This window comes from Emys orbicularis, chromosome 15 (assembly GCF_028017835.1).
Source record: "Emys orbicularis isolate rEmyOrb1 chromosome 15, rEmyOrb1.hap1, whole genome shotgun sequence".
NCBI lineage: Eukaryota > Metazoa > Chordata > Testudines > Emydidae > Emys > Emys orbicularis.
The window spans coordinates 7,035,034-7,107,122 of NC_088697.1; the positions used below are offsets into that span (position 1 = coordinate 7,035,034).

General features: G+C 47.5%; 1 protein-coding gene and 2 non-coding genes across 3 annotated transcripts; 1 reads left to right on the forward strand and 2 right to left on the reverse strand.

The window, feature by feature from the left end:
- Nucleotides 1–1,590: 1,590 nt before the first annotated feature.
- On the forward strand, nucleotides 1,591–1,663 carry TRNAV-AAC (transfer RNA valine (anticodon AAC)). Its single transcript has one exon. It is a non-coding gene; the product is annotated as a tRNA-Val (tRNA).
- A 4,139-nt stretch (nucleotides 1,664–5,802) lies between these two features.
- TRNAT-AGU (transfer RNA threonine (anticodon AGU)) lies at nucleotides 5,803–5,876 on the reverse strand. Its single transcript has one exon. It is a non-coding gene; the product is annotated as a tRNA-Thr (tRNA).
- Nucleotides 5,877–33,535: 27,659 nt separating this feature from the next.
- Nucleotides 33,536–42,620, reverse strand: LOC135889529 (zinc finger protein 239-like). The gene is made up of 5 exons (XM_065417390.1): nucleotides 42,606–42,620; nucleotides 39,432–39,558; nucleotides 35,356–35,469; nucleotides 34,255–34,488; nucleotides 33,536–34,002 (listed from the first exon to the last, which is right to left on the reverse strand). The coding sequence occupies exons 1-5, from the start codon at nucleotides 42,618–42,620 to the stop codon at nucleotides 33,536–33,538; spliced, it is 957 nt and encodes a 318-aa protein (XP_065273462.1).
- Between the last annotated feature and the right edge of the window lie 29,469 nt (nucleotides 42,621–72,089).

Consider the following 72,089-nt stretch of genomic DNA (forward strand, 5'->3'; position numbering starts at 1 on the left):
TCTCTGTCACATATACGCACACGCACACACACACAGCTGCCTGCTTAGCTCTGAGTCAGGGGTGCTGGAATGGGGGTTTAGAGGGCCATGACCCCCCCACTCTTTACCGGCTGTTAGGACAAATGATGGAGGGGGGAAACGGTGGAGTCTTGGGGGGAAGAGGCGTTCTGTAGGTGTGGCTTCAAGGCAAGAGGTGGTGTGAGTGTGGGTCCTTGGGGAAGGGATGTCATGGAAGCACCACAGTTCAGACAATGGTGCCCCCCCCAATGTAAGGAAGCTTCCGCCACCCCTGCTCTGTGTGGACCAGTATTAAATAGTGTTACAGTAAGAGACAGCGTTAGAATCTTAGAATGTTAAACATAGTCCCTTAGTTCAAAGGTTACTTTTCTCACCTTTGCAGCATTAGAGAGATCCTAAGATTGGACAATGGCATTTTTAACTGCTAAAATAGCAAGCGATGTTGGTCTCTCATTGGACATCATCAATTGAAAATATGGTTTAATGAGCTGGAGCTTCAAGGTGAGGGTGGCTCTGTCCAGTGCCTTCTGTCGTGCTGCTGGGCACCAAGTCCCTGGCGGTCAATATGTGAAGTTGGAAGAAGACAGTGGAGTGGCAAGTGGTGGCAGGACTTTTGCCACCAGGATCTAGCTGCCCAACTTCCTCCTCATACCACTGAGCCCCTGTCACCTTCAGGTAACCCAGGAACTAAGGCAGGAATAGGGCGAGGAAGCAAGTAAAGCTGAGCAAGGAAGGCAATAGTTAATCTTGCCTTCATGGGCCGCTCGCAATGACGTCCTTTTTCTGTGCCACAGCAGAGAAAAACATCCCAGACAGTAGAGCAACAGGCCATAAAGCAGGGGTCGGCAACCTTTCAGAAGTGGTGTGCCGAGTCTTCATTTATTCACTCTAATTTAAGGTTTCACGTGCCAGTAATACATTTTAACACGGTCTCTTTCTATAAGTCTATAATATAGAACTAAACTATTGTTGTATGTAAAGTAAATAAGGTTTTTAAAATGTTTAAGAATTTCATTTAAAATTAAATTAAAATGCAGAGCCCCCCAGACTGGTGGCCAGGACCCGGGCAGTGTGAGTGCCACTGAAAATCAACTCACCTGCCGCCTTTGGCACGCATGCCATAGGTTGCCTACCCCTGCCATAACTAAACCTAGTAGCTACTGAAGTAGTTCAGTTGAAAGAGTGCTAGACTAAAGGTCCCTGGTTCAATCCCAAACTTTGGCATGCTCTTCTATCCCCCTTTGTGCCGGGGTGGGTTGTTTTCTGAAAGTGCAGCAGTGCCTTTAACTGCCACAAGTCCCTCATTTCAGGCTATGCAGCAGGAAAAGACAGCATGGGCTTCTGTAACGAGTTGTCCCACCTGACCTTTCATTCTTCTCTTGCTCTTTGTAGCCAGGGGAAGAAAAAGAAACTCTCCTTCAAGCAAGAATCACAAGGGCGACGTAAGGATGACTTCCTGAGCACCGACTCCAGTCCTCTGCTCTACCAGCTGACCTATTGAAGGGCTGCCACCACTTTCTCTAGGTTTGCCCATCGGTGTGTGCCAGGGCGAGCACCAGCCAAGTGGATGGAGTTTCTGTAGTGCAGTGGTTATCACGTTTGCCTAACACGCAAAAGGCCCCTGGTCCAAAACCAGGCAGAAACATGCCGGCTTCCTTTCCCCAAATCCCCTTGCTGTCCAGGAAACTTACTGCCAGTAGGGGGATTGGAGAAATATGGGGACCCTAAAATTGGTGAGGCATCCACAGCAGACTGTCAACCCCCAATCTTCTCTGAAATATCCCCAGATTTGTTCTTCACTCCCAGACAGAGTAGAAAGACAAAAAGGGAAAGAAGGGCAGCTAAGGCCTTGGGAACCTGAATACTGACCAAAAGCCAGAGGGTCGCTCTTGTAGGTAGGCGGACCCGCGCAGCTGAAAAGGAGGCCAGGCAGGAGGGAGAAGCACCTGAGTCTGACCCCCACCCTAATGCTTCTGAACCAGTAGAGGCAACAGAGACTGGGCCCCTAGATCTTGGGCAGATTAGCCCCGGGAGAGGAAATTTTGGACGGGACCAGGCAGAAGACCCAAGGTATGAAAACATTAGGAAGGGGGTGACTGAAATAGATGGGGTGCCCGTGGAAGGGAAAACCCAGGGACCAGGACCCTACTGCATAATGAAGAAGGATCTCTTATACTGGGTTGCACCAATACAGGGGCAGAAGGTACAGCAGATCCTAGTACCTCAAAAACACCAGAACGCTGTATTAAGTCTTGCTCATAGTCATCTTTTTGGGGGGCATTTGGGGGTAGAGAAGACCCTGGCACGAGTCCTACGACGGTTCTTCTGGCCCAGAGTACATGAAGAAGTGCGGCGGTACTGTGCCTCCTGCCCGGAGTGTCAGCTGCACAGTCCCCGTCCCCACTTGAGGGCACCTTTAGTACCCCTTCCCATCATAGAGGTCCCCTTCGAGCGAATAGCCAGGGACCTAGTGGCACCCCTGGAGAAGACTGCTCGGGGCCACCAATATATACTTGTTGTTTTGGACTATGCTACTCGCTACCCAGAAGCCGTCCCCCTGCGGAACACAGCCTCTAAAACTATAGCCAAAGAGCTGGTGGGGATCTTTGCCCGAATGGGGCTACCGAAGGAGATATTAACCAACCAAGGAACCCCATTTATGTCAAAGCTAATGAAGGACCTCCGTACGCTGCTCCATATACATACCCTGAGAACTTCAGTGTACCATCTGCAGACTAATGGGTTGGTAGAAAGGTTTAACCGAACCCTCAAGGCTATGATAAGGAAGGTGCTAAGTCGGGATGGGAAGGATTGGGACACCCTACTACCCTACCTTATGTTCGCTATCTGGGAGGTACCTCAGGCCTCAACTGGGGTTTCCCCCTTCGAGTTATTATACGGGCGTGTGACAATGCAGTTCTGGCGGAACCCAACTGAGAGTGCCAACTCAGGAAAAATTGCTCAAACAGGGCAATTACAGCCCAAGGCTGGGGGTTTTCCACCTCTAAGGCAAACCAAACCAGCCAGACTAAGAGGACTTCGGTCTCACCCCACTGGCTAACTGCAAGGCTCACAAGCAATTTCCTTAGACACTCCAGTTTCCCAGTATCACCACCAGTACCACTCGTTATGGGGACAAATGGTTATGAAAACCAATAGCCCAGTAAAAGAAAAAAGGTTCTCCTGATCCCAAAGGACCAATCCCCAGACCCAGGTCAATATACAAATCAGATCTTACCCACAAATCACGCTGTTGCCAATCCTTTAGAATCTAAAATCTAAAGGTTTATTGATAAAAGAAAAAGATAGAGATGAGAGTCGGAATTGGTTAAATGGAATCAATTACATACAGTAATGGCCAAGTTCTTGGTTCAGGCTTGCAGCAGTGATAGAATAAACTGCAGGTTCAAATTAAGTCTCTGGAATACATCCCCCGCTGGGATGGGTCATTCAGTCCTTTGTTCAAAGTTTCAGCTTGTAGCAAAGTCCTTCCAGAGGTAAGAAGCAGGATTGAAGACAAAATGGAGATGAGGCATCAGCCTTATATAGTCTTTTCCAGGTGTAAGAACACCTCTTTGTTCTTACTGTGGAAAATTACAGCAAGATGGAGTCTGGAGTCACATGGGCCAGTTCCTGCATACTTTGCTGAGTCTGAAGGCATATTTGCCTTCTCTCAATGGGTCAATTGTATAGCTGATGGTCCTTAATGGGCCATCAAGCAGGCTGGGCAGAGCTAATCCCAGTTTGTCTGGGATGTCACCCAGAAGCATAGCATAAGTTTGCCATACAGACAGTATAGAGCCAATATTCATAACTTCAACTACAAAAGGTCCCCTTCGAGCGAATAGCCATGGACCTAGTGGGACCCCTGGAGAAGATGGCTCGGGGCCACCAATATATACTTGTTGTTTTGGACTATGCTACTCGCTACCCAGAAGCCATCCCCCTGTGGAACACGGCCTCTAAAACTATAGCCAAAGAGCTGGTGGGGATCTTTGCCCGAATGGGGCTACCGAAGGAGATATTAACTGACCAAGGAACCCCATTTATGTCGAAGCTAATGAAGGACCTCTGTACGCTGCTCCATATACATACCCTGAGAACTTCAGTGTACCATCCGCAGACTGATGGGTTCCAGAGTAGTTTTCTGTTCCCTGAATGACTAGAGAAGGGGCTGCACTAGAGTAATCAGGAACCTGCTAGAACCAGTTAAGGCAGGCAGGCTAATTAGGACACCTGGAGCCAATTAAGTAGAAGTTTCTAGAATCAATTAAGGCAGGCTAATCAGGGCACCTGGGTTTTAAAATGAGCTCACTTCAGTTTGTGGTGTGAGTGTGAGGAGCTGGGAGCAAGAGGTGCAAGGAGCTGAGAGTGAGAGGGTGTGCTGCTGGAGGACTGAGTTGCACAAACATGATCAGACACCAGGAGGAAGGTCCTGTGGTGAGAACAAGGAAGGTGTTTGGAGTAGGCCATGGGGAAGTAGCCCAGGGAGTTGTAGCTGTCATGCAGCTGTTACAGGAGACACTATAGACAGCTGCAGTCCACAGGGCCCTGGGCTGGAAACTGGAGTAGAGGGTGGGCCCGGGTTCCCCCCAAACCTCCCAATTGACCTGGACTGTGGGTTCTTCCAGAGGGGAAGGTCTCTGAGCTGTTCCCCAACCCACATGGTGAATTTCTGAGGCAAGAAAATCCGCCAATAAGCGCAGGACCCACCAAGATAGAGGAGGAACTTTGTCACAGCCTATATAAAGAGACCTTCTAAAAAGGTTAAAATGTATTACTGGCACGTGAAACCTTTAATTAGAGTGAATAAATGAAGACTTGGCACACTACTTCAGAAAAGTTGCTGACCCCTGGTGTAAGTGCAATATCTGCCAGAGATTCGCAGCTTGTCACAGCATCGCAGTGTGAGAGGGAGTCCAGGTGGTGGGACACAGGGGTCTCACTGTTCAGGTTGCATCCCGGAGATCCCATTACAGACTTTCAACAACCACAGCGGATGTTAACTGAGACAAATAGAGAGAGAGATGCCAAAATAGTGATCTGCAATGCCTGCAGACATCAAACTATCAGGAATTCTGCACACAGAGAGGACCCTTGTAGTGGAAAATGCCTTTGGAAAAGACCCTTCTGTCAGCAGCTGTGGTAATACAGTGCTTAGTACCCTGTGTTGTGGCCTCAAGAGCCATGGATGCAAGTTGAGTTACGGTGACCTTTTCCTTGTCTCCACGTTTCTTAGGTGCCTCCTTCCAACACTTGTCAGAAAAAATGACCGGTTTCTTTTGCAAGCATTTGCATTGCAAGGCAAAGGCAGTCTTCTCTGTTTCCTCAAAAGATTGACCAAAAGGTGGGAAGAGCGGACACATTTGGCAAGGCACCACTGGGTGCTGCATCCCTAACCTCCACTTTACCTGTAGGTGCCTTGGCCAGCTTAGCCATGGTGCCAGTCTCTGGGACTTTTCTCCTAACTGCTCCATTTTTCGTCAATGACAATCAAAAGGAAGGTGACAGGACATCTGTGTGTAGACATCCCCAGCGAATCACAAGGATGTGTGGCACAGGCTCTCGTGTTGCAGCAATTGAAGGTGAAGCGATCACCTTGCCAATTCCAGTCACAGCAGCCTTTTCATCAACTTCAGGCTTGTGATTTGATTCTTTCCAACGATTCTCTCCAAAGAATCCTTTTTCTTAGAAAGCAATTACTTGGATTACCAAGGGAGGTATCTTCTGTTTCCTAGAAAGACACAGGAAAAAGTGAGCAGAGGAGACAAAAGCCATACAACAAGGCACCACTGGGAGTTGAACCCAGGATCGCCTGTTTACTAGGCAGATGCTTTAGCCAGCTAAGCCATGGCGCCTGCTTCAAGAAAGTGTTTGCAATTGTTCCATTTGATGGTCCAGGACAATGCCTGCAAATTCCAAAGTACAGACATTCCCCATTTCCCTCAAGACTTGCAGACCTTGAGGCATCTGGCTCTCCGTGCACAGAAAGCCACAGCTGAGTTGACAGAGGACTTCTAACATGTGCTTCTCCCACTAGCCACTGTGATCATATAGTGGTTAGTGATCTATGTTTCAGTCACAGCAACCTCGGCTCAATTCTGAGTCATGGTAACCTTTCCTTCAGATCTAGACTTCTCATTTGCCACTTTCCAAGTGTGGTGGGGTGTCTACCCCAAACAAGCAGGAGAAAGATTACGGCAGCCTTGGAGAGGTTGCACAGAACCCAGCCTATTAGGAAAAAGGGCTGCTCAGCACAGCAAGAGTCAGTCACTCCTTGGCTCCTGGTCAAATACTGCCAGACTGAGGCCCTGATAAAAAGACGGTGAAAGGTGCTAGGTCTGTGGGGAAGTGGTCCAGGGAAACAGACGGCGGGGGTTGGAGGTTCACCACTTTTGCCTCAGTTGCCACGGACACAGGGTGGCTACAGCCTGGACCGCATCCGGCCACTGAGGCAAGTGGCTAGGTAGAGGACAGCTTGCTCCTCCCCTTGAAGGGGGGAGAGAACTGAGTGGGTCACTGTCAGAGGGCTGTGTCTATAAGAGGACACTGCAGACCTGAGAATGACATGGGTCCTAATGATAAAACAGATGGCGGCCAGATGCCACTAGATGAAGGCGCACCAGTGAACCAGATCTAATTCCCAGGATGGCCAGCAGGAGGCACTGCAGTGGTGAGGCATGCCCCATTACACCAAGACTTAGCCGCAAGGAAGGCTCTCTCTGTCTTGAACAAGCACTTAGAAGGATTGTGCTGACAGTTCTTTTCTTTTTATGAAAAGAGATACAAAAAAGGAGCCAACAGAGACACTAGGTTTGGCAAGAAAGAACTGGCAGGCCAAGCCAGGCTCTCCTGGTTAGTAGGAAGGCTATTCAGCCAGCTCTTCCCAAAGACCACTATCTTGAAGCCTTTTAACAGCCATTGCAGATCTCCACCACAAAAGAGACAAAGAGATGCCAAAATAGAGTTCTCCACTGCCTGCAGACATCAAGCTACCAGGAGTTCTGTGCGCAGAGAGGCCCCTGCTGGTGGAAAAAGGCTTTGGTAGAGACTCTTCTGAAACCAGCTGTGGTCATATAGTGTTTAGCACTCTGTGTTGTGGCTTCAACATCCACAGATGCAAGTTCAGTTTTGGGGACATTTTTCTTGTCTCCACATTTGTCTAGTGGCTCCTTTCAACACTTGTCACCAAAAAGACCTGTTTCTTTTGCAAGCAATGTACAGCTAGGCAAAGGCAGTCTTCTCCATGTCCTCAAAAGATCACCAAGCTGTGGGGAGAGGAGACACATTCAGCCAGGCACTACTGGGTGCTGGATCCTGAATCTCCTCTTTACTGAGCAGCAGTCTGTTAGGGGGATTCCCTTCATCCCCTTCCCTGGTTCTTGTCACACAGGCAGAAATCAGGAGACCAGCAGTTTGAAGTGCAATTAATGCAATGTTTATTGGGGTTAGTTTCAAGCAAGAATATCCATAGTCCACATGCCAGAAGAATCTGTTTCCCAGTGTTCTGTTCGCAGCTCTGACACCGCAGAGCCTTTATCCATGTCCCTTTTCCCTCTCCTCTTTCTTAGGAGGCTCAAATATACCTGCAGTACTTGCCCCTAGTCCCAGCCCTTACAATTTATGGTCATGTTCTGTTTTGGAGAGTCATGAGTCTGGGGGCTTGGTACCACCTCTTTTCTATCCCATGAGAGGGGTAAGAATTGAGGTTGTGTACTGGTCAAGGCCAGGCTGTTCTTTGGCTTTTAGTGTGTCTTATTCCTTCCCCCATTCCCCTCCTTGCCCCTCCTAACTGGTTGCTTTACCTTGGTTTGAGAGAGGAGCCAGGCAGTGTATGCTCGTATATTACACTCCCACCGTACCTAGTAACAATTTAGTGCTATCCCTTAACTTTTCCATTATACTAACAAGCCCATCTGGCTGGGCAGAAGCAACATAGTTTCTTTGTTCCTTGTTTACACATATTAGTAAGGATATAAGAGTATCAAAAATCAAACCCAAAATTCTATCTCAGGCTAACAAACTATATACTAACAGGGCCTTGGCCAGATTAGCCACACTGCTGCTCTCTGGAACTTTTCTTCTAACGGCTTCATTTTTCATCAATGATAATTAAAAGAAGTGGAAAGGAGAGTAACTCCATTTTCTGCAAAACCTACTGAGATTGCACTATCAGGGTCTCTGTGTGCAGACATCTCCAGCGAATCACAAAGACGTGTGGCAATTGCAGTCCAAGCAACCGCCTTTTCATCAACTCTAGGCTCGTGGTTTGATTTTTTTCCCCAATGCTCCTCTGCAGAGGTTTCCCTTAACAATGTATTAATTAGATTACCAATGGAGGTGTCTTGCATTTTCTAGAAAGATATAGGAAAATGTGAGCAGAGATGGTCATAGAATGGTAGAATCATAGGGTTAGACCAGACCACAAAAGTCATCTAGTCTAACCTCCTCTTCTCAGTCTGATGTTGTTTAACATTTTCATTAATTACCTGGATGTAGGAATAGAGAGCATACTGATCAAATTTGCAGATAACTTTGCCTACTATTTCTCTGAGTTCGTTGAAATTCAACTGTCTGACGTCCAGTTCTCTTGTTTTGCTGTTCTCATGTCCCCTTTCCACAGGATCTTGAATTCTATCAGATCATGATCACTTCTCTCCCAAGTTCCCCAGCACCCTCACATTCCCAACTAATTTACCCCTGTTAGTCAAAACCAGATCCAAAATTGATAACCCCCTGATTGTTTCCTCAACTTTATGAATCAGAAAGTTGTCCTGTATGCATGCTAAGAATTTTCAGGCCATAGTACATTTTGTTGAAACAATCTTTGAACAGATATATATCCCAGTATATTCCAATATTCTTGTCCCACAAACTCATAAAAACTTTGCAGTCTTTCCACACAGTGAATATATAAAAATATCCAAAATTGTTAATTAGAATGCTCTCAATATCTACCAGTATAGTATCCCCTGTAATTCAGTATACTTGTGCATGATGTGAGCAGGACATTCAAAGCCTATCACTTCCCTTTTTAAGCTCATCTTCACTTTGGTGTGCAAATGTTCTCTTCCTTGTCTGTTTCGAACACCAAAGTTTGTCTTTGTATTATCTGCTTCCATACTTATTCAGAACATTTATTATCTCAGCTGCAATAAGTTCTGATGTTTCTCCTTTAAGTTTGACACAATCCACAGGTTTAGTTTGCAGACACAAACTGCCTTCATAAGCCTTGAAATTGCGATCCAAGAGAGGAAGCAATTCCACATATCTGTGATTCAGTGCACCGATAGTGACACACATTCAATGTTTTCCAGGTTGTCAATTAGTTCATCATTGCCCATGGAGCAAAAACATTTGCAACTATTCCTTTACACTTTATCTGCGCACATCAGCATAAGTACTAAGGGCACTTGCTATTCATTTCTGCTTTGTAGTCCCTCTGTCTATAGCTTGGTACCAAAAGCTTGATCTGAAGTCTTGATATGAGCGCTCTTCTCATGAGACACTAAGGGTACGTCCAGACTACCCGCTGGATCGGCAGGTAGCGATTGATCTATCAGGGATTGATATATCGTGTCTCATCTAGACGCGATATATCGATCCCCGAATGCGCTCCCGTCGACTCCGGAACTCCACCAGGGCGAGCGGCGGTAGCGGAGTCGATGGGGGAGCCGCGGGCATCGATCCCGCGCTGTGAGGATGGGAGGTAAGTCGAAATAAGATACGTCGACTTCAGTTACGCTATTCCCGTAGCTGAAGTTGTGTATCTTACATCGACCCCCCCGCCCCCAGTGTAGACCAGGCCTAAGAGACTTAAGCAATTTGCATCCTAGGTTCCAAGACCAGAAGAGACCGTTATAATCATGTAGTCTGACCTCCTGTATAACATCGGCCATTGAACAGCCCCAGAATAACTCTTCGAGCAGATCTTTTAGCAAAACATGCAATCTCAATTTAAGAATTGTCAGTGATAGAGAATCCACCACGATCCTTGGTAAATTATTCCAATGTTTTATTACTCTCATGGTTAAAAATATACACCTTATCTCCAGTCTGAATTGGTCTAGCTTCAACTTACAGCCATTGGATCATTTTAAACCTTTCTCTGCTAGATTGAGGAGCATAGTATTAAATATTTGTTCTCCACTTAGGTATTTATAGATTGGGATCAAGTTACCCCTTAAACTTCTCTGTCTTAAGCTAAATAGATTGAGCTCCTTTAGTCTATCCCTATATATTGTGTTTTCTAATCCTTTTATCATTCAGCTAGATCATATCACTACAACTGCCCCTGCTGTAGGTGGGCAACTATTCTCCACACTTCTAGTGAGGTCTATTCTGACTAGAGAGGGGGCATGTGTGTTAGGACCATCAAGAGTTACTGCTGGCTATGCAGGGAGAGGAGAAGACTCCTGAATGAAGAAAACAATCTCTCCAGGCTATAGAATTGACGATCTGATTGGGCTGTGAGTGTGAGTCTACAAATGCTTGTCTCAATGCTCTGCCGGGGTTTTGGACAGAAGCCAGAGCAGGATGATAGTCAAATAGCCTGGAGGCCCTGCAGTGCACCCTTTAGTATACTAGAGTTCAGCATCCCATTAATCAGCCACAAGGAGGCACTGTGTGTAAAATACCTCCTTTAAATGAACTCCTGGTAGAGAATTAAAAGATCTAATGCTGAACTGACACCTCTACCTCAATATAACATGACCCGATATAACACAAATTCAGATATAACATGGTAAAGCAGCACTCCGGGAGGACAGGGCTGCATGCTCCTGCGGATCAAAGCAAGTTCGATATAATGCGGTTTCACCTATAATGCGGTAAGATCTTTTGGTTCCCAAGGACAGTATTATATCGGAGTAGAAGTGTATCTGGTGTGTGTGTGTGTGTGTGTAAGAAATCTCTGTAGCCAGTCCCTATCTAGTACAGAGGAACGTCATTACCTTCAACTCAGTGGCATTTCTTTGTCGGTGGTCATGGCAATCACATGTGCTGATGCATTTTTTCTTGAATATGGTAGTCTATAATTTTCATTCAGAAACACAGTGCACAAAACAGATCAAACCTCATGGAGCATAAATGAAGGTACTTCTCATGTTCGGCAGAATGTGCCATATTAGAGATGAGATTTGCACCTCTCGTAGACAGATAATGTCAGCTGGGCAGGGAGTGTAACATTGACCCACCAGCTTTACACTCCCACACATTCTGGAACTTTGTCAGTAGTGCCTGTCTGTGTAATTGAAACCATCCCACACCCAACTCCCTGCCAGCCCCCATCTATGCCTGAGAAGTTCAGCTTGTGTTTGGATTCTATCAAGCAGAGCAGTGAGATCCAGCAAGCATTTTTGACTTCTTGCAAGGATTTTCTTGAAAAGTGTGGCAGGGGGGGGAGGAGAGAGAGAGAGAGGATGTTTGTGAGTAGCATGTTTGGCCACTAATATTACAGCACTAAAAACAAAAGAGACAGGAAGTTTCATAGTCAGCAGCATTTCCACCTGTGTGGGGACACCCCAATGAATTTCTGATCCATCGCATTAAGGATTCTGCTAAAATTACCTAACATCCAGCTTCTTCACGACCCTTCAGTTGAGTTCTCTATAGGAGGGAGCTTCTAGGAATTGGTATTCTTGGCTGCAGGTTGGGTCTGGCTTCCCCCAACCTTTGGATCCAGGTAATACATGATCCCAAGGGGAGCCATCTCCTAGAGCTTCCCCATGTCCTGTGGAACTCAGGACAGTGAGAAACATGTACGTCATCTGTAAGGTGAAAATTTAGGTAAAACATGACAACATTTCTCCTTTATTTGCGGTAGAGGGAAGCCTCATAGTTCCTATATGGCCAAATATTGATATTTCTATGGATGTCTGTTTATACAGGGAAATTGACAGTTGATATTGATATCAGCAATTTTTGGGTATCATTTATATAAAGATGTTCTCTTTAATAGTCTATCAAATTTATCATATTCAGCAACGTAGTATGTGCCCACTTTTATCAATGTGTATGTAGAATGGATATCAATTACTCTCTGAATTCACGTGTGGGCATGGCCCTCCCCTCCTCTTGCCCTGCCCTCAGTTGCTCCGTGGCATTTAAGCATTCCCTTAGAGCTGTCAGCAACAGCTGTTTCTGCTCTAGGGCCCAGAAGAGGAAAGGTGTGCTGGGCTCCAGCCTGGGACTCTCTCCCTCCTGCCTTTCCCTGACTATAAAGTCTGGCCCTGGTACTGCTTCCCTTAAGTGTCATGTGGGCAAGAGGAAGAGCGTGGCAGCTGCAGGTACAAGGATCAAACTTGTGGGCATCAGGTGAAGCAGCAAGAAACACAACCATCAGGTCAATCTGCAGGAATCTCTTGCCAGACTGTTAAATTCTAGGGCCCCAACCTATTGCAGCCAGCCTGTTGAACCAGCCGGACCAAAGCCCTAGCTCTAGTGGGCATCAGTGACCCAGCAGGAAGGAAAAAACCTCACTCTGGTCCACCTAGGAACAAGGAAATCAAGCACATTGAGCTCCAAGGCTTTACAGCAAACCAACACAGCACCAGGAGGTCCCACTAGAATTTGAACTCAAATGGTAGGATTCAAAGTATGGAGGGCTGACCATTACAGCATGGGACCTGCAGCTATTGTCATTTCAGGCCTCCTGTGTGACCCTTAGCTGATCGGTTTGCACTCTGCACTCATTGCTTCCCTCCAGCTCTTCCTCTCTTGGGACTCTCTCTCCTCCTCTGTCTCTGTTGCTCTCATCTCCTAGACATTGATCCCAGCCCTTGTCAGTGCCGACACCAACTGGCAGAAGGGCCTATAAGTCCCCGGCCTGACGGGAGGCCAATGCATGTGGTGGGCCATAAGCACCACAGGTTTTACCCTGTCTGCTTCCTTCCCCATGTCTCTTAGTTAGATTATATGGCCGTACACCTATGGCTGGGGATATGAATTTGTGGGCACAGCATTGTGCAGTGGGCTTCTGTGATGAACTAGGACTGTTCTTTATGTGGCCTTTGAATGCTGAGTGGGGAGTGTTGGCTGGGAAGGCAGGGGAGTGTGGCTAGGATGGTCTGTATGGGGGGATGGGAGACTGAGCTTGAGGGAAGATACCTGAGCATGTACATGAGAACCCAGGAAGGGGTTAGAGGCCAGGTGACACCTTTGCCCGGGAAACTAAACAAAGGCTGGGGGAGGAGATGCTGGGGGGAGAGTTTTCAGGGCTGACTGGTGGAATGGCTGGGAGGCAGACGGGGCTCTGACCTCCCAAGGGGGCTGCGGTGCCCTGGGACCCCAAGATGCACCTAATTGGGGGGGTCCTGTTGTCTGTGCCTGCAAGACCTGTCTTGGACTGTATTCCTTTGCTGAGAGTCATGGTGAATCGCAGGAAGCTGGGGGTGCAGGGCCTTGTTTCCCCCCACTCTCCATGACAGCTTCCAAGACAGGCTGTAATTCAGCAAGGGGTTTGCAGCTGGGCCTTGGCCTGGGGATGATTTTCTCTCCACACAGCAGATGGGGGATGCACTGGGACCAGCTCCTAGCTCTTTTTTGTGAACTGGTTCCCCGTGAGGACACACCAGAGATCACTGCAATCTACATAAGGGACAACCACCTGGAAATATTCTCCAGGCCCCAGCTGATTTGGAAAGTTAAACACGATAGTGCACAACATAGAACTATGGGGCTAGGTCCCATAGAAAACAAAGGGGAGTGGGGAAAGAGAGAGCACAGAAGAAAAGAGAAGGAGAGATGGGATAGAAAAAAGTCTCTAGAGAGGGAGCAGATGGAGAGAACCAAGGAGTGCAGTGGACATAGTCAATTAATCGGGCTGCCTCCTAGGTCAGGCTGCAGCCCAGCTTCAGGACTCAGAAGAAATGGAGCTCGCATCCCTACCTACAGGACTCCAGGCATGACCAGCCTTCTGGATCAAACGTCCCCTCTTGTGCTCAAGTCATAACATCTAGCAGGCAAAAGACAGGATCCCACGTGATTTGAGCGAGCAAGACGAAACCTTGGAACACCCAGTAGTGTTAGATGGCAAAAGAGCTGCCCCAAGGTCCCACCAAGACTTGAAATCAGATTGCAGGATTCAAAGCCCTGAGTGCTGGCCCTTACACCATGGGACCAGTGGTGATAACCTTGGGGTCTACTGGTGTAGAAAAGCCTGGGTGGACAATTTTTTGCCTCCCTTGCTCAAGATCTCTCTGGCCTCCCTTGCATTTGCTCAAGTCGGCACACAGCAGTTTGCTGTAGACCAAGAAGCCTTTCTTCCTCCAGACTGTGAGGAAGTTACCCCTTCAGTACCAGGCAGTAAATGGCCCTTCCTAGGAAAGCTCAAGTCCTGAAAAGAGGAAAGTAACATCAAGGAGGGTACAGAAGAGCTGCTTCTTGAGGGATATACCACAGGTGGAAATGATACCTGACCAGGGACTTGAACCCTCAGATTAAAAGTCTGATACTCTATCAACTGAGCTAGCCAGTCTCACATGAAGGAAAGGCAAGTTTGATGCAGAAGAGAAACTAGTCAAGAAAATGAGGGCAGGAAACAATACAGAAAACTTGCTACTCTGGCTCCCTTAGTAGCCCTAACCCCAGCCTGCTCCTCCATCTAGCACCCTGAGGCCTTCTTCTTTTTCAGTTTAATATTGGATCCAGGACAAAACACCGTTATACAAAGCAAAATGAAATCACAGACACACATGCCATTGGAAATATATATTTTTAAAAAAGGAAAATGCAATCCCCATCATATTATGGTATCTAGGCCAATCCTGCACTGAAAGCACCTGCTAAGATCCCTGTGTGCTTACGAGAAACCTGGAGGAACTGATACCAAAGCCTGAACATGAAACACAACTGCTCCCAGTTGCCACAGTAAAACCCTTTCCCTGCCCGCAATCAGAGAAAAGCAGGATGAAATCAAGGCCAGTCCTGGTCCCAGAGCCCAGCCCACGCCCGCCTCAACTCTGCTGGTGACTCATGGTTATTTTCCACTACAGCCAGATGTATAATGGCCACATAAACCCGGTTAGCCACTGCTGCGGGGAACTGTCTTCATTGCTGAAGATGCTCCTAACAGTGGCTCTGCCAACATTGCTACAATACGATGGCATTGATTAAGTGCAGTGTGCCCCCATGAGCGTTCCTCTGTGCCCTCCTAGGAGGCATGCCCCACACTTTGGGGACCACTGCCCTAAACTGAACTCTACTCGCTAAGCAGGGGCTAGTGATGCCAAATCCCCACCCTTTCTGCCTGTGACCCCGCCCTCTTCCATCTCTTCCAACCTTCCACCCACAGCCCCATCCACTATGTGATAATGTGGAAGCTCTTGAAGCCCCAATACACTTCTGCCACCAAGATGAGGTATGGAGACTCTCTCCCCCCCAATGCCTTATGGCATTAGCTGTATTGGTGGGGAGGGAGCTCAGTTGTAGGGCACATGCTTTGCACATGTGCTTTAGTGTAATAATTCTGCCGATGAACTGTTCTAAGATTGTCACTGTTTTCAGGCAGGGCTCCCTGACATTTATGTGAAGATGGGATCTTATCTAGCTGGGGAAATCTAAGTTGTTTATACCACAATCAGCTACATGGTCAGTGGATGTTCATTGTCAATACACGGGATATCAAGAGCCCTGTGACTGTCTTGGAAAAGGAGTTTTATGAATATTTTTAACAGGTTCCCCCTACCCAAATATTGCAATAGAATCTCCAGTAAGTTCATATTAAAAATGGTTATTAATGTGGGGCCTCCAAAGTGAGCGTCAGACTAATGCTACAGCAATATCTGAACCATGGTAAGAAGGGGAGTGGTGTGGAGGATTAGGGGAACTAGGCAGTGAGGAGTGACAGCGTTCACACCCTGCACAGATGGGGCTGAGGGAAATCAGCATCTACTGGGGCTGAGGGCTGGGATGTGGCTGCATGGGCAGTAGAACGGGAGGCAGGTTGGGACCGAGGAACCCGGGGAACATTTCAATCCTCAACAACACAAAACAGAGAAACGCTCCCGAGTCTCTCCCAGGGAATTAACATTTCTTTGCAGAAAGCTAAAGGTTTTAACAGAAATGAGTGAAATCAAAGGGCCACACGATGGCGCCAGAAGCCTAGGAACGAAAAGCCCCAGGATTCCTTTGTGTGCCTTGGCTCTGGAAAGGGATTTGGTTCCACTCATTGTATTGCTATGGCCGGTAACATCCCAGGAATGAGCCATGTCAATGACTGTGACACCGGGTGTGAGGAACCTTTAATCTGATTCCAACGGAATAATGATTTCACACCTGAGTTATTAGCGGCAGCTTCCCAAGGGCAATTCCAACTGGTTCCTCCCAGAGATGGGTGATCTGGGAACAGAGAATCTCTCTGGCTCCCACTGTCAGTTTTCCAGTCTTTCTCCCTCCCTCCCCCACACTATCACATGCCCCCACTTTTCACACTTGCTTCTTATCAAACTGTCTGTACTGAGCCATCTTGATTATCACTTCAAAAGTTTTTTTCCTCTTACTTAATTGGCCTCTCAGAGTTGGTAAGACAACTCCCACCTGTTCATGCTCTCTGTATGTGTGTGTATATATATCTCCTCAATATATGGTTCACTCTATATGCATCCGAAGAAGTGGGTTGTAGCCCACGAAAGCTTATGCTCTAATAAATTTGTTAGTCTCTAAGGTGCCACAAGTACTCCTGTTATTTTTGCGGATACAGACTAACACGGCTGCTACTCTGAAACATGCCCCCACTAGTAATGAACTAAGGAAACAAACTGGCCATCAACAAGCGTAACCTTGAAATTAAATGAAGGTTTCTAACCACTGGAGGAGTGAAGTTCTGGAACAGCCTCCCAAGGGGAGCAGTGGCGGCAAGAAACTGAACTGGCTTCAAGACTGAGCTTGATAAGTTTATGGATGGGGTGGTATGATGGGACTGCCTACAATGGCATGTGGCCGATCTGTGATTGCTAGCATCAAATATCTCCAACCAGCGGAGATGGGACAATAGGTGGGAAGGGCTTAGAGTTACTGCAGAGAATTCTTTCCCAGGTGTCTGCCTGGTGCATCTTGTCCGCATGCTCAGGGTCTAACTGATCACCATATTTGGGGTTAGGAAGGAGTTTTCCCCAAGGGCAGATTGGCAGAGACCCTGGGGGGGTTTCGCCTTCCTCTGCAGCATGGGGCATGGGTCACTTGCAGGTTTCAACTAGTGTAAATGGTGGATTCTCTGTAACTTGACAGCTTTAATCCATGATTTCAGGACGTCAGTAACTCAAGGAGAGGTTGGGTCTATTACAGGAGTGGGTGGGTGGGGTCCTTTGGCCTGCAAGGTGCAGGAGATTGGACCAGATGATCATGATGGTCCCTTCTGCCCTTAAAGGCCCTGAGTCTAAAACAGAGAGGGAGGTAAAGGAAATTTTTAAAAGAATAAACCAAAGATTATAATACAAGGATGACTCCAACAGCTCACTGTATAGTCCCACCCCTTTCTTCCTCCACTGGGTGTTGAATGACCTGCTGGGATTTGGGACATTAATTTTCCCATTCCATTGATAAACTGATACAATGTGACTGAAATTAAACCAATTCCCGGCCAAGAAAAGAGCACATCCCTGCATTGGCTGGGAACTGAACCCAGGTCAACTGCTTGGAAGGCAGCTATGCTCATGGCTGACCAAGCCATGTTATCAATGGTGACACTAGGATTGAAGGATTATATCACATTATAAAAAATTGTAAATAAACATGTCGTCAGAACTTGAGCGTTCTGTAATCAAAGGCTGGTTTCCCCAGTTGAGTCTCAAATGCTCTTCTAGAAACACCCCCGGGACCCGGCCCTCCCCAGCAGGAGTGAAAGGAGAAACTCCCAGGTCTGCACTTAGCTCCAGGCTGACTTACTGGGGGAATGGGGGAGAAATTATTCTTTGCTGCTGAGCAGGGAGCCAGGGGAGTTCTCTGGGAATCAAGGTGCTGAGCCTGACCCAGTTGCTTCATTGCCCCTTGGGGCCCTGCAGGCTTAGACCATCCCTGAGGCCAGGCAGCTGCTCAGTGAGCTTTCCTGGTGTAGCTGGCAGTGCCTGGATATCCCACTCTAAGGGCTTGAGTTCAGCCATCAGGAAAGGCAGCAGCTTTGCTCCCTACTTCTAAACCAGGGGTAGGCAACCTATGGCACACGTGCCAAAAGTGACCTACGAGCTGATTTTCAGTGGCACTCACACTGCCCAGGTCCTGGCCACCGGTCCAGGGGGCTCTGCATTTTAATTTAATTTTAAATGAAGCTTCTTAAAAAATTTCAAACTTTATTTACTTTACATACAACAATAGTTTTGTTATATATTATAGACTTAGAGAAAGAGACCTTCTGAAAATGTTAAAATGTATGACTGGCACGCGAAACCTTAAATTAGAGTGAGTAAATGAAGACTCGGCACACCACTTCTGAAAGGTTGCCGACCCCTCTTCTAAACAGAGCTCCAAGGCAATGGTTCTCAACCAGTGGTACCCGGTTGAGGGGGCAGCGAGCAGGTTTCAGGGGGGCCCCACCAAAATAAACCAGAAAGCAGGGCTGACATTAGACTCGCTGGGGCTCAGGGCAGAAAGCTGAAATCTGAGTCCCACCACCCAGAGCTGAAGCCGAAGCTTTGTGGGGCCCTGCGCAATTGCTCGGCTGGCTACCCCCTAACGACAGCCCTGGCTTTTAATCTACTGGACGTGCAGAAAAACAGTTGTTGTGGCACAGGTGGGCTGTGGAGGTTTTATACCACGTTGGGCGGGAGCTACAGAAAGAAAAAGGTCAGGAACCCTGGCTCCAGGGAATCCCAGAGAATAAAGACTCAATCTGACTCACTGCTGCCAACTCCCATGATTTTGCCATGAGTCTTGTGACAGTTATTGTTTTTCCGTAAAGCCCCAGCTCCTGGAGTCAAGTGGAGATGTGATGATTTCAGCCTTCGCTCTTAAAGACACAGTACGTTTCTAGCCCTTGTGGCTGTGGAGAAAGCTTCAAAATGGGATCCCCGTGTGCCCTAAAGGCTCATCAAGCAGAAGGCAAATAAAAAAGATCCCCAAATCTATTATTTTTACAGAATCTCCTGATTTCAAAGCCAATCTGGTTATTTTTGGTGAGCCTGATTCAGGGTTTTTTAACGTTTGGGGTCGGCCGTTCTGCAGACTGAGAGCTCGGCACCCTCCTCCATACCCAGCACACCCAGACTGGTCTAAAGCTTTAACTCTCTCTTCTCCTTCCTGCCGCTGTAATGCCCCTTCCTAGATGTACTTTTCCACAGACAGTGAATTCCCCACAGGGCTGAGTCCCCACAGGGCTGTTCCGGGGGCTCCAGTCCCCCACCCCAGTACAGACAGGGCAGTAACCTCACATCATCCCTTTGTGACTCCCAGGGACCCTGCAGGGATAGCATCTCCATGCTGGGCCCTAGGGCCCCCCAAAGCACCTGGGGGGAGGGGGCAGTAAACCCCTATCTCAGGGGGCTCCTGCTGCCTGGAGGTGACCATATCCTTACAGTCCCTCCACCTCATACCGACATCCCCATGAACTCTCCCCCTTACAGCCCCTCCCCTCACAGAGACACTCCATAGCCCTTCCCTGTAGAGTCCCTCCCCCCACACTGACACCCCCATGGATCCTCCCCCTTTCAGCCCCTCCCTCTCACACTGACACCCCCATGGACCCTCCCCCTCACAGCCCCTCCCCCTCACACTGACATTCCCATGGACCCTCCCCCTCACAGCCCCTCCCCTCATACTGACACCCACATGGACCTTCCCCCTCACAGCTCCTACCCCTCACACTGACATTCCCATGGACCCTCCCCCTTACAGCCCCTCCCCTCACCGTGACACTCCATAGCCCTCCCCCTTACAGCCCCTCCCCCTCACACTGACACCCCCATGGACCCTCCCCCTCACAGCCCCTCGATTCACACTGATACCCCGTAGCCCTCCCCTCACAGCCCCTCCCTTCACACATAGAGGGACTTGCTTGCTGGAATCTGACATTACAAACCCAGGGGTGAGATTTTATGGATGTGGAATTCTCCAAACCACATATTAACCCCTAAATTCCCCAGTGCAAGGACTCCCCAAGCTAGTCGAGTTCATATGTGGGTCTCTCTTTTCATCACACCAGATGGCTCCCTTTGAGCAACGACCTTTTGAGGCCAACAAGAAACCTTCTAGTTTGGGCTCATTCATGCACCACATTTACCAGTTGTCCTGGGCTCATTGCCCGTGACCTGCACGTCTGCTGGCCGTCAGGCGTGAGACCCTTTGATCCCCGCCTCACCTACAATCCTGTTTTTCAAGCTCAAACCCAAGACCAGAAACTTGCTGCAGCTTATGCAGCCCTGTAGAGCATTCAGAGACACAAAGAGAAGATCCATAGGTGACCTTGACAAACCCCATAACAATGGCCAGACTGGGTCAGACCAAAGGTCCATCTAGCCCAGTATCCTGTCCTCTGACAGTGGCCAATGCCAGGTGCCCCAGAGGGAACTAACAAAACAGGCTTTCTGAGAGCATCTGCCCCCTTCCACCACAAGAGCAAGCACGCAGGTAAAAGGGGGGGGGGGGGGGAGAAGTCCCAGGAACACTTCCTCTTTTTCTCCTCAGCTACTGCCCATCAGCAGGATTCCTCCTCCTCCTCTGTCCTGTGCCTCAGTGCAATTAAATCTCGCACCTAGACAGCCAGCCCATCCGCTGCACCCCGATCCCCCATGCTTAAGCCTCCCTGCCAAAGTCCTGCACCTGGCTCCATAGAATTAAGTCTCACATCTCACTGGCAACTCGATTTCTTGTGCCCATAGTGTCTCTGCCCCCTTAGTAGATGACTTAAGAAACACAGTGTCTGCCTTTTCTACAGAAGTGCTTGGAGAGGCCTTTGTCATCTGGCCTAACGGATAAGGCACCTGACTTTAGATCAGGCAATTGAAGGTTCAAGTCCTTTTGCAGTTGTGCTTATGCAGTTTTCCCTTTGTACTGAAAGTCCTGCTCTCTTTCTGGCTGCTCAGGCCAATGCTCTGGCTTCAGCTAGAGCCCCGGGAAGGAGTTGGGGGTAGACATTACAAAGGCTAGGACATGAGCCCCATATCTTCCAGTCTAGCCTTTACCATTCCTGACTTAACAAAGAAAATGGGCAGGTGCCTGGGCTAGAGTGTAGAGCAGTTTCCCTCTTCCAAACGTGTGCCTGTCCCTGTGCTTTAGGGGGCTTGCTAAATAGCGCCTTGGGAGCCTGGGTGATTCGCTGCTTCTCACCAGCTGGGGAAAAGCCTCTTGGGGAAAAATCTCCTGCCCCACTGCAAAAGTGAGCACCTTGAGTGGGAACGGTAAGAGGCCCCACCAGGGGGGCTGGCCCTGCTTTCCTACAACATTCTGATGTTGGCCACAGAGCATCAGCAGCTACCCTGCAGGTGGCCTTCAGTGGGTGTTTGGCATGCCAGGGAGCAGGCTGGCCGAGTGTCTTTGTGGCAGTCAGCTGGCCATGCATAGGCCTGGTCCTCCTCCCCCTTGGTTACTCTGTGGCTTTTAAGCCTTCCCTTGGAACTGTCAGCACCAGCCACCTGAGCTCTAGGTGCCCAGAGGAGAAAAGATCTGCTGGGCTCCCACCTGGGACTCTTCCTCCCTCCTGCCTATTCCTGACTATGAAGCCTGGCCCTGACACTCCTTTCTTTAAGCACCATGTGGGCAAGAGGAAAAGTGTGGCAGCAAGCACAGGGGCCAAACGTGTGGGCATCAGGTGAAGCAGCGAGAATCCCAACCATCAGGTCAAACTGCAGGACTGCCGGCATCGGTAGCCAGGGTGGCAAGTTCTAAAGGCCCAACCCACTCTGGCCATCCCGTCACACCATCCCGACCAAAGACCTGGCTCCAGTGGGCGTGAGTCACCCAGCAGGAGAGAAAAGACTCGCTCTTTCACAAGTGGAGCCAGAGAAGGTGAGCACTTTGAGTGCCAGGGCTTTGCTGCACACAAAGACAAGGTCCCACTGCTATTCGAATTTGGATTGCAGGATTCAGAGTCCTGAGTGCTGACCGTTACATCCTGGAACCAGCTTGTGCTGTTTTCTCTAGACATCTGTGACCTTCACGGGGCTGGCTTGTGTAAGGGGATTGTTGGCCCCTTACTAAAACTTAGTGGGTTTTTTTGGTTGGCTAGTTCCCAGTACCAAAAGGAAGAGGAAGGGTCAATGGGAAATCAGGGGCAACAGGGAGTGGCCAAAGCTCCAGCTCTCCCTGGCAGACAGGGCAGGCAGTCTGATGAGGGAGTCACCAGGCCAGGGGGTCCCATCCTCCATGTGAGCTGGAACTACCTGGGCCAGAGTGGGGCCATGCTAAGGAGAGAGCAGGAGCCCAAGAAGAGCCGGGGAGCAGAGCTGTGCCGGTGTAGTGCGAGAAACTGTTACGTGTAGGAATTTGCTACCTGTAGCAGTTACTCATATGTAAGAGATTGTAAAAAACTGTGATCTGATGTAATTTGCTACCAGTAGCAGCTACAGATACCTATGGTTGTTTGTATTTGCTAATTTGTCCTAATTTGGTACTTCTCACCTTTCCCATCTTCTGGTACAGAGGTAGGGAATTGATACCAGTAGCAGTTTACAACCGCATCTGCTCCAACCCCTCAGACAGAGACCAACACCTACAAGATCTCCACCAAGCATTTTCAAAACTACGATACCCACACAAGGAAATAGAGAAACAAAATCAACAGAGCCAGAGGTGTACCCAGAAGCCTCCTGCTACAAGACAGGCCCAAAAAAGAAACCAACAGAACTCCACTGGCCATCACCTACAGTCCTCAGCTTAAACCTCTCCAACGCATCATCAGTGATCTACAACCCATCCTGGAAAATGATCCCTCACTTTCACAGACCTTGGGAGGCAGGCCAGTCCTTGCCCACAGACAACCCGCCAACCTTAAGCATATTCTCACCAGCAACCACGCACCGCACCATAACAACTCTAGCTCAGGAACCAACCCATGCAACAAACCTCACTGCCAACTCTGCCCACATATCTACACCAGCAACACCATCACAGGACCTAACCAGATCAGCTACAACATCACCGGCTCATTCACCTGCACATCCACCAATGTTATATATGCCATCATGTGCCAGCAATGCCCCTCTGCTATGTACATTGGCCAAACTGGACAGTCACTACGCAAGAGGATAAATGGACACAAGTCAGATATCAGGAATGGCAATATACAAAAACCTGTAGGAGAACACTTCAACCTCCCTGGCCACACAATAGCAGATGTAAAGGTAGCCATCTTACAGCAAAAAAACTTCAGGACCAGACTCCACAGAGAAACGGCTGAGCTCCAGTTCATTTGCAAATTTGACACCATCAGATCAGGATTAAACAAAGACAGTGCATGGCTAACCAACTACAGAAGCAGTTTCTCCTCCCTTGGTGTTAGTTTCTCCTCCCTCAACTGCTAGCAGAGCACCTCACCCTCCCTGATTGAACTAACCTCGTTATCTCCATACTGATTTATACCTGCCTCTGGAAATTTCCATTACTTGCATCTGAAGAAGTGAGGTTCTTACCCACGAAAGCTTATGCTCCCAATACTTCTGTTAGTCTTAAAGGTGCCACAGGACCCTCTGTTGTCAGAAGACAGGATCCTGTACTAGACGGACTATTCATCTGACACACTACAGCAGATCTAATGTCCAGTAAAAATTACAATCGATTTTTGCCTTTGACAAGGATGTTACATGAGAGAGTATACGGCCTTTATTGAATATTTGTAAATCAAATTCTACACACAAGCAATGGCATGGGGAAAAAAACTTAGAGCTGGATTGAGAGGCAAAATAGCAGCTGCAAAGGGAAACACCATTGATGGATTGAATAAAAAAATTTTGAGACCAGCCCAGAAATTCAGTCAGGCTGGAAGTCAGATGATCCAGCAGAATAAACTTCTGCTCTAAAAATAAGAAGAAAAAGTTGGAATTTTTAATTCTAAATTAGAAATCACAGTAAAAAAAACCAGAGCAAGTGCAATACTAGAAACACAGATGTCATTGCTAAAACTAGCAAGTACTTACTGCTGCATATTTTCAAGGGGGACTTGTTGGTAAAATATAAATTAAATAGCACAATGACATGCATCTGCACAATAACAAAGCTAAATGATGAAGTGATAAGAGGAATTCAGGGAGTCCAAGCAGCAGATAAGACAAATTTGTGAACTGCTATGAGACTTTATGCAGCCAGATACACTGATAAGGGATATTTCTGTAAAATATTTCACTGAATCAAGTCTCCTACAGCACCCCCATCTCTGCTCCTCCTCCTGCCTCTGTTTTCCAGAGACGCTGCAGGGACTGACCCGCACCCAGGCTCTCGCTCCTATTAGCACTCGCAGGGGCCCATCCAGCTATGGGAGAGTGAGCGCCCCTGAGAGCAGGGAAGTGACCAAGTCTCCGTGCCGGAGGGTTGGGGAGGGGGAAGAAAGGGAAAGTGAAGAGACTGAAAGGGGATAAGGAGAAATAAGTGGGGAAAGCAACACCCAGCTTTTTTCTCCTGCATCACCCCTGAGTAGATTGCTCCTGAGCTCTGGGTAAATATCCCCCAGTGTCCAGGGTCTCCCAGATCCCCCTGCCTCCCCAGGGAATGCACATAGGGGTCTCCTTCCTGCCAGGCATGATTACAAGGAGCTGTAGGTGTCACCCTTATGCCAGGATTTGAGAAAGACAGCAAAGCTTGGGAACATGTGTCTGTATTTACAGTCCCGTGTGACAATCCCTGCTCCAGGAGGTGTTTTTTCTCTACTCCTGCTGGATAGGCACAGAATGGGGCAGCAAAAGGTTTGTGTCCATTTTTGTTGCGCCATATTCCTTAACTTAGAACAGTAATGAAATGAAGAAAATGGAGATTGAATTAAAGGGAAATATACAAATAAAAGTTCCAGCACCTGTTGCTTATTAAAAGAAATGACTCAATACCCCAGTTACATGTTTTATTAACAAACAAATAAATCCAATAGCACACATCACTAAGGCTAAATGACTATAGACACCACTCAGCTAAGGGTTAAATAATACAGTGACAAAGTTCAGGTCAAATCAGTAAATCAATGAGTTAACAAAGATATTGCATTGGAATCAAGTCATCAATTTAGTCAAACCATCAGATTAGTACAGCAGAAAATCAACCCTTATAAATCCTAAAAGAGCAACCCAAGAAGTCAGGTGCATATTTAGTGATGCCGAAACCCCAATCAGAGATTTTTACCCAGGCAGTGCAACCCAGATTTAGCCAGCTTAATATTTCAATACTGAAACCAAATTATTGCTTACATTTAGCCCACAACCTCAAAGCCAATTACAGTTTTCTCCTTAGATATCACTATTGTGTAGCTAATACTTCTCCTGCCCTCTCGCCCCAAAACACATACAGACCTTAGAGAGACATTAGTAAAAGAAGTTCAAACAGCTCTCACTGAACAATACATATCTGACAGCTCAATTCCTTGCAATGCTTCCATATGTGAGAAGCATGCGTTCAGTCATTTCATAGTGCAGAGTTTTAAGACTATTAAGATTTGGGGAACTAGTCTTCCTAGCATCATCCCTTTGTAGATTTCAGAGGTGTTCACACCCACCCACCCACTGAGCCACACTGTTACACCCTAATCTAATAAAAAAGCTCGGAGGTCTCCAAGTTCATAAAAAGAAACAGACACAAAATAGAAAAAGGAACAAAATGTTTCTAAGATTATAAGGGGTTGGATCTCTGCACTTCTTGGTCTTTGGATTCACCTGGAGTAGGAACTGTAGCTGCAGTTTAGGAACCAGGTAATGGCATAGATGGTCCAGCACGTTGGGCTAGCAGGGTTATCAGGTACAGGAAGACTAGTGAAGGCTGCATAGCCTGTCGACATTGTGCTTCATTCCCCAGAGGGGATCAGTCCTGGGATCCTGGCAGTCAGTCTCTCTGAGAGCACTGAAGGGAAACCGCTATTGTGTGTTCATACTGTCAGCTGCCTGATGAACTTACAGTGGTACTCGGAGCAGTGCACTCTGGGCAGCTATCGCACTGAGCACCTCTTTCTCTTCTGCCGCTAAGAGTTGTGGAAAGGTGGAGGGAGGTGGGAGTTGTGGGAAGGTGGGAGGGAGGTGTTTCCTGAGCCCAAAAGCGGCATTCCACTGTGGTCAGCACTGCTGTGAATGCCCCGTCATGCACTGCTTCTCATCTCAGCAATCCCTGTGCTTCTGTCCCCATTTGGCGCCATCCTTCAGTGATTTGTGTACTACACGCTCTGCCTATTTGGTCTGTAGGAATGGATCCCACACTTACTAACATGTCACGAGTGGCAGTGGAGTTATTCCTTAAACTACAAAGGCAAGAGGAGTTCAACATTGATCTCGTCACACGCAGTAGCTACGAGACAAGATTGCTCGTGGCATTCACGGAGGTGCTGACCACAGTGGAACACCGCTTTTGGGCTCAGGAAACAAGCACCGAGTGGTGGGATCACATCGTGATGCACGTCTGGGACGATGAGCAGTGGCTGCAGAGCTTTTGGATGAGGAAAGCCACATTCATGGGACTGTGTGATAAGCTCGCCGCAGCCCTGCGGTGCAAGGACACGAGAATGAGAGCTGCCCTGTCATTGGAGAAGCGAGGGGCAATTGCACTGTGGAAGCTGGCTACTTCAGACTGCTACCAATCGGTTGCTAACCAGTTTGGAGTGGGAAAGTTGACCGTTGGATGCCTGTTGACAAGTGTGCAGGGCCATTAATCGCATCCTGCTCTGAAAGACTGAGACTCTGGGAAATGAGTGTGACATTGTGGATGGCTTTGCACAAATGGGCTTCCCTAACTGCGGAGGGGTGTTAGATGGCACACATATTCCAATTCTGGCACCTGACTACCTAGCCACCGAATACATTAATCACAAGGGGTATTTTTCTATGGTTCTCCAGGCACTTGTGGATGACCGTGGGCATTTCACAGACATTAACACAGACTGATTTGGAAAGGGGAATGCCGCACGCATCTTTCAGAACACTGGCCTATTCAGGAAGCTGAAAGCAGGAACTTTCTTCCCGGACCAGAAGATCACTGTAGGGGAAGTCAAAATGCCCATTGTGATCCTGGGAGACCCTGCTTACCCCTTAATGCCGTGGCTTATGAAGCCATACACGGGGCATCTTGACAGCAGCAAGGAGTGGTTCAACAACAGGCTGAGCAAGTGCAGAATGACTGTTGAGTGTGCTTTTGGCCATTAAAAGGCCCGCTGGCGCTGCCTATGTGGAAGGCTGGACCTGGCCGATGACAATATTCCTATGCTTATAGCCGCATGCTGTTCGCCCCATAATATCTGTGAAGGGAAGGATGAAAGCTTCATTTAGAGCTGGACATCTGAGGCTCAACACCTGGAGGCTGAATTTGAACAGCCAGAGACCAGGGCTATTAGAGGGGTGATGCATGGGGACATAAGGATCAGGGATGCCTCGAGGCAGGAATTTGAAGCTAAAAGCCACTAATATTTGTTGCTATTCACAGGGGTTCAGGACAGTGCTTGTAATGCTAGGAGGTGATTGTGATTGCTGCAGACGATGTACTATGAAGGTTTAAGAAAATTGCGTGCTGCTTTGCAAGGCTCTGTTTGCTTTCCATTAATGGAATAAAAACTATTCTTTTATTAAAAAACAACAACCAGAGGAGAGAGACAAAACAAAACAAAACACATCAGCACTGTGGGGGATGGGGGAAGGGAGGGTCACATGAGGCGGTGGGGTCCTGGGACAGTTAAAGATTTGTGTATGTCCAGGTATCATATCCAATGTTATCCTTTGGAGTACAGTGCAGCGGGTACTATACTTCAGCAGGAATAAACTACAGAGGGACGGGTGTTTACTGGGCGTCCGCAGGGCTGGACTGTGATGGGGCAAGAGTGGAATGCAGCGAGTACAGACTGGAGCCAGGAGGTTGATAAGAGTGTGTTGGCGGTGCCAGGGGGATGCATTGGAAAGAGTTTTGTGACAGCAGATGCAGGGGAGGGTGGTCACGGAGCTGTTTGGTTTGCAGCACTAGTAGCACCTGGAGTGTGTCCGCTTGGCAGTCAATAACATTTAAGAGCTGCTCTGTGGCTTCATTCTGACACACCGTGTTCTCCTTTCGGTCCCTCTTCTCACTGTCCAGCCACTCCTTCGATTCTTGTTTTTCAGCCACGGAGTGCATCATGACATCATGCAGAAAGTTCTCTTTAGTTCTTCATGGCCGCTTTCTAATTCTGCGCAGCTGTTCAGCCGGCGATAACCAAGAGGGAGGCTGGGCTCCCAAGATCATCTCTGTGAAGCCAAAATGCAACATTTTACAGAAGCAGTACTGTTTGCAACACAGAGACCACTGATGCAGTGTTTTAAAACACAGCCACTATTCACATACCTATCACTAACTGGCTAAACCCAGACAAGCACACATGAGCCACAAGACCCCCAAAATGGTTACAGCAGGGGCAGGGGAAATCAGTGTTCCAGGACCGTACTGTACACTGGGCACGTGGCTCTGGGGGAGAGACAGAACTGTGGGGGGCGGGGGGCTTATAATCATTCCTGTGCCCACATTTTCCACAGGCTGTGTTCATTATGGAAGATATCTCGCTGCTGAGGGTGAGCAGGGAATCAAGGGAGGGTCTTTTCCAAGACTGCGGCTTCCACCCTGACCCTTATGTGGCTCGCCTGTGTGCAGCAATGGTCCCCGCCTGCCCCTCCCGTGACGGCAGAGTAGTGCAGGAAAGTTACCCTTAATGGGGCAAGAAACAAACCAGCTCTGCCAAAGAACCTGCAGCAGTGGATTGCCCTGTATCTCCATGAGAGTTTCATGGAGATCTCTGGCGCAAATTCCCGTGAAGTGAGGGAGTCAATCATCACCCTGTTCTGCCGCTCAGACTAGGCATGTGGTGGTATGCACATCATACAGACACAAGCCTGCTTTCTGCAACCCTCCAGCCGCTAAGAACTCACTTCAGTGATTCCGCAAATCAAAGCCACTTACCAGGGGCCTCCTCTCCTGTTTGTGTTTCGCCAAGCTCCGACAGCTGTGACTGGCTAGCCTCCTCCGGGGTAGAGAAGAACTCCTGGCTGCATGCATCTCTGACCTCCGACTCATCCTCTGCCTCTGGGTCTCCCTCCGCCTCCACATCCAAGATTTCCTCCTTCTGGCTCGGTCCACTCTCGACTGGCACGTGAGCCACCGAATTATCCACAGTGGCCTTCGTACTGGAGGTGGGGTCACCACCGAGTAGCGCATCCAGCTCTTTGTAGAACAGGGAGCTTATGGGTGCAGCACCGGAGTGGCGGTTTGCCTCCCGTGCCATGGAATAGGCATTCCACAGCTCCTTCAGTTTGACCCTGCATTGCAGGGTGTCCTGGTCATGGCCCCTTTCTCTCATGCATCATGAAATCTGTCCATATGTATAATAATTCCTATGGCTGGAGCACAGCTGGGACTGAACAGTGTAGCCTGATTTGGGGTGTGTTATTAGTGTTGATTTAATGTATTAACTTAATTTAATTAATTTTAATTGGTAATATTAATAATTATTATGGATATTAATTAGTATGGGTTTAGGCTTGCCAATTGGTTTGATTAGAAGATAAAGTTTGTTTTGAATTAGGCTTTTCAGAGTTTATAAAAAGACCTTTGGGGGTATGACAGGAAGCTTACCCTGAGACAGGTATAGTTATAAAGACTTTTTATTAAAATCAATGAAATAGTAAGTAAATGGTAAAACAGTTAGAATTACAAAATTATAATTCTATCACAGTTATTCAAGATATATATATATATATATATATAATACACGATTATGTGCTGCAAAGCTTTGGTTAATACTCACACCCCATTTTGATGACCTGGTGTTGAAAGATATAGGATCACACCTTTGGTGGTGCTTCTGCCAGAGGAAACTAATGTCACACCTCTGGCAGAGGAAGCTAATGCAAAAGCTGTTAAAGCTGTTTACTTTCTAACTTGCATATATCTATGCAAATAAGCATATTAATCCTTAGAGCTACAACTGCCTCCTCTCCCCAAATGCTGATGAGATCCAGCAGCTCAATATTGCTCCAAGCGGGGGATCGCCTGGTGCGTGGAGCAGGCATGGTCACCTGGAAAGATGCTCTGAGACCACTGCATGCGTCACTGAGCAAACAGGAAGGGGACTTTCAAAATTCCCAAGGAATTTAAGGGGCGGGGTTCATGTTTGGTCACCTGAGAGCAGTGCAGTAGAATTCAAACCGATGACCAGAGAGGAGAGAACAGGAATTGTGGGACACCTCCCAGAGGCCAATTGCAGCGCTGTAATCGACCAGGATGTCTACACTGGCACCGCAGTGCTGTAGCCCTGGCACAGAAAGCTGTACACCTCTCGTCGGGGTGGTTTTTTTACAGCGCTGGAACTGCTCAGTTTCTGTGCAGTAAGTGGCTTGGCATTGTGTACACCTTGGGAGTTACACTGCAGAAAACTGCTTTACTGCACAGAAATTTGCCAGTCTAGACAAGGCCCTAGATGGCTTACAGACGAACACAAGACTGGTCATACTGGGTCAGACCAATGGTCGATCTAGCCCAGTGTGCTGCCTGAGAGTGACCAGTGCCAGATGCATCAGAGGGAATGAACAGAACAGGCTTGTTGACCTGCAAGGTGAAGGTCTGTCACCTTACCTTTAACTTTATTGTTGTGGATTCCTACTTATCCTATTTTACCACACCTTCCCCGAGGTCTCTGGACAAATCAGGTGTGAACCACTCCTTTGATACAGATGTGTCACAATCCAGCTGACTTGAGGAAGACTTTGGGCCAATGTTAATTTGGAAAAGGCCCTCTTAACCCAGCAGGTTTCTCAAAATATCTGTTGCTGTGAACCGCATGTAATCTGGATGTGTGTACCTCAAAGCTATCAAACATGAAAGAAACACAAGGCCAGTTTTGGGGAGGTTTCCAGAACCAGGCCTGAGGGTTAAACAGCTATGCTCAAAAGGAAAAGGGGCCTCAGCACCTATAAAAATAACTGGTTGCAAAATTTAAATTAAATTAAAAAACCAAACCAAACCGAAAAACCAACCCAGAAAAGCTACCATCACACATCCATCACCATTTTAGATTTTGACATCTCCTACCTGATGTGACATCTTTGCTTTGCAAACAAGAGACCTGGAGAACTCTGTGGCTGTTACCCTCTAACTGGGTAAAAGGCTGCACATCTTGTCTCAAGTAATTTTCCTCTTAAGGGAAGATTTATTTTAAAATTAATCATAATAAATTCCATATGAAATAGAAATAATTACAGTCTATACTGGGTTTCTATTCTCGTACATGCTATTTCTCTCACATATTCCCCCACTCTAATTCCTTTGGAGTGAGATTTTAATTTCAGGATTAGCCTCCATTTCCTATGTAGTAGGAGGCGGCAGGGAGTGAACTAGAAGAAAACCTGAATTATATTGTAACACTGAAAGTTATCACATGATCAGCCTCTTCCGTTACACTAAATAACTTCATGTTTAATTTCATTGTCACTGGTAACAACTTATTCAAAGATTACAAAATATAAACTGATAGGGCAGTTTTCTGTTGATTTCCATTTCCACCCAGTGAGCTTTGTGTGAAGTCACATTCTACAATAACCTAGGAGCCTTCCATTTCTGTGAGTTCATTTCTCCCTGGGTCTTCTCCCAGAAGTGTGGGTGGAAGGGGGTCTCTAACTACATGGGAAGGTTGCATCATGAGAAAAACCACCTGTGCTCTATTTTCACACTTTCTAATCTTTCAAAGTAGCAGCAGGAGGAGAAGTGATATAAATGCATTAGACTTAATAGCAAAACGAAGAGACCAAACGACAGACTCTGGACTCAGCATTCATGTATCCTGCAGTCTGAACTTGGAATCGGATACATTCCCTCACTGGCTACCATCATTTGCCCAGCATGGAAGTGCTTCTTGTCCAACAAGGCAGCCAGATTGGGACCCATAGGCATAGAATGGCTCTGAAGGAATCAGCTGTTTCTCTCTGTGCTTCATGAAACATTGGATCCAAATGGTAAAAGACAGTTGTGACCAATTTAATCATGGCATCCTTTAGGAGTGTGACCAATGCCACTTAACAAGGGAGCAGGGTTCTAAAAATAGTTTACCTGGCCACAGGTCACCATAGCTTCCATCTCTGGGGTGAAAATCAACCACAAGTACCTGCAATTTCTTCCTGAGTTCTTGTCAAATCTTTGACCTTACTTGGAGTAATTTTACACTTCTCTGGTGTAGAATTCTTCACCAACCACACAACATATCAGTAGCGATAGTGAGGTATAACTCCCCCATCTATGCCCTTTTATTTCCTTAATCTAGTGGCACAGATTTTAATTAGGGGCTAAATTCAGGTGTGGCTTAGAATCCTTGTAAGAAACCAAATGTCAGGTATCTATTAAACATAGGTATCTTTCTGCAGCTATATCACATTCAACATGGATTTCATTTCCTACACATTTGCAGCATCTCCCAGGGGTGAGCTGAAGAGAAATGTCACTTCCATTTTTCCCATCTCTACCTAGATAGGGATTGCAATTCCCAAATAATAGGCAACATGCACATGATTAGGAAGGAGATATCTTCAGGAGCGACCTCCTGCAGGGCCTGGGCCACAATTGCTTTGGGAGGCAAATGCATGGGTATTTTCCTTAGTTACAAATCATTTACTAGGGAATCCTCTTGCCAGCCCTTTACAAAAAATATTGACCTAACCAATTGAACAACAGGGGGATTGGGATGGTGATGGGGAATAAGGGAATCCCTCTGATTTACCCAATCTTCTTCTGCTGTTACAGAGGGTGAAATGACATTTTCCCCTATCCCTGCCCTGTTCCTGCTCTTTGTTATAGTTCAATATATTTTAAGTGAGGAAAATGGTAATAAAAATATCTGCTCTCCAGCACAACCTGAAACAATATCAGAGCAACTGGGAATGAAACAATTTGTTCCCGAAGGGGAACTTGATGACTAACAATTGCTTTGAAATGGGGGAACAGTATAACCGTGATGCTCAGGATTTGTTTAGACTAGGAAAAGTGGTGGAGTTTAGGTCAGGTCAAGGGGAAAGCTAATGCCAACCATTGCACCTGGGCTGCATCTGCTCTACAACTATAATTGTCTTTTTACACCAAGATCACTAACATGAGCAGCCAATGCCATGTACAGTGCTAGTAGATGTAAGGCACAGGTAGTTTTTGCCTCAGTGTAGCTTGTTGGGATCAAACCTCTCTCTCCCACCTGTACCTGATGAACATTCCTGGCTGGAGGGACACATGCTCCTACAACTCAAAAGGAAAGGAGTTGATAGAAAAGATCACAGGACTGACCCCAAAGAAGGGTGAGCTGCAAAGGCAGAAGCAGGCAATTCATCTGGTGGAGCTGAGAGGCGACGGTGAAGATGGAGCAAAAATCACTATGTGAAAATTAGCAAATGTGATTTTTTTTAAAAAAAATTTTTGGCCAGCCCTAGTCAAGGGATTTATTACAGTTCTCTCTCATATGGATTTTCTGATGTCTAATAAGGCTTGAGCTCTGATTGAAGCTTTTCCCGCACTCAGAGCATGTATAGGGTTTCTCTCCCACGTGGATTCTACGATGTGTGATAAGGTGTGAGCTCTGATTGAAGCTTTTCCCGCACTCAGAGCACGTGTAGGGTGTCTCCCCTGTGTGGATTCTCTGATGTCTGATAAGGTGTGAGCTCCAACTGAAGCTTTTCCCACACTCAGAGCATGTGTAGGGCGTCTCTCCTGTGTGGATTCTCTGATGTGTGAAAAGGGTAGAGCTCTGATTGAAGTTTTTTCCACACTCAGAGCACGTGTAGGGTGTCTCACCTGTGTGGATTCTCTGATGTCTGATAAGGTGTGAGCTCCAACTGAAGTTTTTCCCACACTCAGAGCATGTGTAGGGCGTCTCTCCTGTGTGGATTCTCTGATGTGTGTTAAGGGTAGAGCTCCTATTGAAGCATTTCCCACACTCAGAGCATGTGTAGGGCGTCTCTCCTGTGTGGATTCTACAATGTGTGATAAGGGTAGAGCTGTGATTGAAGCTTTTCCCACACTCAGAGCATGTGTAGGGCATCTCCCCTGTGTGGATTCTCTGATGTGTGATCAGGGCAGAGATGTGACTGAAACTTTTCCTGCACTCAGAGCATGTGTAGGGCTTCTCTCCTGTGTGGATTTTCTCATGTCTGATAAGGTTTGCGCTCCAACTGAAGCTTTTCCCACACTCAGAGCATGTGTAGGGCTTCTCTCCTGTGTGGATTCTCTGATGTAAGATGAGGCCTGAACGACGAATGAAGCATTTCCCACACTCAGAGCATCCATAAGGTTTCTCACCCATGTGGATTCTCCTACGTGCAATAAGGTCTGAGCTCGAACTGAAGCTTTTCCCACACTCAGAGCAAGCATAGAGCATCTCTCCTGTGTGGATTCTACGATGTCTGAACAGGGTTGAGCTCTGATTGAAGCTTTTCCCATACTCAGAGCATGTGTGGGGCGCTTCTCCTGAATGGATAAGCTGATGTGAGATGAGGGTTGAACTATCAATGAAGCATTTCCCACACTCAGAACATTCATAATGTTTCTCACCCGTGTAGAATGTCTGATGTGTGATAAGGATAGAGCTCCAATTTAAGCTTTTCCCACATTCATGGCATATGTAGTGTGTCTCTTCCAAGCTGATTCTGTCACTTGTTATAAGGTCTGAGTGGCTACTAAAGTTTTCCTCTGGCCTCTCCTGAGTCTCACAAGAATTTTCTTTTTCTTGGAGTGCACAACTCCCGGAAACATTCCCTTTGGATCTTCCTGATAATGTTCCATGTGGTTCTACTTGCTCAGTATCTTCCTGATGGGGTTTCTCCTCCTCATTCTGACTCACCATCCCCTCACCTGATAGGAGACAGATAGAATCCAGACATAGGTCACTACCTGTGCTAGAAAGAAAGAAAATCTCAGAGAGAGGAATGGAAAAAGGGATGAACAAACCAAAATATGTGTGGGAGAGATCAAACCTATCAGAAGCTGATTTTCCCCAAACCGTTCCCCAGAGGAGAGAGGAAGGGATCAATTTTGGTCTGCATCTCACGAGAACACGCAGGGGAAAGCGAGATCGGGGAGGGACCTGCTGCCAGTTGTCAGTCAGAATAGGAGGATAGCATCTGCCATAATGATTCCACATCTGCAGGGAACAATCCGGAACTTGGGAGAGTTCACAGGGTCTTTGTAGGGTATCCCAAATGTTTCCTGCATTCCCAAACAGTTTTTGCGCTGGTTTAACCAATTCCTCACCTGTGAAGGCAGCTCTTGGAAGCATTTCTTTCTCAGAGCCCTGGATGTCCGGGACCCGCAGCTCTTCCCCTCGTTCCAGCTGCGAGATCACATCAGGTTTGGAAACTGGAAACCCTACTCCAGGCAAAGAAAACAAGGGAGAACAGTGGAATTTGTGGGATACTTGTCACAAAGAATATTCCATGATTTTAACCCCAGCTCATTGTTAAGCAGTAACATCCCAAGGCCATCTTCCTTGGCTCAAAGTGGCAGGAGAGTTATTATTATAAATCATATGCATTACCTTAGTGCCTAAGGACCAACTAACAGTGGGTCCCCATTGTGCTAGGCAAAGTACAAACAGAGAATAGTAGATGGGCCATGCCCTGAAGAATTTCCAATCTAAATAGAGAAGACAGACACAGAATGGGGGAAGGGGTACAACCCACTGTTAGAATATAGATATTCAGGCCTACCTGTAAAGCCAATATTTTAAGAACTTAGGTGTATTTGTATCACTTAACTACATACAGGAGTATAAAAACAAAGAATCAAAATCACTGTCTGTATGTGTCTCTTACTGTGACAGTCTAAGGCCTTGTTCTTAGGCTAAGGCCTTTGGCTAAGCAGCAGGGGCGGCCATAAGCTGGGAAGCATAGGGTCAGATCTTCACATCCCAAACCAGTCACACTGAAATAAGGTGTTATTGGGCTGTTAGGAAGATTATCCTGTTCAGACAGGGCCCATCACCACCAGATAAAGAAACAGATCTTAAGATGGTTAAAGAAAACTTAGTTTGATAGCATCCTGTCTGGCAAGAAATCACGTATCAATGCTTGTGGTTGTGAAACCCTCGTTTCTGTTTTGTTCTATCTTTATGGCCACCACTTTTACATTGTTAATCAGTCTGGTTCTCTAATTGTTTCTATCAGCTGTATAATTAATTTTGCTAGATGTAAGTTAATTAGGGTGGTGGGATACAATTGGTTAGAGAATTATGTTACAATATGTTAGGATTGGTTAGTTAAATTTCAGTACAATGATTGATTAAGCAAAGGTATAGCTGAGAATATTACTATATAAACTGAGTCAAACAGGAGGGGGAATGGGAATGGGAACAGGGAATGGGGACACAGGCAAGGCTCTGCGGCATCAGAGCTGGTAAGGGGGACATGGGGTAAATGCTTTGCTGTGTCAGAGTGGGTAAGGGGGACATGGGGTAAACGCTTTGCGGCATCAGAGCTGGGAACAGAACACTGGGGAACAGACTAAGAGATAAGCCCGACTGGTGTGAAGGGCTTCAGAATATGCTTGCCTGGAAACTAACCTCAATAAACATCGCATTATCTGCGCTTCGGACTTCTGGTCTTTTGCTGCTTCCTGTCTGCATGACAAGAACAAGGGAAGTGGGAGGGTGAAGGGAAAGCCCTCTAACAAAACTAACATGATCTGATAAGGTAAGCCTTTAAGGAAAGTTTTAATACACTTTGGAACAGATCAGGAATTCCCATGAGGACTGATGAGCAGGTGATGGTAAATACACATTTAGATCCCTTCGTGTTTTATATCTTTTCCCCAGAAGGCGCACTGGCACACAGTCATGGATCCATAGGATCTGTGCAATACCCTGGCTTTTAAACAGTCCTTGGGAGGTGCCCCTTGAGTGCGATAGACCCTCAAGGGGTCCCACTCTTCCACAAGGATAGGCCATGTGGCTTCAACACCTGAGACTGAGCCTCTGGCTTCAACACTCCTTTTTCAACCTGTGAGCTCTGTCAGCAGGTCCAGCTGAACGACACTCCTGTTCAGTGACTGTTCCTCATTCAATGCAAAGAGCAAGTTTTCGCTGTGACACTGGGCAGACTTTTAAAACATAGCAGGGTTTATTAGTCAACTGAAACACAGCATTGGAAAGTCCTTAGATTAGCACAGGGAAGCAAAGAAGACAATATAGTCCATAATGGCCAATGCGCTTGAGCCATGCTGCTGTAGAAAACGCTTTGGTTTCCTTTCACTGTGCCTGTCAATTTGTCTTCACTCTGGTAGAGCTCCCTGCGTCTGTGAACCCAGTTCTTCCTGCTCCCAAAAACATAACGAGTCCATGTATGCTTCACTCAGCCAAGCGGAGATCCTCCCATGGACAGGTGAGAATTATTCCCTTGTCTCTCTCAGGTATTCCACTGATGTAGGTTAGTCCAAGCGAGTCCTTAATGATCCATTCATATCACCCCATGACAGCTACGTGACAAAACACCTCATGTCTCCTGCTCTTTATAATCATAGCAATAACAATACCAATCACAGCAGGAAACTAAGGTGTGTATTGGCATCATACAAGTATCAGCAAAATTCCTACCTCTATCACACACACATTGCTCACAGCCCTTGGAGAGAAAGCAAAGCACAGGAACTGGACATTAGTCCAGTGAACACAGTGGAGGACAAGCTGCAATCCTCAAACCCTAGTCAAAAAGGAGAGGCATGTGGGTCCCTACCCATAGACAGGGGCTGGCTAGAGGCCTGATACCTGAGAGGACATTCCTTGAGCAGACCATGGAGGCAGGTCAAAGGCTTAGCTACTCCAGAACTGTGACATCACAAAAGCACATTTTGGGGAATTAGGAAATCTAGTGACTCAGGAGTAATGGGAGGGAGAATTAAACTCCCCCAGTGTGTGGAGAAAGCTGGGGAAATATACACTAAAATTCAGGAACAACAGCCTCTAATTCTTCTGGAAAAGGAGAATGTAAGAAACAAGAACTGGGCCAAGAAGCCTGGAGGGAAGACAGCTTCTGGCTGCTGTAGATGGGGAGCGGGGGGATGAGACTCTCTCCAAACTCTCACTCTTGTTGACCCCGACCTGATTTTATGATCTATGACCTAGTCTCATGTCTTGTGGGCAATTTTATACTCGCTAGAGGTAAAATGTCATTATCAGAGTATTGCTTATTAGCTTGGAACATGCATGGAGGGGCAAGGAGGTGAAAATAAATAAATGGGTTATTAAGGGCAGGTCTACACTACAGCCGGGATCGACGCTTTGAGATCGATCCACCGGTGGTAGATTTAGTGGGTCTAGTAAAGACCTGCCAAATCAACTGCGGATCAACTGCAAATCGCTCTCCAGTTCTCTACTCCTGACTCTACCTGTGAATCTCTCCAGTCGACCCCCCACAGTGTACACCCTGCTGTAATTCGACCTAAGGTACGTCCACTCCAGCTATGTTATTCATGTAGCTGGAGTTGTGTAGCGCAGGTCGACTGACCACGGTAGTGTAAACATAGCCTAAGCTTGCTACAGTTAAGGGCCTTATAATAAGTTGAGGCTTTGTGGGAGTAGTTATGCTGAACTCTAGGATTTACCTGAGGCTTGGGTAGGGATTCGAGGTTAAAGGTCTGGCATCCCCCACAGCTCTAGATCCCTAAACCTCTCCTCCCTCCCACTGACCCACCCAGCCCACATCCTGGGTGCCCTTCCTCCAAACTCTCCTCCCCTTCATCCCATTACTCTGAGCCGGCACCACTTCCCAGTACCTTGGGAACTTCTTGTGTTCCCTCCTCATCTCTCACTACCTCCTCCCTCCCTGCTGCTTCTTAGCTTTAACCCTGCACACACCGTCCCCATGTCCTGGCACCCCAGAATTATCTTCCCCCCCTTCTCCTCCCCTCATAAGGCTCTGTTCTCCCTTCACTTGTGGAGTCCTGAATGGCACCATTATATGCTCTCCTATCAAAAGAGGAGCTCATCTGACTGTCACACAAGCCATGCATGAGTCATACACCTATTTACTCAATTTAGAATTCTACAGGTGGCATATTTTCCTCTTAAAATGAGGAAAAGGCATGAAAGCTACGTTATTAATGTAGTTATTAATGTGGCCAATAAGGATACATTAAATCCAATTTTAAAATGACTGACGGCACCAAAAAGGCACATGTCCAAAAATTATACTAGTGGGTGGGAGATAAGGCAAAAAAAAAGGGGGGGCAAGGAAACCTGCAAATCTTGTATGATGAATAAAGGTATAAAATTATTACTACTCAGGTTCTTTAGAGACCCCACAGCTTCGAATAACCCAGGGGACAGGACTCCTTACCTAGCAAGACCACCGTCACATAGTTCTCCTCCATGACATCCCTGTAGAGGGCTCTCTGAGTGGGGTCCAGCAGAGCCCATTCCCCCTTGGTGAAATACACAGCCACTTCCTCAAAAGTCACCAACTCCTGAAAGAGAAAGAGTCCAACACTCAGTACCTGCTGCCCCACTCACAACCCCACTATTCATGGAACAGCAGCACCAGGTAAATGGAAATTCCAGGAAGCACATGTTAACAGAGTCCCACCCCACCTTGTCTAGAACAGCCAGGAGACATCAGAGGGTAGAAAGAGAGAACCTTTGTGTCTCCCAGCTGACAGACAGAGGCAGGGTTTTTACATTTATCACATACCCTACTAGCCAGAGCTTGATATAGGAGATGGGGCTGTCTCTGGACCCTACTGGTGTCTCCCTGGTACGAATTCCAACACTCCTCCAAATAAAATATATGGATGAAAGGGAAGTCAATAGTAAAGAATATAAGTTAGAAGATCAGAATTGTAGAAAATTGGTAAGGGAGGCTATCAGAAATCAATGATCAACCAATGGAAATAAGAAGGAAGTTTTAAAAAGTATATTAAGTACAAAATTAATCCTAACAATGGTAGTGGTAAATTACTAGATGGAAATGGCAGAATTATCAAAAATAATGCAGAAGAGGTAAAAGTGTTCAATAAATATTTATCTCCTGGATTTGGAGAAAAACAGATGATGTAACTCATATCATAAGATGTTGATGTCGACAGTCTTTCCATTCCAACAACAACTCATGAGGACAGCAGCTATTAAAGTTAGATGTGTTTAAATCAGTGGGTCCAGATAACTAGAGTTTTGAAAGACCAGGTGGAGGAGTGTGGTGGACTGTTAATGTTGATTTTAATTGCGACTTGGAACACTGGGGAAATTCCACAAGACTGGAATAAAGCTAATGCTGTGCCAATATTTAAAAAGTATAAAAGAGATGATGCAGCTAATTACAAGAGAAATTGATACTGGATGAGAGAATGAAGCAGCCGATACATGATTTAATTAATAAAGAATTAAAGGGGGTAATATAATTAGTGACCATTAACAAAGGTATAGAGAAAATAGATCCTATCAAACTAACTGGATATCCTTATTTGATGAGATCAAAAGTTTGGTTGCAGCTAATAGTATTGATGTAATATACCTAGACTTCTGTAAGGCATATGAGTTCATTCAGCACAGTATTTTGACTAGAAAGATACAAAATACATACGGCATACATTAAATAGATTTAAAAATGGGATTGTAAATAGGGAACCATGATCGAGTGGATTTCTTTCTAGCGGGTTCCCGCAAGGATTGGTTCTTGGCCTTGCTATTTAACAGAGTATATAAAATCATCACTGACAAAGTTTGCAATTCCCACAAAGATTGGGAGTGGTGGTAACTAATGAAGTGCCAGTAGATTCAGGCTCCAGCATTGGGAGTCTGGGAAGTTTTCCCAGCCCTGGCTGGAGGGCAATTTTCTGTTCCACAAAGAGGGGGAAGTTCCATTCCCAACTCCTGTGCCTTGAAATTAGGCTCTATCTGACACTACACCCCATATTCGGCATAGTGGTATGAGTATAATATGATTAGGACATAATTATAATGCATTTTGTGCAAGATGCGTCATGTGCGGTGTCATTGGAAAAATTATGATTTATTTAATAGGATTATCCTATTTGTGTGTACGGATCATATATGTATCTGAAGTTATGGATATTGACTATGTATCTGTATTTCAAATGTGCTTACTCTGGGTAACATCCACAACTAGCCTTTCAGGTACAACAATGAAAAAGCCAGACAGTGCTGATGGCTCATCAACAAAGACAATGGATCATGGAAGAGCTTAGCCTTCCTGTGAATGTTTCAGCCAGCCTATGAGTCATGGCTACCATGACTCAACAGGGCATGCTACGGCATGTGACCAGACCACATGACACTGTACTCCATTTTGGTACCTCTATTTTTCCACAGATTGAACTGGGAACTGAGTTTGGAACAAAGGGTTCCCGCCATATGGAAAAGCTACATAAGGTGCGGTGTGACGTCATCTCTTGGCCTCATTCCCCAGACAGGAGAACTCCTGGAAGCACCTGAGGAACAAAGACTGAACTGGGGGATGTGCTGGTCCCAGGGTAAAGGGATTTACAGCTTGTGTATGGAAACTTGGTGGACTGCTTCAATCAGTCAGGGTGAGAAATTGCTAATTCAAATTCTATCGATCTAGTACAGGGGCGGGCAAACTTTTTGGCCTGAGGGCCAGGTCGGGTTTTGGAAATTGTATGGAGGACCGGTTAGGGGAGGGGGACGTGACCCAGCCCCCACTCCCTATCTGCCCCCCTTTCTCACCCATGAGGCCCATCCCCGGGACTCCTGTCCCATCCAACACCCCCTGTTCCCTGATGGCCCCCCAGGACCCCTGGCCCCATCCACCTCCCACTCCCTGACCGCCCACAGAACCCCAGCCAACCCCCCCTCCTTCCTAACTGCCCCCTGGACCCCTACCCCCATTCAACCCTGCCTGTTCCCCACCCTCTGACGAGCTGAGGCTGCGGGGGAGGGAGAACAGGAGGAAAGGGTCTGGGGATTAGTCTCCCGGGCCAGGAGCTCAGGGGCCAGGCAGGAGGGTCCCATGGGCTGGATGTAGCCCGCAGGCCATAGTTTGCCCAACTCTGATCTAGTATGTTAGGCTTAGTTTGAGTTTTTGGTTATTTGCTAAGTAATCTGCTTTGATCTATTTGCTATCACTTATCACTGGGAAATTGGCTGTTGTCTTCTATCTTTCCTTGAGTGGCTTAGGAAAAGCACTCAGGTAGCTTAATTGAGTGTATGGCGCCACCTGCTGTCATGTTGGGTGATAACAGGGACTGGAGAGGCTAGCTGAATCTCCAGCAAAACAGTGTGAAAAGGGCCAGACCATCTTGAGGGTTAGAGGGCACAGTGGTTTCCAGAAGCCCCCCAGACTGCACCCCAGGGTGACAACCCAACACACCCTACACTACACAAGTCTCAGCAGGTTTCTCACATCCTGTCCCCTCCCTTTCTCCACCCTAGATATTTCCTGCCTCCCACCACCTCTAGCAGCTCCCACCCTCCTATGCCTTTCCTGCACATCTCCCTCCAAGCAGAATCCACCACCAGCTCCCTGATAATCCCTTACCTGAGCCAGCTCCATTGCCGCCATTTTATTCCCGCTGGGAGGATGGGATGATCTGGAGCGAAACGTGGACATTATTCTGTAGCCTGTCAGGGCGAGAAGGGCAATGTGAGAGCATTCGGATGGGGCTTTTGTTCATTCCACAAGCCGATTCTCCCTGGATTTTTCCATGCTAATGGACATTCTAGGTTCTGCCAAACTGTGAAGCATGGAGTGACCTTATTGCAGTACAGGCCTAGCCTCCTCCCACCAGGGTGTAACCCTCTGAGATATGGTGAAACCCTCCCAGTAGCAGAGTCTCTCTGTTACACTTACCAAGTTTGTGGATGATACCAAGCTGGGAGGAGTTGCAAGTGCTTTGGAGGATAGGATTAAAATTCTAAATGATCTGGACAAACTGGAGAAATGGTCTGAAGTATATTGGATGAAATTCAATAAGGACACATCCAAAGTACTTCATTTAGGAAGGAACAATCAGTTGTACACATACAAAACGGGAAATGACTGCTTAGGAAGGAGTACTGCGGAAAAGGATCTGGGGGTCATAGTGGATCACAAGCTAAATATGAGTCAACAGAGTTACACTGTTGCAAAAAAAGCAAGTATCATTCTGGGATGTATTAGCAGGAGTATTGTAAGCAAGACACGAGAAGTAATTCTTCTGCTCTACTCCGTGCTGATTAGGCTTCAACTAGAATAGTGTGTCCAGTTCTGGGTGCCACATTTCAGGAAAGATGTGGACAAATTGGAGAAAGTCCAGAGAAGAGCAACAAAAATGATTAAAGGTCTAGAAAACATGACCTATGAGGGAAGATTGAAAAAATTGTGTTTGTTTAGTCTGGAGAAGAGAAGACTGAGAGGGAACATGATCACAGTTTTCAAGTACATAAAAGGTTGTTAGAAGGAGGAGGGAGAAAAATTGTTTTTTTTAACCTCTTAGGATAAGACAAGAAGTAATGGACTTAAATTCCAGCATGGGCAGTTTAGTTCGGACATTAGGAAAAATTTCCTATCTTAGGCCTGGTCTACACTAACCCCCAAATTCGAACTAAGGTACGCAACTTCAGCTATGTGAATAACGTAGCTGAAGTCGACATACCTTAGTTCGAACTTACCGCGGTTCAGACGCGGTCCACACGCGGCAGGCAGGCTCCCCGTCGACTCCGCGTTACTCCTCTCGCCGAGCTGGAGTACCGCAGTCGACGGCGAGCGCTTCCGGGATCGATTTATCGCGTCCAGACCAGACGCGATAAATCGAACCCGGACGTTCGATTGCCAGCTGTCGAACTACCGCGGTAGTGTAGACCTGGCCAGAGTGGTTAAGCACTGGAATAAATTGCCTAGTGAGGTTGTGGAATCTCCATCATTGGGGATTTTTTAAGAGCAGGCTGGACAAACACCTGTCAGCGATTGTCTAAGATAATACTTAGTCCTGCCTTGAGTGCAGGGGACTGGACTAGATGACCTCTCGAGGTCCCTTCCAGTTCTATTATTCTATAAACCAAAGGCCAGAGAAGAGCAGAATCAAAGGAGTCACTTTGGGGGATTCTCCCTGTCATTGTCCCCAAGGCAGCTGTCTCAGGTTAACTAAGTTGTTTGATGCTCCAACTTTTATACTGTCTCTCCTGGGAGTGCCCCCTTTCATGGGCTGGGCTTAGTTTTAGCTCTTGGCAAGTGTGACCCTGAGGGCTCTGAGACTGTGCCTTCTTGCCTCAGCACACCTTGTTTCTTTCTGTGGCTCCCCAGTGAGTCCAAATGAGTAGATACTCCTGATAGAGACTGTGAACATAAGAAAGGCCCACTGCATCAGACCAATGGTCCATCTAGCTCAGTGGCCAATGCCAGGTGCTTCAGAGGGAATGAATAGAACAGATAGACTCATAGACTTCAAGGTCAGAAGGGACCATTATGATCATCTAGTCTGACCTCCCGCATGATGCAGGCCACAAAAGCTGACCCACCCATTCCTGGAATAATTCTTTCCCTTGACTCAGCTGTTGAAGTCCCCAGATCATGATTTAAAGACTTCAAGTCGCAGAGAATCCTCCAGCAAGCAACCCCTGCCCCATGCTGCGGAGGAAGGCGAAAAACCTCCAGGGCCTCTGCCAATCTAACCTGGAGGAAAATTCCTTCCCGACCCCAAATATGGCCATCAGCAGAACCCCGAGCATGCGGGCAAGATTCTCCAGCCAGACCCGCATTGACCATTGATACTAATTACCAGCGATGGCACGTTATTGACCTATTGACTAAAATCATGTTATCCCATCAAACCATCCCCTCCATAAACTTATCAAGCTTAATCTTAAAGCCAGAGAGGTCTTTCGCCCCCACTGTTTCCCTTGGAAGGCTGTTCCAGAACTTCACCCCTCTGACGGTTAGAAACCGTTGTCTAATTTCAAGCCTAAACTTCCCGACGGCCAGTTTATATCCATTTGTTCTCGTATCCACATTAGTACTAAGCTGAAATAATTCCTCTCCCTCCCTGGTATTTATCCCTCTGATATATTTAAAGAGAGCAATCATATCCCCCCTCAGCCTCCTTTTGGTTAGGGTAAACAAACCGAGCTCCTCGAGTCTCCTTTCATACGACAGGTTTTCCATTCCTCGGATCATCCTAGTGGCCCTTCTCTGTACCCGTTCCAGTTTGAGTTCATCCTTTTTAAACATGGGAGACCAGAACTGCACACAGTACTCTAAATGAGGTCTCACTAGTGCCTTGTATAACGGAAGCAGCACCTCCTTATCCCTACTAGAAATACCTTGCCTAATGCATCCCAAGACCGCATTAGCTTTTTTCACGGCCACGTCACATTGCCGACTCATAGTCATCCTGCGATCAACCAGGACTCCGAGGTCCTTCTCCTCCTCCGTTACTTCCAACTGATGCGTCCCCAGCTTATAACTAAAGTTCTTGTTAGTCATCCCTAAATGCATCACCTTACACTTCTCACTATTAAATTTCATCCTATTACTATTACTCCAGTTTACAAGGTCATCCAAGTCTCCCTGCAGGATATCCCGATCCTTCTCCGAATTGGCAATACCTCCCAACTTTGTGTCATCCGCAAACTTTATCAGCCCACTTCTACATTCGGTTCCGAGGTCAGTAATAAATAGATTAAATAAAATCGGACCCAAAACCAAACCTTGAGGAACTCCACTGGTAACCTCCCTCCAACCTGACAGTTCACCTTTCAGTACGACCCGCTGCAGTCTCCCCTTTAACCAGTTCTTTATCCACCTCTGGATTTTCATATCGATCCCCATCTTTTCCAATTTAACCAATAATTCCTCATGCGGTACCGTATCAAACGCTTTGCTGAAATCGAGGTATATTAGATCCACTGCATTTCCTTTATCTAAAAAATCTGTTACTTTCTCAAAGAAGGAGATCAGGTTGGTTTGGCACGATCTGCCTTTCGTAAAACCATGTTGTTATTTGTCCCAATTGCCGTTGACCTCAAGGTCCTTAACTACTTTCTCCTTCAAAATTTTTTCCAAGACCTTACATATTACAGATGTTAAACTAACAGGCCTGTAGTTACCCGGGTCACTTTTTTTCCCCTTCTTGAAAATAGGAACCACATTAGCTATTCTCCAGTCCAACGGTACCACCCCCGAGTTTACAGATTCATTAAAAATTATCGCTAACGGGCTTGCAATTTCTTGCGCCAGTTCCTTTAATATTCTCGGATGAAGATCATCCGGTCCGCCCGATTTAGTCCCGTTAAGCTGTTCGAGTTTGGCTTCTACCTCGGATACGGTAATGTCAACCCCCCCTCCTTTATTCCCCTCCGTTACGCTGCCTCTATTCCTAAACCCTTCATTAGCCTCATTAAAGACTGATGCAAAATATTCGTTTAGACATTGTGCCATGCCTAGATTATCCTTAATCTCCACTCCATCTACAGTCTTCAGCGGTCCCACTTCTTCTTTCTTTGTTTTCTTCCTATTTATATGGCTATAAAACCTCTTACTATTGGTTTTAATTCCCCTCGCAAGGTCCAACTCTACACGGCTTTTGGCCTTTCTCACTCCATCTCTACATGCTCTGACCTCAATAAGGTAGGTTTCTTTGCCGATTCCTCCCCTCTTCCACTCTTTGTACGCTTTCTGTTTTTTCTTAATCACCCCTCTGAGACGCTTGTTCATCCAGCTCGGTCTAAATCTCCTGCCTACGATCCGTTTTCCCTGGGATACAGGCCTCCGACAGCTCCTGCAACTTCAACTTGAAATAATCCCAGGCACCTTCCACCTTTAGATCCATAAATATGTTAGTCCAATCCACTTCCCTAATTAGTCGCCTTAATTTATTAAAGTTAGCCCTTTTGAAATCGTAAACCCTAGTCTCCGATTTAATTCTGTTAATCCTTCCATTTAGTTTAAACCGAATTAGCTCATGATCACTCGAGCCAAGGTTGTCCCCTACAACCATTTCCTCAACGAGGTCCTCACTACTCACCAAAACCAAATCTAAAATGGCATCCCCCCTCGTCGGTTCAGCAACTACTTGATGAAGGAATTCATCAGCTATCACGTCTAGGAAAATCTGAGCCCTATTATTGTTACTAGCATTTGTTCCCCAATCTATATCCAGGAAGTTAAAGTCTCCCATGATTACACAGTTCCTATTAGTATTTACTTCCCTAAAAACATTAAAGAGTTCCCTGTCCATATCCAGGGTAGATCCCGGCGGTCTATAGCACACCCCAAGCACTATCCCAGGGGAGGCTCTAGTAGTATTTTTACCCAATGTGAGTATTGCCCAGACAGACTCCGTCTTATCCATTCCATCACTTATTATTTCTTTACAGTTTACCTCATTATTGACATACAATGCTACTCCCCCACCTTTACCTTTGTTCCGGTCGTTCCTAAACAGCACATACCCTTCCATACCTGTACTCCAGTCATGACTACCGTTCCACCATGTTTCGGTTATTCCTACGATATCCAGTCTCATTTCTCGGACCAGGAGCTCCAATTCCTCCATTTTGTTACCTAGGCTTCTTGCATTGGTGTATAAACATCTTAATTTATGCCGTTTAGCCTCCCTCACATTAATTATCCAATTTGGTACGGACATAAGAAAGGCCCACTGCGTCAGACCAATGGTCCATCTAGCTCAGCGGCCAATGCCAGGTGCTTCAGAGGGAATGAACAGAACAGATAATCATCAAGAGATCCATTCCCTGTCACCCATTCCCAGCTTCTGGCAAACAGAGGCTAGAGACACCATCCCTGCCCATCCTGCCTGTGACACTGGCAGATGAGGTGTTAGCTCTTGCAAAAGCCCCGAGGTCCATCAACACCAGATAGACTATTATGGGATGTTAAAGAAGACAAAAGACTGTTGTTGTGCTCTTGACCTCCCATTAGCTGAGTTTCCAGCTCAGAGCACATGGCAAGAAGGGGATTAAAAAAACCCATACAGAAGGAACTGATTGTTTGTATGCTGCTTGGATTCTGGAGGGAAAAGTTTCTAGGCATAAGCAAGAGATCCCTAGCTGCTTAGCGTGCATTAGTCCTAAAGAATATGTAGAGCTTGCTTATTATAGAAGCTTCTATTACCTTTTGAAATTTAAGACTGTAACTCGCCTGCATCTCCTTTAACCAGCTTTAACTTTGTAAACAACTCTCGTTTCCTTTTAAATAAATCTTAAAACAGGTTAAAGGAACAGGAGCTGCTAACAGGGAGTTTCGCAAGGGAGTTCTCCAGGTGAAGGAGGAGCAAATACAGCACCTTTGGGGTAAGTGACTGTCTGTAGTGTCTGTGTGTGTTTGGGGGTTACTCGCTGTGTGCTGAGCTTGTGTTTGTCTGTATGTTTGTTTGGTTGTTTGAAGGATCGTGTGCTGTGGCTGGCAGTTGGAAGCTGTGAGCTTCAAAGGAAGGTTTGAAAGCTAGAAGCCTCTGTTAATTGGCTGACCCTTAGCCAGTGGGTGGGGCTATCAAGCAGGCCAGGGCTTTATAAAGCAGTGTGCAAGTGAACAGGGGCTGCTAACAGGGAGTTTCACAAGGGAGTTGGGAAGGGGGCAAGGGCCCCTTGCTGTTTCTTAAAACTATAAACTAAACTACTTTCAAAACTTCTTGAGTTAAACAAAACCCTTTCATTAACTAGGAGACCATGCAGGCAGAAGCCCAGCAGCAGGATGGGGGCTATCCACTTTATTGCACTGAGTGCAGCATGTACGATTACCTGCCCTGTGGGTGGGTGGCGTATGTGTGCATTCGGTGCAAGGAGCTCCTGGTCCTCAGAGACTGCATATGGGCTTTGGAGGCCAGGGTGGCGGAACTGGAGGAGCTAAGGGAGGCAGAGAGGTATGTTGATGAGGCTTTCCAGGACACTGTAGAATTGTCCCACCTCTGGTCAGACAGCCCCTGCACTGTTGAGGAGGATGAAAGGCCCAGGGAAGCAGAGCAGTCAATGGGAGCAGAGGGAAACCTTCCCATAGTTGGGACCCTCTTTCCAGATGGTGTTAGGGTATCCTCTCGCACTGAGGTTACCTCTCCGGGGGAGGGAACTCCAGTCACTAGGTGTTAGTAATGGGAGATTCGATCATTAGAAACATAGATAGCTGGGTTTGTGATGACCGGGAGAACTGTATGGTGACTTGCCTGCCTGGTGTGAAGGTTGTGGATCTCTCAAGGCATCTAGACAGACTTATGTGTAGTGCTGGGGAGGAGCCGATGGTCGTGGTACATGTAGGTACCAATGACATAGGGAAGGGTAGGAGAGATGTCCTGGAGGCCAAATTTAGGCTGCTAGGGAAGAGACTGAAATCCAGGACCTCTATGGTGGCATTCTCAGAAATGCTCCCAGTTCCACATGCAGGGCCAGGTAGGCAGGCAGAGCTTCAGGTCTCAATGCGTGGATGAGACAATGGTGTAGAGGAGGAGTTTAGATTCATTAGGAATTGGGGAAACTTTGGGGATAGGGGGAGCCTATACAGGAAGGATGGGCTCCACCTAAACCAAAGTGGAACCAGACTGCTGGCACTTAACATTAAAAAGGTTGCAGAGCAGTTTTTAAACTAGGAGATAGGGAAAAGCCAACTGCTGCAGAGGAGCATGTGGATCGGACAGAGACTTCTCTTAGAGGAGAGTCTATTTGATAGAGATTCTCTAGGTTATAGTCAGGAGCAGAGGATGGAAGAGGATAATGTAAGGGTCAGATCAGACGAGAAACATTCACATAAAGAATCGGACACATCAGAAGAGGGCAGACAAATAAACAGTGACAAGTTTTTAAAGTGCTTGTACACAAATGCTAGAAGTCTAAATAATAAGATGGGTGAACTAGAGTGCCTCGTGATAAAGGAGGATATTGATATAATAGGCATCACAGAAACCTGGTGGACTGAGGACAATCAATGGGACACAATCATTCCAGGGTACAAAATATATCGGAAGGACAGAACAGGTCATGCGGGGGGGGGGGGGGGGGAGTGGCACTATATGTGAAAGAAAATGTAGAATAAAAAGAAGTAAAAATCTTAAGTGAATCCACATGTTCCGTAGAATCTCTATGGATAGTAATTTCATGCTCTAATAAGAATATAACATTAGGGAACTATTATTGACCACCTGACCAGGACAGTGATAGTGATGATGAAATGTTAAGAGAAATTAGAGAGGCTATCAAAATTAAGAACTGAATAATAGTGGGGGATTTCAATTATCCCCATATTGACTGGGAACATGTCACCTCAGGATGAAATGCAGAGACAAAATTCCTTGATACTTTAAATGACTGCTTCTTGGAGCAGCTGGTACGGGAACCCACAAGGGGAGAGGCAACTCTAGATTTAGTCCTGAGTGGAGCGCACAAGCTGGTCCAAAAGGTAACTATAACAGGACCGCTTGGAAATAGTGACCATAATATAATAACATTTAACATCCCTGTGGTGGGAAGAACATCTCAACAGCCCAACACTGTGGCATTTAATTTCAAAAAGGGGAACTATGCAAAAATGAGGGGGTTAGTTAAACAGAAATTAAAAGGTACAGTGGCTAAAGTGAAATCCCTGCAAGCTGCATGGGCGCTTTTTAAAGACACCACAATAGAGGCCCAACTTCAATGTATACCCCAAATTCAGAAACACAGTAAAAGAACTAAAAAAGAGCCACCGTGGCTTAACAACCAGGGAGAGATAAAAAGACTTCTTTTAAAAAGTGGAAGTCAAATCCTAGTAGCTAAATGTAAAGGAGCATAAACACTGCCAAATTAAGGGTAAAAATGTAATAAGAAAAGCCAAAGAGGAGTTTGAAGAATGGCTAGCCAAAAACTCAGAAGATAATAACAAAATGTTTTTTAAGTACATCAGAAGCAGGAAGCCTGCTAAACAACCAGTGGGGCCCCTCGATGATCGAGATACAAAAGGAGTGCTTAAAGATGATAAAGTCATTGTGGAGAAACTAAATGGATTCTTTGCTTCAGTCTTCATGGCTGAGGATGTTAGGGAGATTCCCAAACCTGAGCCGGCTTTTGTAGGTGACAATCTGAGGAACTGTCACAGATTCAAGTGTCACTAGAGGAGGTTTTGGAATTAATTGATAAACTTAACATTAACAAGTCACCGGGACCAGATGGCATTCACCCAAGAGTTCTGAAAGAACTCAAATGTAAAGTTGCGGAACTATTAACTATGGTTTGTAACCTGTCCTTCTGTACCCAATGACTGGAAGATAGCTAATGTAACGCCAATATTTAAAAAGGGTTCTAGAGGTGATCCCAGCAATTACAGACCGTTATGTCTAATGTCAGTACCGGGCAATTTAGTCGAAACAATAGTAAAGAATAAAATTGTCAGACACATAGAAGAACATAAATTGTTGGGCAAAAGGAAATAAAGAAACTAATCAACAGAGCCAGACGTGTACCCAGAAGCCTCCTGCTATAAGACAGGCCCAAAAAAGAAACCAACAGAACTCCACTGGCCATCACCTACAGTCCTCAGCTTCAACCTCTCCAACGCATCATCAGTGATCTACAACCCATCCTGGACAATGATCCTGGACAGGTGAGCAAAGCCCGCAGGTAAGTGGGGAACATGGAGACCTGGGAGATGGGTCGGAAATGAGAGGGAGTGTGGGCTATATTGGCAGAGAGAAAGGAGGGTCAGGACAAAACTGGGAGGAAAGATCAAACCAGTATCTTAGATGCCTATATACAAATGCGAGAAGTATGGGTAATAAGCAGGAAGAACTGGAAGTGCTAATAAATAAATACAACTATGACATTGTTGGCATCACTGAAACTTGGTGGGATAATACACATGATTGGAATGTTGGTGTGGATGGATACAGCTTGTTCAGGAAGGATAGACAGGGGAAAAAGGGAGGAGGTGTTGCCTTATATATTAAAAATGTACACACTTGGACTGAGGTAGAGATGGACATAGGAAATGGAAGTGTTGAGAGTCTCTGGGTTAAGCTAAAAGGGGTAAAAAACAAGGGTGATGTCATGCTAGGAGTCTACTACAGGCCACCTAACCAGGTGGAAGAGGTGGATGAGGCTTTTTTTAAACAACTAACAAAATCATCCAAAGCCCAAGATTTGGTGGTGATGGGGGACTTCAACTATCCGGATATATGTTGGGAAAATAACACAGCGGGGCACAGACTATCCAACAAATTCTTGGACTGCATTGCAGACAACTTTTTATTTCAGAAGGTTGAAAAAGCTACTAGGGGGGAAGCTGTTCTAGACTTGATTTTAACAAATAGGGAGGAACTCGTTGAGAATTTGAAAGTAGAAGGCAGCTTGGGTGAAAGTGATCATGAAATCATAGAGTTTGCAATTCTAAGGAAGGGTAGAAGGGAGAACAGCAAAATAGAGACAATGGATTTCAGGAAGGCGGATTTTGGTAAGCTCAGAGAGCTGATAGGTAAGGTCCCATGGGAATCAAGACTGAGGGGAAAAACAACTGAGGAGAGTTGGCAGTTTTTCAAAGGGACACTATTAAGGGCCCAAAAGCAAGCTATTCCGCTGGTTAGGAAAGATAGAAAATGTGGCAAAAGACCACCTTGGCTTAACCACGAGATCTTGCATGATCTAAAAAATAAAAAGGAGTCATATAAAAAATGGAAACTAGGACAGATTACAAAGGATGAATATAGGCAAACAACACAGGAATGCAGGGGCAAGATTAGAAAGGCAAAGGCACAAAATGAGCTCAAACTAGCTACGGGAATTAAGGGAAACAAGAAAACTTTTTATCAATACATTAGAAGCAAGAGGAAGACCAAAGACAGGGTAGGCCCACTGCTCAGTGAAGAGGGAGAAACAGTAACAGGAAACTTGGAAATGGCAGAGATGCTTAATGACTTCTTTGTTTCGGTCTTCACCGAGAAGTCTGAAGGAATGCCTAACATAGTGAATGCTAATGGGAAGGGGGTAGGTTTAGCAGATAAAATAAAAAAAGAACAAGTTAAAAATCACTTAGAAAAGTTAGATGCCTGCAAGTCACCAGGGCCTGATGAAATGCATCCTAGAATACTCAAGGAGCTAATAGAGGAGGTATCTGAGCCTCTAGCTATTATCTTTGGAAAATCATGGGAGACGGGAGAGATTCCAGAAGACTGGAAAAGGGCAAATATAGTGCCCATCTATAAAAAGGGAAATAAAAACCCGGGAAACTACAGACCTGTTAGTTTAACTTCTGTGCCAGGGAAGATAATGGAGCAAGTAATTAAGGAAATCATCTGCAAACACTTGGAAGGTGGTAAGGTGATAGGGAACAGCCAGCATGGATTTGTAAAGAACAAATCATGTCAAACCAATCTGATAGCTTTCTTCGATAGGATAACGAGTCTTGTGGATAAGGGAGAAGCTGTGGATGTGGTATACCTAGACTTTAGTAAGGCATTTGATACAGTCTCGCATGATATTCTGATCGACAAACTAGGCAAATACAATTTAGATGGGGCTACTATAAGGTGGGTGCATAACTGGCTGGATAACCGTACTCAGAGAGTTGTTATTAATGGTTCCCAATCCTGCTGGAAAGGCATAACGAGTGGGGTTCCGCAGGGGTCTGTTTTGGGACCGGCTCTGTTCAATATCTTCATTAACTACTTAGATATTGGCATAGAAAGTACGCTTATTAAGTTTGCGGATGATACCAGACTGGGAGGGATTGTAACTGCTTTGGAGGACAGGGTCATAATTCAAAATGATCTGGACAAATTGGAGAAATGGTCTGAGTTAAACAGGATGAAGTTTAACAAAGACAAATGCAAAGTGCTCCACTTAGGAAGAAAAAATCAGTTTCACACATACAGAATGGGAAGAAACTGTCTAGGAAGGAGTATGGCAGAAAGGGATCTAGGGGTTATAGTGGACCACAAGCTAAATATGAGTCAACAGTGTGATGCTGTTGCAAAAAAAGCAAACATGATTCTGGGATGCATTAACAGGTGTGTTGTGAGCAAGACACGAGAAGTCATTCTGCCGCTCTACTCTGCTCTGGTTAGGCCTCAGCTGGAGTATTGTGTCCAGTTCTGGGCACCGCATTTCAAGAAAGATGTGGAGAAATTGGAAAGGGTCCAGAGAAGAGCAACAAGAATGATTAAAGGTCTTGAGAACATGACCTATGCAGGAAGGCTGAAAGAATTGGGTTTGTTTAGTTTGGAAAAGAGAAGACTGAGAGGGGACATGATAGCAGTTTTCAGGTATCTAAAAGGGTGTCATAAGGAGGAGGGAGAAAACTTGTTCACCTTGGCCTCTGAGGATAGAACAAGAAGCAATGGGCTTAAACTGCAGCAAGGGAGGTCTAGGTTGGACATTAGGAAAAAGTTCCTAACTGTCAGGGTGGTTAAACACTGGAATAAATTGCCTAGGGAGGTTGTGGAATCTCCATCTCTGGAGATATTTAAGAGTAGGTTAGATAAATGTCTGTCAGGGATGGTCTAGACAGTATTTGGTCCTGCCATGCGGGCAGGGGACTGGACTCGATGACCTCTCGAGGTCCCTTCCAGTCCTAGAATCTATGAATCTATGAATCCCTCACTTTCACAGACCTTGGGAGGCAGGCCAGTCCTCGCCCACAGACAACCCGCCAACCTTAAGCGTATTCTCACCAGCAACCACACACCGCACCATAACAACTCTAACTCAGGAACCAACCCATGCCCACATATCTACACCAGCAACACCATCCCAGGACCTAACCAGATCAGCTACAACATCACCAGCTCATTCACCTGCACGTCCACCAATGTTATATATGCCATCATATGCCAGCAATGCCCCTCTGCTATGTACATTGGCCAAACTGGACAGTCACTACGCAAGAGGATAAATGGACACAAGTCAGATATCAGGAATGGCAATATACAAAAACCTGTAGGAGAACACTTCAACCTCCCTGGCCACACAATAGCAGATGTAAAGGTAGCCATCTTACAGCAAAAAAACTTCAGGACCAGACTCCAAAGAGAAACTGCTGAGCTCCAGTTCATTTGCAAATTTGACACCATCAGATCAGGATTAAACAAAGACTGTGAATGGCTAACCAACTACAGAAGCAGTTTCTCCTCCCTTGGTGTTCACACCTCAACTGCTAGCAGAGCACCTCACCCTCCCTGATTGAACTAACCTCGTTATCTCCATACTGATTTATACCTGCCTCTGGATATTTCCATTACTTGCATCTGAAGAAGTGAGGTTCTTACCCATGAAAGCTTATGCTCCCAATACTTCTGTTAGTCTTAAAGGTGCCACAGGACCCTCTGTTACTTTTTACAGATTCAGACTAACACGGCTACCCCTGTGATAGTGTACTTAGATTTCCAGAAAGCCTTTGACAAGGTCCCTCACCAAAGGCTCTTATGTAAATTAAGTTGTCATGGGATAAAAGAGAAGGTCCTTTCATGGATTGAGAACTGGTTAAAAGACAGAGAACAAAGGGTAGGAATAAATGGTAAATTCTCAGAATGGAGAGGGGTAACTAGTGGTGTTCCCCAAGGGTCAATCCTAGGACCAATCCTATTCAACTTATTCATAAATGATCTGGAGAAAGGGGTAAAAAGTGATGTGGCAAAGTTTGCAGATGATACTAAATTGCTCAAGGTAGTTAATACCAAAGCAGACTGTGAAGAACTTCAAAAAGATCTCACAAAACTAAGTGATTGGGCAACAAAATGGCAAATGAAATGTAATGTGGATAAATGTAAAGCAAAGCACATTGGAAAAAATAACCCCAACTATACGTACAATATGATGGGGGCTAATTAAGCTATAACGAATCAGGAAAAAGATCTTGGAGTCATCGTGGATAGTTCTCTGAAGACGTCCACACAGTGTGCAGAGGCGGTCAAAGAAGCAAACAGGATGTTAGGAATCATTAAAAAGGGGATAAAGAATAAGAATATATTATTGCCCTTATATAAATCGATGGTATGCCCACATCTTGAATACTGCGAACAGATGTGGTCTCCTCATCTCAAAAAAGATATACTGGCACTAGAAAAGGTTCAGAGAAGGTCAACTAAAATTAATAGGGGTTTGGAATGGGTCCTGTATGAGGAGAGATTAAAGAGGCTAGGACTTTTCAGCTTGGAAAAGAGGAGACTAAGGGGGCATAAGATAGAGATATATAAAATCATGAGTGATGTGGAGAAAGTAGATAAGGAAAAGTTATTTACTTATTCCCATAATACAAGAACTAGGGGTCACCAAATGAAATTAATAGGCAGCAAGTTTAAAACAAATAAAAGGAAGTTCTTCTTCACACAGCGCACAGTCAACTTGTGGAACTCCTTACCTGAGGAGGTTGTGAAGGCTAGGACTATAACAGCGTTTAAAAGAGAACTGGATAAATTCATGGAGGTTAAGTCCATTAATGGCTATTAGCCAGGATGAGTAAGGAACGGTGTCCCTCGACTCTGTTTGTCAGAGGGTGGAGATTGATGGCAGGAGAGAGATCACTTGATCATTACCTCTTAGGTTCACTCCCTCTGGGGCACCTGGCATTGGCCACTGTTGGTAGACAGGATACTGGGCTAGATGGACCTTTGGTCTGACCCAGTATGGCCGTTCTTATGTTCTGACATAACTGGCTACACGTATTTTCTTTGTTGTGAGATCTAAGATTCAATTGACCTAAGTAAGTGACTGGTCCTTCGGGACTGGCAGTAACCTGAACATGGCTGTGATTTCTGATGTAAGGCAGTGGTTCTCAACCAGGGGTCTGGAGTCCCATGGGGGCCCATGAGCAGTTATCAGGGGGGCTGCCAAGCAAGGCCAGCATTAGACTCACCGAGGCCCAGGGCAGAAAACTGAAGTCCCAGTGCATGGGGTTGAAGTCCAGGCCCCTGAACCCCACCACCCGGGGCTGATGCCAAAGCCTAAGCAATGTAGCTTTGTGGGGGCCCCTGTGGCATGGGGCCCCAGGCAGTTGCCCTGCTTGCTATCCCCTAATGCCAGCCCTGGATTTTATTTGCAGAAAACCAGTTATTGTGGGCCGTGGAGTTTTTATAGCATGTTGGGGGGGCCTCAGAAAGAAAAAGGTTGAGAAACCCTGGTGTAAGGGACCATCTGTCACAAAGGTGATCTCACCTGCGTGGTGAGATATATGGGATGACCCAAGGGGACTGTCTGTGATTCCATGTTAATGCTGTTCAGTGCTTGAAGCGTTTACACTGGATACTTGGTTGGTGAAATCTACATATAGACCTCACAACCAATTTGGGGTTTGTTCCCTGCTTCTTACCAGTCTGCCTGAGGCTGGTGCTCATGCTCTCGAGTCACTGAAGACAGCGTTACAGAGACTTATGGGTGCAATGCCACCAGCAGCAATTGGCAGCAATGCAGAGCCGGCTTTACAGTGACACAGTGTGGGCCAAATGGTCTGTGGACTCAGTCAAGCCCCAGTTCTTCGCCAGTGCACATCAGCATCCCGACAACCTTCAAGGAGGGTCAAGGCTGCCACTCCTTCAGTGATGATGGATCTCCAGCACAGCATCAGCCATGCTCCATGACCCACCTTTTCTCCTCAGGCAGAGGTGAGTGACAGAGGGCACACAACGGATCCTGGGGGGTAGGGAAAGGGATAACAAAACACACCTTCTGGGGGTCACCCCTCAGGAAGTGAAGGTGACAGGCATTGTGGTGGCAGTAAAGGGGAAGGGGAGGGAGTGGGATCAGGAGGGAGCAGCACTCTTAAATACAATGCTGCCAGTGGGTCTCCCCACCACATCAGGCATGGGGCTGATAGGGGGTCATTGCCTGGGCCTGGGTGCCTGTGAAGGGCTATATAAACACCACACTGGCAGAAAAGGCGTTAAAATGCTACTTTAGTCTGGACAGACCCAGCCCGTCCACACCTGCAAACCATGTCAGGACTGGAGCAGGAGTTAACAGGAGACCTACTCTACTCAGAGGGGGGCAACCCTGGGAATGGAACAGTCTGTGGAGCATCTTCTGCCCCAAAGAGAGGGCTGGCAGCATTTGGGGCTCTGGCCTTAACTGAGGGAGGGTGGGGCTCCCCGGAGCTCAAAGGGGAAGCAGGCTGAAACTTGTGCAGGAGACCCAGTCAACTCTGAAGGTAACTGAGACGCTCCCACGGCCCCCAGAAGTAAGAGGGGCCCATATCCTGATGCGATCTGTCCAGTTTCCCCCCACCCATTTCTTTTATTTCATTTCTTTATTTGCCGACAGTTAGCAAGACAGGAAGAAAGTGCCCCAAGGTCCAACCACAGGGCTGAGCCCTGTCACATCCCTGGCTTAGAGGTTCTCTGCCAGTCAGGAAGGGGTAGCAGCGAGGGAAGACTGGCCACTGAGAGTTGGAGGTTGAAGAGGTTTGGGGGTATGGTGGGGGCAGACTGGGACTGGGTAACCTGGGGCTGGGCAGTCTCCATGGGGACACTTGCTCCTCCTGTGCCCCTTCCACACCCTCTTGCGAGTAGACAATGACCTGTCCCCCCCCCCCCCCACTCCCCCAGAGGCAGCCGTGTCTCAGGACTCTCCCAAGTTGCAGCCACTAACTCTCTTCCTGTTTCGGGTATAGCTCAGGGCAACAATGTCCCTCCAACATGAATCAAGCTGGCTGTTCTGGTGCCACAGCATGGGTGAAAGGCAGAACGGCAGCACTTCTTGGGCAGAATTTATTTTCTTCATACAAAAAAAGAAAAGAAAAAGAAATTCTGCACTGGACGTGAATTCTGTGCGTATGCACTGGTGCAAAAGTCCCACATGAGTAACTCACACCGGGCACAAACATAACCTGCTCACTTCCGTCTCTTCTCCCTATGTCTCCGAGTCCCAGAGCTGCTGCTATCATTAATGCACACAGGCTTTCACTCCTGTTAGTACTGGTGAGACCCAATCCAGTTACAGGACTGAACCCTTATTTTCCCATCACATGAGACAGTCTCAGCTGACGGGAAGGTGGTACAAAGGGAAAAAGAGTTGTTGTAGCCATTTTGGTCCCAGGACATCAAAGAGAGGTATTTTTAATTGGTTCTAAAAGAAATAACCTCACCCACCTTGTTTCTCCAAGAGATCTCAAAGTGGCAGAAGGAGACAAATAGGAAGACAGAGCTCAGGACTCTAAACCAAACATTTTCAAGCCCCTGGAAAAAACTACATTTCCCTTCTGCCCCTGGGTGTGTTTGTATCCTATATGAGGGACCACACCATTCCTCTCACAGCAGCAAGGGGAGACTGCAGCCAGCCCCAGATGGTCCTTCCCCATCCTGGGCTGTGTGTTGTGAGGAAGTTTGGGTGTGATGGGTGCATGGGCTGGGTCCCCAGACAGCTAGACCCATCTGCAGAGTGGAAAGCCAGGGCAACTCCAGCACAGCATGGGGGCTGTGGTAGCAGTTCTGGAGTTGGGCCTCTGCCCCCTCTAGGTCCCATGGCAGATGGCTCTGGCAGCGTCAAGTGGGTCCATCACTGCAGGGGAAGGTTGGGGTAGTGTTTGAGTGTGGGGCGAGGATTGGGGGGACACGGGGTGGGGTCCATGCCCAGGAATGGGGGATGGAATTCACCTCTCCACCCCTCTGCAGAGCCCAGCAATTAGGGATTTATCCAGTGAAGTGAATTTCACTCTGGGTGACTTTGAGCCAGCCACTGAAAGATCCTTGTGCCTCAGGTTCCATACTGGCTAAAGGAGATTACTAGTACTCCCTCCCCAGACTGCTGGGGGCAGCCAGGGATAATTAGTGGGTTATGGGAATTAGAAGATGAAAATTCATTAAGAACAATGATATTTGTGTGTTTATTATTAAATCCCCAGACACCCACCAATCCCCATCCTTCTTCCGATGAACTATAAATATTTAAGGGACTCAGCTTATCTGATCCTGCAGTGAGTTCCTGCCCCTCCCCACTTTCTATAGCAGCACTTTTAAGAACAGGCCAGGGAAACATGTAAATACTTTGAACCAAATTCCAGAAGCTGCTGGGCATGCACAAGTTAAAATGAAACCAAGGCTCCGTCTCTCCAAGGACCTGGCCCCTAGTGCAACATTATAGACACTCCCCAGAAATCTGAAACGGCCATTTCAGAACTGATAGAATGTTATCTATCTATTGACTTCTGGGAATTACCAATAAAAGAAACAACCCAGTGAAGGTGATACCCTGAAAGAAAGTTCTCATGTCCTTACAAATCGGTATAATCTAATCTGGGACTTTATACACTAACATGCCTTATTCGTAGCCCTATGGCGATTGCCTGGTGTCACTACAGGGAAGAATTAAGGTTGGGTGCCTTAGCTTTGAATTTCCATCCCCTATCGTATTGAGATTGCTGTTAAGTGGGTTTGGCAAAATTCATTTTGTCTATTTCTTTTTTTTTTTTTATTTCAATGTTTACAATTTAACTTTTCAGAGCTGTGGGACGTTATGGGGGTCGTCAGACAATGATTATTTAATTACAGTAAATGTTGAGATTCAAAAAGCCAAATCTTTATAACTGTTCAAACACAAATTGTCAATAACACATGCAAAATATACAGTGTAAATATCCTTAAATCAAACTCGACTTTCTCCAGAAGCATTTCTGTGTTTTACCTACATAAATATTTTTTCATCTGTGTGTACACTGAAATCAACATTTTACTGCAATTTATTAATAAAAACCCAATCCTTTCAAGCGTACTTTTAAGTAATGAAGTACTTTAATTCTTTCACATTCTAGACTGTAATGCTTGCCTTGAAGATAATTACACCCTCCTTGTGATGTGTTTTATTCTCAGTACCGTAACCCCATCATGATGTAGCTCCTGTCTGGGAGCTCTGCTGAGGCCAGTGGCATTATGATCAGAAGGTGATACTCTGACACATGAGCAGACACACATGGGGGAGGGTGGAGGATGAGGTAACATGGAAGCTATCAGGGTCAAACATGGCTCTACAGAGTGTGGGGAGCAAACTCCGTCTCAGCCACTCCTCTCTCCCACCTCCCAGAGTGAGTGACTTGATAAGTCGTTCCCTGAAATCTAAATAGCCCCAGTATGTGGGACAGTGATTAATGCAGGTGCCTTGGATGATGCAGCACCACCCCCCTGCCTGGATGAGGAGGATGAAGTACTGCAGTAGAAATGGGTTAGGCTGGGAGAGGGCACAGCTGATGTGGGACTGGGAACTGAGTTGACTGAGAGGCCAGAACTCATGGGGGGTTGGGACAAGAAATCAACAGGACTGGGTAAAGGCACTTCTGTGTATTTTCTCTGCGTTTACTATGCTGCCATGTATTTAATTTAGAAACTTTTCATTCACATTTAAACACATTGGAGCTAAGCTGTGTTGATGCATTTTCACTTACAGTGGTACAGTTTTAAATGGGTCCTTAATCAGATGCTTATGCAACACAAAGCAGTCAATAATTGGCGTGCTTTCATTAATTAACTTGACTGTGTGCTGTGCATCGCTTTGAAAAAAAGCTGGTGAGAATGAATGTCAAAATTTCAGGCATTAAGAAATAGAAATTAGGTGTCAGTTCATTTCTCATGTGTTTATCTCCTAATTTTAATTTCAGTTTTGAATCAGTATTAATACAATGTAGTTTTAATAGCATTAGAGTCTATTTGTATAATCGTTTGCAAGATCTCATTGGATATTGTGAACCAGCAGTCTTCACCTTTTATTTTGAGATTACTAAATACAATCCAGCGCACCACTCCTGAAAGACTGCAAGCCCTGGCCGGTGACATGCTCCCTAGAGAGCAAACACCTGACGAGCCCTTTCACCCTAAAAAGCGCCTTTGGCTCTTTGACATCAGAAAACGCTATAGATAACCAGGTCATTACAGCAGACCTTCACTAGGTAGTTCTACCAGCTATGGGCCAAAATTCAAATGGTTCTGTTTGTTTTATCTTTCATTCAGCTTTGCAAGTATTAGATCCCATTTAAAAGTGAAATAACCAAAGCAAGTTAAGAAGAGAGTGGCATCGGGCATAGGTGGGGGTAAAACAATAAAGGGAAAGAACTGACTATGCAAAAAGGAACATCCCAAACTATCAGAGCCCCAGACCCTCGTCCAAGTGAATCCACCCCAGCCAGGCATATCAAGCTCGGTCCCTGAAAAATCACCAATCCCATCTGGCAGTGATTGCTGTGTGTTCCAGATGGAGCTATGGGGTGTGTGTCTGCGCTGCTGACGTGCTGCTTTGGTATGGAAGGCACCACGGCCACAGGGAGCAGAGACATTGACTCCTACAAAATAAAATCCCAGATACACCTCCAACACCGCATCCCCTCCCCCACCTCCACACTGTCTGCCATCTCCTCCCCCACCACCACACGGCCATTCTCAGCCTATTGCTAACAGTTCCTTCCAGCCTTCAGCACTATAAATAAATAAAACATGGTTTTACAAAAGGTAGATTGTGCCAGAGAAACCTGATCTCCTTCTGTGAGAAGGTAACTAATGTTTTGGACAAAAGAAATGCAGTAGCTCTAATCTATCTGGATGTCAGTAAGGCATTTGATACAGTTCCACATGGGAAACGATTTGTTAAATTGGAGACTATGGGGATTAATATGAGAACTGAAAGGTCGATAAGAAATTGGTTACAGGGGAGACTACAAGGGGTCATACTGAATGGTGAGTTGTCAGGTTGGAGGGAGGTTACTAGTGGAGTTCCTCAGAGATCAGTCTTGGGACCGATCTTATTCAACATTTTTATTAGTGACCCTGGCACAAAAAGTGGGAGTGTGACACAAAGCTGGGAGGGATTGCCAACATGGAGGAGGACAGGAATATCATACAAGAAGATCTGTATGACCTTGAAAGCTGGAGTAATAGAAATGGGATGAAAATTAATAGTGCAAGAATTTTTGCAATAAGCAATCTGTTAGTACTGTTATAAGGCACCAAATGATACCTCATCTGAAATACTGTGGGCAATTCTGGTCTCCCATGTTTAAGAAGGATGAACTCAAAGTGGAACACGTGCAGAGAAGGGCTACTAGGACAGGGATGGGCAAACTACGACCTGCAACGCCACCAGCACTGTGTCCCTGTGGCCCCCAGGTGGGGGGGGACGACGACAGAGGGCTCCATGCATTGCCCTTACCTCCAGGCACCGCCCCCCGCAGCTCCCATTGGCCAGGAACAGGGAATCGCGGCCAATGGGAGCTTCGGAGGAGGTACCTGGAGGCGAGGCAAGTGCAGCGCATGCAGAGCCCTCCGCCCCCACTTCCCCCAGGGGCCGCAGCACTTCCTTGAGTTTGGGGGACAGGGCAGGTGTGCAGGGAGCCAGCGCTGGCCCTGGTGAGCACTGTTGCCACCCCGGAGCCACTTGAGGTAAGCGGGGACAGAGCCCGAACCCCTCCTGTACCCTGCCCCGAACTCCCTGCCCTGAGCCCCCTCGTACACCCCGCACTCCTGCACCCCAACCCCCTGCCCTGAGCCCCCTGCGGCACCCTGCACCCCAACCCCTGGCCTGAGCTCCCTGGTGCATCCTGCACCCCGTGCACCCCAACCCCCTGCCCTGAGCCCCCTCCTGCAAGCCGCACCCCTCCTGCATCCCAACCCCCTGCCCTGAGCCCCCTCCTGCAGTCCACACCCATCCTGCACCCCTGCCCTGAGCCCCCTCCTGCACTCCAAACCCCTCCTGCAGCCCAACCCCCTTCCCTGAGCCCCCCATACAACCCGCACCATTCCTCTGCCCCAATCCCTTGCTCTGAGCCCCTTCCTGCATACTGCACCCCCTCCCACACCCCAACCCGCTGCCCCAGCCCTGCATACTATTTCCCCTCCCAGATGTGGTCCTCGGCCCATAAAGGTTGCCCACCCCTGTACTAGGATGATCCGACGAATGGAAAATCTGCCTTACGAGAGGAGACTCAAGGAGCTTGGTTTGTTTAGCCTAACCAAAAGAAGGCTGAGGGGAGATATGATTGCTCTCTATAAATATATCAGAAGGACAATAGGGTCCCTAGTCTTTGTTTGGATGGAGATGGATGGCAGGAGAGAGATCACTTGATCATTACCTGTTAGGTTCACTCCCTCTGGGGCACCTGGCATGGGCCACTGTCGGTAGACAGGATACTGGGCTGGATGGACATTTGGTCTGATCCAGTATGGTCATTCTAATGTTCTTATGCTCACTTATGACAAATACCAGGGAAGGAGAGAAGTTATTTAGGTTAAGTACCAATGCTGGCACTGGAACAAATGGATATTGGCCATCTATAAGTTTTGGCTTGAAATTAGGCGAAGGTTTCTAACCATCAGAGTGAAGTTTTGGAACAGCCTCCTAAGGGAAGCAGTGGGGGCAAAAAACCTAACTGGTTTCAAGACTGAGCTCGATACCTTTATGGAGGAATAGGTATGATGGGACTGCCTACAATGGCATGTAGTCGATCTGCAACTGCTAGCAGCAAATATCTCTAAAGGCCGGTGATGGGACACTGGATGGGGAGGGCTCAGTTAATACAGAGAATTCTTTCCCAGGTGCCTGGCTGCTGGGTCTTGCCCACATGTTCAGGGTCTAATTGATTGCCATATTTGGGGATGGGAAGGGATTTTGCCCAGACTCAGATTGGCAGAGATCCTGGGGTATTTTTTTTTGCCTTCCTCTGCAGCATGGGGCATGGCATGGGTCATTTGCAGGTTTAAACTAATGTAAATGGTGGATTTTTTGTAATTTTAAGTCTTTAAATAATGATTTGAGGACTTCATTAACTCAGCCAGAGGTTGGGGTCTATTACAGGAGTGGGTAAGTGAGGTTCTGTGGCCTGTGATGGGCAGGAGGTCAGACTAGATGATCACGATGGTCCCTTCTGGCCTTAAAGTCTCTGAGTCTATGAACTGTGCCTTGCGTTGCACAGACACTGATGGAGATCAGAGCCCCATCGTGCTGCGCATGGCAGAGAACCTGACTGAGATCAGCACCCCATTGTGCTGGGCACTGCACAGAGAGAGAGGGACAGTCCTTGCCCCAAAGAGATCACAATCCAAGTAGACAGTGGGTAGGAGGAAAACACAGAGGGGCTGTGAGTTCCCCAAGGTCACCCCCCAAGCAGGTCCGTGACAGAGCCAGGAACAGACCCCAGTAACGCCAGAGCCCCATCACCCACAGCTTGGAAAGGTCTGCAGGCCCCACTGCATTAGGCTGCAGGAAGAGGTGGTTTGTCCATGGAGGCACAGGCTGTCTTGGAAGGGAAGCTCAGCTGCGGTCCCTGCACACAGCTGGGGATGTGTCCCCTGGGTCAGGAGAAGTCAGTGTCCAGTCCTGTGAGGCTGTGCTCCTGGCTCATACCTCCAGCACTCACTGCTGCCCCTCCGTTACCAGCTGCACTGTTCAGCCAGCCCCAGGACTCAGTAAGGTCACTGTCCCGCCCACAAGCCTTCAAACAGGGACAGGGTGCACCAGTGCCAGAGTGCACTAGTGTTAATTCTGTCTATACTAATGTTTTGCACCAGTGCCTAAAACCAATGCGATATATGCCATCATGTGCCAGCAATGCCCCTCTGCCATGTACATTGGCCAAACAGACAAATCAGACGTCAAGAATTATAACATTCAAAACCCAGTCGGAGAACACTTCAATCTCCCTAGACACTCAATAACAGACTTAAAACTGGCAATGCTTCAGCAAAAAACTTCAAAACCAGACTCCAACGAGAAATTGCAGAACTGGAATTAATTTGCAAAATGGACACCATCAAATTAGGCCTGAATAAAGACTGGGAGTGGATGGGTCACTACGAAAACTAAAAACTAAATTTCCCCATGCTAATTTCCCCCTACTGTTACTCACACCTTCTTGTCAACTGTTTGAAATGGGCCACCCTGATTACCACTACAAAATGATTTTTCGTCCTGTTGATAATAGCTCACTTCCACTTTAATTGAATTGCCTCATTAGAACTGACCCCCCACTTGGTAAGGCAACTCCCATTTTTTCATGTACTGTGTATATATATTCTGCCTACTGTATTTTCCACTCCATGCATCTGATGAAGTGGGTTTTAGCCCACAAAAGCTTATGCTCAAATAAATGTGTTAGTCTCTAAGGTGCCACAAGTACTCCTCGTTGGTTTTGCTGATACAGACTAACATGGCTACCAGTCTAAAACACAAGTGTGGCAGAGACCTTCAGTACCCAAAACAACAGTACGGTGGCACTAGAACTGGGATCTATTTCTAGCTCTGTCACTGACGGCCTGGGTGACCTTGGACACGTCAAAGTTTATCCTCCCAACTTTAGTCTCTTTACCCAGTTGCCCACTCACTGGGGACTCTCTCTCCAGAGCCACTCACCACTAAAATCTGCGTGGGTGTCACCAGAGCTAAGGTAGTCCAGCTCTGGAATAGTCTTACAAGGGTGGCTGTGGAGTCTCTTTCCCTGGAAGTTTTTAAGAACAGGAAGGACAAATCTCTGTCAGAGATAATCTACATAGACTTGGTCCTGCCTCGGCAGAGAGAGCTGGACTTGATGACATCTTGAAGTCCTCTCCAGCCCTACATGTCTATGATGCTATGCAATATATACGTATAAAAATACAACATACAGAATAAAACCCACCACAACTTAATGTCAAGCAATTCAGAAAAAACAAACAAACCACACACAACCTACACTCCACAGCATAAAATGACAATACAAAGGAAAAGAAAGTAAGACAATGCAAACTATGACATCCTAGTACAAAAGTACACAATGGAAAATAGCTCAACTCAAACCAACACAACACAGGCATCAAACAAGCTGAGGCAAAACAATGCACCATAAAACTGCAACACAACATGGTGCATCAGAGTTCCGAATGGCACCATGCAAAACAGCTCAGCGTAGAACACGACACAGCACAAAACAGAATTATTTCAATGTAGGCCTGGAAGGGATCTTGAGAGGTCGTCTACTCAAGCGTCCTGTGATGAGGCAGGACGAAATATACCTAGACATTCCCAGACTGGTGCATCTCTAACCTGGTCTTAAAAACCTTGAATGAAGGAAATTCCACAACCTCCCTTGGAAGTCAATGCAATGCAAACACTCTGATCAAAACAACGCTGTACACACACAAGCTGGGGTTGGGGTTAAGGGGAGAGGCAAGAATTCAAGCAATCTGGGTTCAGTTCCCAGTTTTGCCCCAAATTCTCCATGCAAACTTGAGCAAATTACTTCAGCTCTCTGAGCTTCAGTTTCCCCATCTGTAAAATGTAGAGTCGCCTCCCACCATTTGCCTATTTAGCCTTTGAGCTTTTTGTAGCAAGGACTCTCTGTCACTGTGGGCATGTCAACACTGCAGTCAGACACCCGTGGCTGGCCCGTGCCCGCTGACCTGGGCTCACATGGGTCAGGCTGCAGGGCTGTTTAATTGTGGCATAGATGTTCCAGCTTTGGCTGCAGCCCAAGGTCTGGCACCCTCCCACCTCGCAGGGTCCTATAACCTGGCTCCAGCTTGAGCCCAGACATCTACACTGCAATTAAACAGCCACTTCGCCTGAGCCCTGTGAGCCTGAGTCAGCTGGCATGGGCCAGCTGTGGGTTCTTCATGGCAGGGTAGAGATACCCTTGGTGTCTGTTCAGCACCTGTCACAATGGGGACCCTGATCTTGGTCAGTGTCTGTGCAGAGCCCTGCACAACAGGGGCACCTGACCTCAGTCGGGGGTTCTGCAACTCCCGGCATTACAGGATCCCTGATTTTGTTTGGGGTCCCTGCAGCATCTGGCAAAATGTGGGGGCAGGATCTCTGTCAGGGTCCCTGCTGTGCCCAGCACAGTGGTGGGGCGTGATCTGGGTCGGGGTCAGTGCAGTGCCAGGCCCAACAGGGACACAGATCTCAGTCGAGGTCTCTGAAGTGCCCAGCACAATGAAGGCAGAAATCTGGGCCGCAGTCATGCGCTGCCCGGCACAAGGGGGACCGTGATCTCGGTCCAGGTCTCAGTTTTACCTGGCACAATCGGGGGCCTGATGTCAGATGGGGTCTCTACACTGCCCCGCACAACAGGGGCGCAAATCTCAGTTGGGGTCTCCACAGCACCTGTCACAACAGTGCGGTCTGACCTCTGTTGGGGTCTCTGCAGCACCTGGCAGAACAGGACCCAGATCTCAGTTGGGGTCTCTGCAGCTCCAGGAACAACAAGGTCCCTGATTTTGTTTGCTGTCTCTGCAGCACCTGGCACAATGGGAGCCTGATTTCACTTTGTGTTGATGCAGGGCCTGGCACAACGGGGGCCCGGAGCTCAGTCAGGGTCACTGTAGCACCCGGCACAAAAAGGTCCCTGCTCTCTGTAGAGGTCTGTGCAGTTCCTGGCACAACGAGTGCCCCAAACTTGGTCAGGTTTGTGCAGTGCCCGGCACACTGGGGGACCTGATCTCAAACAAGGCCTGTGCCATGCTCAGTACGATAAGAGCCCTGATCTCAGTCAGACACCTGGGGAGAAAAGCGGGAAGATTTTCAAGAATTTGATATCAGTATTTCAGAACTGAGGAGAAAATGGGGCACAAACTAAATATTTGCCAATATAAGAGAGAAGCACCAACATCTGAGGAGATTTTATGTCACCCTTCAACCGTTCAAGAGAAAAGAGGGGAAACTTGAGGGGATTATACACCTGATATTCAATCAACAACAGAATGGGATGGATTCTTCCTACCTGACATTCACAGGGACAGCAGGGAGCCCTGGGTGATGTGGCTTTCACAGGGGAAAGGAGCAGGGGCTGGAGTCAGAATATCACTGGCTGTGGGGTCTGGAAATGTGACTGGCAGGCGGTGTCTTGGGTGGGGGGCTGCTGGGTTGGGCAGGGGGAAGTAGCTGGGTCTGGGAAACCTGGGGCTCCATGGGGGACGCTTGCTCCTCCCTTCCCTTCCTGGGCTTTTCCATGCCCTGTTGCCAGCAGAGAGAGGTCCCCCGCCCCCCAGCCCAGAGGTATCCCTGTCTCAGGACTCTCCCAGCCTCTGCCCATTAACCCTCTTCCCAGTTCAGAAATCACTCAGGGGAATGATTTCCCTCCTAAACAAGGACAATTCACTGCAAGTAAAAATGGGGGGAAACACCCGAAACCTGAGATTTGAACTGGCCATTGGCAAAGTGGAGAGAAAATGGGGCACAATCAGGGGAGGGGAACAGAGACCTTCTCAGGGATTTGAGGGGAGGGGAAATCACTCTGGATATTGCTCATTGCTCTCTAGAGAGAAAGGGGGCAGGACTGGAGAGGATGGGGGGGTTCCCACGGGAGGCGGCAGCGGTAAATCCGAGGGGATCTCAGCCCCCCCCTTTCTCTCCCCGCTCCTCGGGGGTCACCTGCTCTTCTCCTCCCCCGACCATGTCCGCGTTGCACAGACATTTTCCATCTGCTCCTTTTCCCAGGTCCCCCCCACCCTTGCAGCCCCCACCCTACTCCATACAGGGACCCCCCAGTAGGGGCTGGTCCCCTCCTCCCGGGACCCCCCGTGGGGCCCCAGGGCAGAGCCTGGCCGGGCCCGGGGGCGTTGGGCTCCTGCTGAGACAGCAGCTCCGAGCCCCCCGCGGGCGCTGCCCCCAGGGAGCAGATCCCGGCGCTGCAAGATGCCGGGTCCCCCCGACGCACACCGGGGCAAAGTCACCGCCCGGCCCCGGGGCTCGCTCCGGTCGGTACCTGGAGGCTGCAGCTCTGCAGTGGGGCGGGCAGAGCCCGGGGCGGCTCCATCGGGAGAAGGGCCCAGGCCAGGCCGGACGGGGGGAGGGGGGTGTTAATGAAGGTCTCCCCGGCACAGACCCTTTTGCACTGCCTGGGCTCCCAGGTCACAATGGAGAAACAGCAGCGCGGCGCTCACCCAGCAGCTGATCACACTCCGCCCCTCCCATGTTCTCTTCCCCCCCCCCCCCTAAAGCAGGAGGTGGGGGCATGTGCCAGGTGCTCTGGGAAATGCAGCCTCTGTGAGCTCTGCCTCTGCGCATGCGGGGCTCTGCACCCCCCCCCTGCAGTGCCCGGCTAGGCAGATGGTGTCAGCTGAGCTGGGGCGAGTCCCAGCCACCGCAGACAGCCCCGGCGAGCGCTGCAGCCCGGGTGGGGTTTGCAGGGCACAGGAAGGGGCTGGAGCAGCTGGGAGCGGTGGGTGCCGGGAGGAAGGAGGCAGGAGCCGGGAGAACAAAGAACCGAGAGCATCAGACCCCGGGCAGCTCCTGAGAGACCAGACGCTGGTGCCTCCATTGTGACCTGGGAGCTTTGTAGCTGCTGCTCCCCCAGCGGGGTGTGTGCTGGGGAGAGTCCGGCGTTAACCCCTCCGTGCCCGGCGGGGGGGACCTTCTCCGGCTAGAAATCGCCCCGGACTGTGCTGACGGCAACTCCTGAACTGAGACTCCAGGTGACTGAGACCTTGGGGCTGGGCAGGTACCTGACTCTGCACAGTGCCCCCCCCCCCCCATCTCTGCTCCCCGGGTGTCCGGGACCCAGAGCTGCTGCTATCATTAAGGCCAGAAGGGATCCTTCTATCAGAGAGTCTGACCTGCTCCCACTGGCTCTCTGTTGTGTCCAGTAACTTGTGTGGATAAAGCAGGTCTTCCTGACTGGTACCCCCTTTCCCGCACGTGCAGAGCCGGGCCAGCCACGGGAGAGAGAGAGCCCCCAAGAATGGGATGGTGACCACGTCTCCCAACCACGGGGTGTAGGGTGCTAGGAAAGAGGAGGAAGAGATGGAAGAGGGTGTGAGGAGAAAATAGAAGGGCTGGGGGCAGATTTCTGGATCTCTGACCGCCCCAGGCTCACTCACTGCAGCATCCCTGCACAGGGTCACTTTCCTGTGAACAAGGTGAGGAGCAGAGAAAGGAAAAACCAGCCCCTGACTCTCCCTGTTCCCCCTGCTGCAGGAGAGTGCTGCCCTGGGGACAGTGTCAGGGGTATCCCCCAAAGGGGCTCCTTTGGTTCTGGTCTTTTCCGGTGTTTGATTCACACTCTGTTGTTGGGAGGGTTTGAAAATGTCTTGGTGGGTTTAGCCCTGGTTGCAGGGCGGTGGTGGTGGGGGGGGGGGGGCGGAGGACAGGGGCAAGGGCTGTGCTGGATTATGGGGACTGAGCATATTCCCAGCATGGCAGAATCTGCAATCTCTGCCTGCAGGGAAAGAGCCGGGGGGAATGAACTAAAGCCAGTTCTGAAACCTCCACAATGGCTCTTCTCGCCCTGCCAGGCTGCAGAATGATGCCCACATCTCGCTCCAGCTCATCCCGTCCGCCCAACGGACAGGGAATAGAAATGGCTGTAGTGGAACCAGCTCAGGTAGGGGTTATTGGGGGGTTGCTGGTGGGTTCCTGCTGGAGGGAGAGAGGCAGTAAATACTGAAGAGGTGGCAACTTCTGGGGAGTTAGGTTTGGAGGGGGCAGGGAATACCCTGGGTGAGGAAAGGGAGGGGAACAGAGTATGACAAACCCGCTGGGACTTGTTTAACATGGGCCTAGATTCTCAGAACAAATGCTTGGATGCTGGGACAGAAAATTCCCTAAAATTTCCCCCATGAATAGTGGGGCTGTGACGGGGCAGCAGGTTCTAAGTGGGGGGCTCTTGCTCTTTCAGGGACCGGTGGCCTTCGAGGAAGTGTATTTCACCAAGGGGGAATGGGCTCTGCTGGACCCTGCTCAGAGAGCCCTCTACAGAGATGTCATGCAGGAGAACTATGAGAATGTGACCTCGCTGGGTAAGGATTCCCATCCCCTCAGTTCTTAGAAGAGGAAATGCAGAGTTAAGGTTCACGCCACCCCACAATGCCACCTCTGCTCTGCCCTGTTTCAGCATCATCCTGACATGCGAATGATACACACACTAGCCCTCTCCCCTCCCCTGTTACAGAACACTCTGAGAACAGAGCAGTACAGCAGAAAGTCTAACAACTTCTCTTTCCTCAGATAATATTCAGGCTCATCTCTGTCATAGCAAACAGAAGCTTCCTCCCCCTGTCCTGCTCTCCAGTACTGAACCTCCTGCACACAGACCATCTGAGACTTGCAAAGTGTTACCACCCTTTGCCCTCAATCTGAGTTTTCCTTTTGAGTCACTGCCTTCACTTACCCCTCACTAAGCCTCACAGATCACTAGAAC

Coding starts and splice junctions, on each gene's coding strand:
- LOC135889529 (XM_065417390.1), bottom strand. Junction 35,470..39,431: donor TGTGACGGTGGTCTTGCTAG/GTAAGGAGTCCT, acceptor TGCCTGGAGTAG/GGTTTCCAGTTTCCAAACCT. Junction 34,489..35,355: donor TCCAAGAGCTGCCTTCACAG/GTGAGGAATTGG, acceptor GAATCCACACAG/GAGAGATGCTCTATGCTTGC.